Source organism: Chenopodium album, chromosome 5 (genome assembly GCF_948465745.1).
Source record: "Chenopodium album chromosome 5, dcCheAlbu1.1, whole genome shotgun sequence".
Classification (NCBI taxonomy): Eukaryota; Viridiplantae; Streptophyta; class Magnoliopsida; order Caryophyllales; family Amaranthaceae; genus Chenopodium; species Chenopodium album.
The window spans coordinates 67024472-67096560 of record NC_137838.1 but is presented as its reverse complement, the minus strand read 5'-3'; the positions used below and the strand labels follow the sequence as shown (position 1 = coordinate 67096560).

General features: G+C 35.6%; 4 protein-coding genes and 1 non-coding gene across 5 annotated transcripts; 1 reads left to right on the top strand and 4 right to left on the bottom strand.

The window, feature by feature from the left end:
- Positions 1 to 12748: 12748 nt before the first annotated feature.
- LOC145633573 (small nucleolar RNA R71) lies at positions 12749 to 12855 on the top strand. The gene has a single exon (XR_014112885.1). It is a non-coding gene; the product is annotated as a small nucleolar RNA R71 (small nucleolar RNA).
- A 25047-nt stretch (positions 12856 to 37902) lies between these two features.
- LOC145633037 (uncharacterized) lies at positions 37903 to 39640 on the bottom strand. Its single transcript, XM_081685344.1, has 8 exons — positions 39523 to 39640; positions 39337 to 39439; positions 39111 to 39238; positions 38933 to 39011; positions 38733 to 38844; positions 38352 to 38529; positions 38133 to 38227; positions 37903 to 38028 (listed from the first exon to the last, which is right to left on the bottom strand). Exons 1-8 carry the CDS (start codon positions 39638 to 39640, stop codon positions 37903 to 37905), a joined length of 939 nt encoding a protein of 312 aa, XP_081541470.1.
- Positions 39641 to 43538, bottom strand: LOC145633036 (uncharacterized). Its single transcript, XM_081685343.1, has 5 exons — positions 42491 to 43538; positions 42369 to 42371; positions 42065 to 42177; positions 39890 to 40042; positions 39641 to 39790 (listed from the first exon to the last, which is right to left on the bottom strand). The coding sequence occupies exons 1-5, from the start codon at positions 43536 to 43538 to the stop codon at positions 39641 to 39643; spliced, it is 1467 nt and encodes a 488-aa protein (XP_081541469.1).
- An 881-nt stretch (positions 43539 to 44419) lies between these two features.
- Positions 44420 to 45706, bottom strand: LOC145633035 (uncharacterized). Its single transcript, XM_081685342.1, has 2 exons — positions 45195 to 45706; positions 44420 to 45110 (listed from the first exon to the last, which is right to left on the bottom strand). Exons 1-2 carry the CDS (start codon positions 45704 to 45706, stop codon positions 44420 to 44422), a joined length of 1203 nt encoding a protein of 400 aa, XP_081541468.1.
- An 11314-nt stretch (positions 45707 to 57020) lies between these two features.
- LOC145633034 (uncharacterized) lies at positions 57021 to 58478 on the bottom strand. The gene has a single exon (XM_081685341.1). It carries the CDS (start codon positions 58476 to 58478, stop codon positions 57021 to 57023), a length of 1458 nt encoding a protein of 485 aa, XP_081541467.1.
- Between the last annotated feature and the right edge of the window lie 13611 nt (positions 58479 to 72089).

Here is a 72089-nt window from a genome sequence, read left to right as displayed (position 1 = left end):
TTTTGGTGCAGCGATGATGGAATCGCCTTTAGCTCATGAAGCCAAGGGCGTCCTAACAACAGATTGAAAGAGGCCTTAATGTCCACCACCTGAAATTTGGTGCGACGTTCAATGGCCCCAGTAGTTATATTCAGTATGATAGTACCCACGGCTTAACGGCGAGTATTATCATAAGCGCGAATCCCTTGACTGGAGGGAGTCAATTCTTCATTCTTTATACCCAACTTCTTTGCAGTACGGAGTGGGCACACATTGATTGCAGAGCCATTATCAACCAGGCTCATGGGAACATTCATCTGCCTACACACTACAGTGAGGTGTAAGGCCTTATTATGTTGGTCTCCTTCCGGGGGTAGATCGTTATCAGAAAACGAAATTAGATTGCTAGTACTTGGAAATTCAGTAGTGAGAAAGTTGGCCAGTCCTTGAGGAGTCATGTCATCATCAACTCCTATCTTCACCAGAGCATTCATCACAGCCTTTCGATGCTCGTGGGAAGTGGCCAAAAGCTTCCATACATTCATCTCCACCTTGGTCTTTTGCAGTTGTTTGACCACATCGCTGTTCACAGGGTCGATGGGATCAACTATCGGATTTGATTGTGGTGGAGGTGGAGGTGGATTAGGTTGTTGCAACCGTCCACTTCTGCTGAGAACCTTGACCTCAAAGTCCCCCCAAACATCTTCACTTGTGCCAAGAGATGAACAGGCTATATCCTTGAGATAGACGTCTTCATCATCACTATCCCAAATCCCATTCACTTCTTCAGTACTTGAGATAAATACAACTTCCGGCAGAGGTTCATTCACAGGTTGAATGAGTATCGATGGATCAAAGGAGACTTCATCTCCCATGATAGCCAAAGCATCAGAAAGAGGACCTGTTTGAATGTTAGGCTTCTTGCCCCCTGGAGGGACATGAAGTTGATTAGCATCGATCAGGTCTTGGATTTCATCCTTCAGCCTCCAACACTTCTCAGTGTTATGACCCTTGCCTTGATGAAACTTGCAATAAGCATTGGGGTCATAGCTAGCGGTCCTATTCTCAGGTCGAGGTTCTGGATATGGTCCGATTGGCATAATCAGTCCTTGACCATGCAAACGGTCATAAGCAGCATCATAAGTCATTCCCAAAGGCGTGTAAACCCTCCTTTGCCTTTGGAAACTTTGAGGAGGAGCATTAAGGGCTAGCACATCATTGATATTGATATTGTTGGTAGCATTATTGGGCTTAGAAGACGAAGAAGAAGGATTGTCGTTCTTCTTGTTTTTCCAAGTGCTGTTATTATTGTTGCTACCAACAGACTTCATTAGTTCGTCCTCGATATTGATTCCAATATCGTATACAACTTCAAAGGTACTCAGAGGCAGAAACTTCAAGTGTTGCTTGTACTTATGAGTCAGATTGGCAATGAACAAGCGAACCATTTCTTTCTCCTTGGGGGGATCCACCAGGAGTGCAGCTGTTTCCCTCCACCTGCTTAAGTAAGTGGTGAAGCCTTCATTCTCTTTCTGTTTGAGAATGGAGAGTTCACGTTCAGAAGTCTTGGCTTGGATGTTACACTTGTAACGATTCATAAAGCTTTCAACAACATCCTCCCAGGTCGCGACATGTTTGGATTCCAAAGAATAGAACCACTGTTGACAGGCATGCTCTAAGGAAAGAGGGAAAACTGTAGGGAAGAGTGTCACATCTACTCCCTTAAGAGCCATAGTTGCAGAAAAAGCCTTCAAATGGAAAAGCGGATTATTAGTAGGCTTGAATTTGGGAATGTCAGCAGTGGAAAACTTCTCAGGAAGCTTGTCTCTTATGGACGAAGAGGTGACAGGTTGTTCCACATAAGTGAACTCTTCAGAAATCTTGCTCATCTGTTCCTTAATCTTGTCCATTGCAGCAGTAGTGACATTGTTTTGATTGTCTTGTTCTACCGTGCTGACTCTAGTGGTGAGTGTCTGCATCATGTCAGACAATCTTTCAATTGTCCTGTTGAGGTTATCGATGTCTTCCTTATTGGCCATTGGTTGAAAGTAGACTGGAGATGGATCTTGTGGAGATGATTGAGGTGGTTTCCTTGTACGCCTCTTTGGTATAAGAGGTTGTTGAGGTATGGACTCGAACCGTAACAATCTACCCCTGCTTCTTGACCAAGTGATGTGACACCGAAACAAACACACCTTTAATGACCAAACTTAACCTTAACCCATCCGGAATAAAAAGAATAAAAAGAATTTTTTTTTTTTTTTATATTAAAAATCTAAAATTTTGAAATTCTACTTGTTTATTTTTTTTTTTAAAAAAAAACATATGGGAGGATACCATCCGACTTACTCCGAAAAAAAAAAAGACACAAAAACAAGACTTCCCTAAAATACGGTCAAAAAGTGGTGCACGACTTAAAGAAAAAAGTGTGTGAACACGATATGTGAGTAATTAAGTGAGGTTATAGACGCATGTTTTGACCGTATAACTAGACATGACACCAAACTGGACACAGCATTCGCACAAAAATCGAAAAAAGACTGACAGGACACTTTCCTGGGCACCGTGTCACGGTGCAGACTGTCGTGACACGGTGCAGTCTACCGTCAGACAGTAAGAAGCCCCGTGTCACGACACTGTTCACCGTGGCGCGGCAGAACATGCCGTGACACGGTGCGCAGTTCCAGGTCAATTTTTGTGATTTTTCCAGATTTTAACCGACTTTAGGTCCGTACTAATTACTATGTGAGAATAAAAACCCTCGATCATGGGTTAAACAAAAGAGCAAACACATGAAGGTTATCACCAAACAACCACATAGCATTTAGGCACGATGATGTAAAAAAAAGTTCGCAACCTAGAGTCAAGATCTATGTTCAACTATTGGTCAAGCTTTGGGTCAAAAGGGTACCATGGTTAAGAGTTTGGACGCGTTAGCAAGGCAGCCTCCCTTGAGGGTGTATGCCAACAGGCGGCTCCGCGAGTTCGTGATGAAATCGAACTCGACTCCATGGTTTGGGTGGATTTAATAACTCGGATGAGCCCTTATTGCCATGAGCGTTTTTGGGTCAGACGGTGCACTGTACCGTAACACGGCAGATTTTTCCGTGGCACGGTAGTCAGAAGATCTGACTGGTGCCCTGTTTTCCTTCGCGCGCAACCAAGTTATCCAATTTTTCCTACGGGACAGACCTGAATGCGACGTTAAAACGTCTATGCAGATGCAAAAATGCCAAATTAATCACAGGAATATTTTTTCAAGAATCTTTCAAGTCTCATCCACTCATCTTAATTAAATACCGATCACTCAAATCGATAAATAATTAAGAATCCTCCCCAGTGGAGTCGCCAAATTGTAGGCGTCGCTCGAAGTGCGCCTACGTAAAAAGCATGTGGTGAATATGCTTGGCACTCATAGGAAGTGGGAATTGACATAATACGATTAGGGACAAGGAAAATAGGGTGCCGCCAACAAGTTTTTAAGGAACTTGTAAACCGTTCACGGATCATAAAAAGGCAACCACGAATAAGGGACAACGAAGGCAACAACGATTGACCCGTGAAGGTTAACCCCATTCATAATCCATGAGATTACTAACTCCATATGGTTCGGAACCACGAAAGGAGGATCGGGGATGATGGTAGGAAGTGAGTCATGGAGTCACATTCGCCCGTATTGGCCTCTACTCGATTCTTATATTGAAAAGCATTCCTGTGATCTCAAAGGCACACAAACAAAATATTCAATTCGCTCCAAACTATTATTTAACTAAATTGGTTGAATATTAATGCACACATAATTCTAAAATATTTGGTGATCACTTGAATTAATTAACAAGATTAAAAAGGATCCTAAACCGGTTGTCCGAATTATCTTATTAGGCATGATTTTCAATTACATATTTCCTTTAAACATGCAATATGGTGATCATAAAAAATAATAGAATTCCCATTAATATTGGAAACAATTTAATCACAATTCCAACAACATAAAATCGTTAGAAAAATAATAGAAATAAAAGGAACATGATTCTTACTTTGATTCTGTTTGTTTGTAACTACAAAATAATAAACGAGTTAGTAACTTCAAGAAATAATAAAATAATAATTAAATTAAATTAAATAAAGTAGAGTTGATTTGGGGCCAAACCCTCAAATAGTTCTACCTTTCACGCCTTGGCCTAAGGACATAACCACGAGTAAAGTATGGACTCCTTTGAGCACTTCAAGAAGGAATTTTGAAGTGAAAAGGGGAGGCTAGTGTTTAGGCTAAAGCATAGAAGAGAGAAAAATAAATCAGAGAATTACTCGGTGCCCCGTACATCAGAAATGAGGGGGTATTTATAGGGAAAATGTGTTGAGGGAGCACACGGAACCCTAAAATGATAAAAACCCTAAAAAAGTATCCCGTGACACGGCAAACTGTACCGTGACACAGGAAGTCCCACCGTCAGACGGCACACTTTCCCGTGTCACGGTACATTTTTGGTGTGATGCGGGAAATTTTCTGAAAACGGGATAGAAAACACATCAAGGGTTTACGCGGAAAAGACACGGAATGTCCCGTGTCACGGCAAACTTCCCGTGTCACGGGAAATCCCACCGTCAGACGGGAAGGATTCCCGTGACACGGTGAGTACCTGCCGTGGCGCGGGAATTTCCAGCCTATTTTTCTATCTAAATACATTTTTAACCCTAATTCCATTCGGCATTTTAAGTGCTGATTGATAATTTCGGGCCTTTTCTGACTTATTATTATTTGGGCTAAAATAAAAAAATAAAAATAAATAAAAGGTTTGGGCCAACAATAAAATAAAAAAAAGGTTTGGGCTAAAATTAATTAATAAGTTTGGGCTGAAATTAAAACTATGCTTTTACCAAACATCAAGACTAATCCATGGACTGTTCAAAAATATGAATTTAATCAAATACGATTTTTTAAGCACTCTCGGGATTAAATACTAAACCCGACCAATAGCGGCGGTGAAAGGTTGTTCATCATCGGGTTTGGTTTTGGGGAGACATTTTTAGGTGTCTACACCGACGTACTGGCACAGCAGCAATTTCAGCAAGTATCCACAACATCAAAATTCAAGTAGCATTAAGGATCAACAAGCGTTGGTCTTCGGTAGTTTCCTTTGGAATATTATCGCAACAACTGAGGATGACTTCAAGTGAAGTTATCTTCGACAGCATTCGCTAAGATTGTGGGGGGTTGTCACTAATATTTGAGAAGATAGCACGAGATGGGCGGTCTTCGACAGCATTCACTAAGATTGTGGAGGTTGTCACCAAGATTTGAGAAGATAGCACGAGATGGGCGGTCTTCGACAGCATTCACTAAGATTGTGGAGGTTGTCACCAAGATTTGATAAGATAGCATGAGATGGGTGGTCTTCGACAGCATTCGCTAAGATTGTGGAGGTTGTCACTAAGATTTGAGAAGATAGCACGAGATGGGCGGTCTTCGACGCCATTCGCTAAGATTATGGAGGTTGTGACCAAGATTTGAGAAGGGTGGTTTGTGATGAGGCGGTCTTCGACGACTTTTGCTATGATTGGGAAGGTTGTCACTATGATTCAAGAAAAAGGCTCGAGATGTAGCAACATTGATCGACGGCGTTCCCTAGCTTGTGGAGGGTTGTCACAAACAACTGGAAATGATTTCAAGAGAAGTTATCTTCGATGGCATTCCCTAGATTATGGAAGGTTGTCACAATAACGACAATGCAACAATCGGTTACTTCAGAGACGTGTGCTCGACGGTGCAAGATACGCGTTTCTTAACTCTTTTATCTGTTTAACTAAAGCTAGTTTGCAGGTATCGACGTTACAAGAATGATTTAGGATTGTGGAATGTTTTGAATCATTCTCCGTCCCTATCGATACTTTGACTTTTGTTTTCGAAACTTGCGTTTCTCCAAACTCAGTCAAAGTGGGGGCTTCTTTAGACACCCATTTGTGTCTCCCCAAAACCAAACCCGGTGATGAATACTTTTCACGTCGAATCATAATCGAATGAAGTGAAAGTGTGGAAGGTTTAGTGTTGCGGTTAGTTTTTAATTCTCTTCTTTCTCTCTGTTTTTGAAAACCTATTTTATGAAAATAGCCAATCCAGTTTAGTTTGGCCCATGGCAAGGGTCCAATGATGGTGTAGTCGGATCGGGTTCGAAAAGAGCTTTCCAACGATATATTATAAGACCAATTCCGATGAATAATGAGGAAGTTATGGCCAAATTAATAAACTGGGCCCAACTTGATTTTTATATGCGACCGAATGATCTAGAGGAGGGCCTATTATGATTTATCATTCCTAATACAATTAGGATTGATTATAGTCTTCTAGAATCTTCTAGAAGGTTCTTTTGAATCCTAATGTGATTAGCATTGATAATTGAGTTTTATGAGTTTTATTTAAAATAAAAGAAGTGTTTTAAATAAAATTACAGTTTTACCCCTTGTACGCTTAATTTTATCAAAAATATGAAAATGTGTGAAAAAACTACCTGCAGCGCCGCACCACAGGCGGCGCCAGCGTCGTGTTTTATTTTTCTTAAAACTCCGATTCTTTTTTATCATATTCCGGCTTATTTTCGTTAAAAATAGCCTTCTTAAACCTCCGTTTTTAACTACCAACTCTCATCAAGGAATTCTTGATACTCTCTCTATCTCTCTCTCTTATTCTAAACCAACCTTTTACAAACAGAATTCCGCATTCACAAGCACTAGATACACCTAGCATAAATCGAAGTTGCCTTCGCCCTAGACGTGAAAGGTTTGATTTATGAGGGTTTTGTTCCAAATCTAGTCTAAACTTTCTCTGTTTCAATTATTTAATTTAATTGTTTGTTTTTCTTGAAGTTACTAACGTGTGTATTTTGTTATTAGAAAGAGATACGAGGTATCCAAGTAAGTTCTTTAATTGTTTAATTGATATTTTGATATAGAAATCATGCTTAAATTGTTATTTTGATTCCTAGTAACATGTAAGGATGTTTTATTGCTTCCTAGTATCATGTTTAGGGTAATAACTAAAAGTTCTAATATCAAGTATGCTTATTATGATGCTTCCTATTGTCTTTCTTAATATCATGTTATTATTATGTTAGGGCTAAAGCTTTGATTTTTATTATTTAGTGACATTCTAGGGTTTGTTATTAACCTTGTTAGTATCATGCCTAAGATCTTGCTAATATTATTATGCTTTATTGTTATCATGATTATTATTATGTTGCTTGATGTTTATTTCTATTGCTTGATCATACCTTTTATGCATGTTTAAAGGGAATTGGTACTTGTAATCACGCTTAATAAGATAATTAATAATCTTGTTTAGGGTTAATATGATTATAATTCAAGTGATCGCCAATAATAGTTTTATTTTTGCATTAATATTCAACCAACGTAGATTAAACAGGTTTAGGGTTAATCTATTGATTGTATGTTAGTCAGAAAACGCACATGAATACGAGAAGAATAAAGTAGAGGACTATTATTAGGGCAAGTTCTTTCTCATTTAGATTGAATTTGTACCTTCATCCCCGAACTTCCAGTCATGGTTCCAGACCTATTGGAGTTGACGATCTCTTGGATCGTTAAGGGGTGTAACCTTCACCCTGTGAACAGTTTACAAGTTCCTAAAACTTGTTGGCGACTCTTTTGCTCTACCTTCCTTCCCTTTGGACGCCACCATGCTTAAGTGTATGATCACAGTGGGGTTCAAGTTTGGGGTAATGCTTGAAATATTCCCTACAATAACCAATGGGGCAAAATAGGCTTGTAATGTGGTTTGTAAACAATAAATAGTCAAGGCAACAACATGGGTAGCAAGAAGGGAACAAATGTATCTACAATCATCTGAAGGTCTCCTAAAAGAACAAATGCCTTCTTCCTCCACAATGTGCATAATAATGAGCCATATAAACAATACTTAAAGTTGCAAACCAACACTCAAATTCATTGACATACTAGGTTCTAACGCATATGCCTTACCAAATCAACTAGTCAAGCACTATATTCACAAGTAGTTGGACAAAATTGACGCATTTTAAGGCATCCAAGCAATCAAACTTCAAATCATGGCTAACCTATCCACAATGCTCATCATCATACACCAAGAATCAAAACAATTTTCAAGAGGCACAGGTAAGCATGATTTACAATTCATTGGAACGTATTTTTGGATTTTTGATTTTTTAATTTTTTTTTTGTATTTTTCATTTTTATCAAAGCAATAAAACTAAACTAAAAATCAATAAACCTGTACAAAAACATACCAAAAATAAAACAAAGAGAAGAAGAAAGATACCAAATCCAAAAATCTCCCCCAAGCCAAGATCAGTTAATGTCCTCATTGGCTCGGGAACTAGCCCAACATGGCTAATACTCACCATCCTCATCCATGGAGTCGAATCCTCCACTACTTCCACCTGCACCATCTGCATCAGAAAAGCTACCACCAAAATAGTTAGGCTGAAAACCCCCCTAGCCGGTCCCCCAAAAGGTATGTTCTGGCCGTACCCGTGGAAAGATGAATAGTCAGTATAAATACCACGGGCGGTGGGATCTCTATCGCATCCCTTGGGTGGGGGCTGAAACCAATCAGGGTAAATAGCATCGTCGAGAATATTACCCCGACGAGCATAATCATTGTACGTGGGGTACACCCTGGTTCCTCTCAAGGTACCCTAATCGCTGGTCAAGGGAGCCTACCATCCTCCTAAGGTTGCCCTGTGAATGCTTTACACGTCCTAAGGCTTGACCTATACTCTGTAGGTCCCAAGCTGGCTCAGAGTCAGTCTTAGGAGGAGGTGGGGGCATGTGAGGCATACGCGGTGATGATGGTGTTATCACGGGCTCAGGCTGGGGTGGTGGTACTGGCTGTGCTTGCCCTGAGCATGGGCAACTAGCATGTCATAAGTGTAAGAGTCTTACCCAGGAGGAAAAGCAGTTAAGTTAGGGTTAGGCAGCGAAAAGATAGGCAAGGGTTGCTCGACTGCTAACCTAACACACCAGTGGGGGATTTGTTGGCCATCCAATCTCACCCAACCCAAATCCTCAAGGTGCCTAAGGTTCATATAGGTGTCTGACCCACAGTTAGTGAGACCGTGAGGCATAATCTCAACAAAGTCGACCTTCTTTACGGCTATCCTAGTAATTAGGCCTCCTAACCTAATAGGGGTGCTAGCCAAGTTACTAGCCGTGGCATGTCTACCAAGGTGGTGGATAATATATCTGCCCATGTTCAGTTTACCAAATCCAAACACATAATGTCCAATTACAGCAAGTTTGTTGGTTTGGGCGTTATGTGGTTCGTTCCTACCTAAAAAGCAAACACCCGAAAATCTTTGCCATAATTTAGGAACGGGGTGATGGATAGGTCTAGCACTAGCATGTTGGGCGTTAGCGACCGGCAAACCAGTCAAAATACGGTAAACATAATCCATTTTATAATCAGCATGCCAATGGTGAGGTAATTCAGATTCCAAATCAAATAATTTACAGAATTCAACATAAGTTAAACTAATATTCCTATTATTTAACCTAAAAATCAAATTCTACCCATTTTTACTATTTACAACAGTTAAAGAGGAAAGAAATTCACTTGTCAATTCACGATAAGTAGGATAGTGCATATTAACAAATTTTCTCATTCCTATATCATTCATGAATCGTCTAACATAATCAAATAAACCTAAAGACTAGAGAGTAGGGCGGTGTAACCATCATGAAGGGATTACCTCGCGCTTCTAGAGCTTTTCGAGAAGATCCTTTTGCAATTGAGTGGTTATCCGGATAGTTGGCCACTGTGGAAGCTGCAAATTCGGTTCATATTGTTGGCTCGAGCTCGAACTTCCCCCAAGAATTGATCTTACCCTCTTTGCTGCCATTTGATAAAAGCGGGTATGAAAAATTTTGATTTGAATTGGGAATTTTTGGTATAGAATTGAAGAAGATGAAGAGAGGAGTAAGAATATGTATTTATATTTGAATTTGGGTGAGAAACAGAGGAGAAATCTTAGAGAAAAGGTAGAGAAAATTAAGTTTTTAGAGAGAGAAACAATGGAGGTAAGAGGAAAAAATGAGAAAAGAAAGGAGGATAAAGAAGAAGAAGGAAGAAAGAAGATGGGAAAATTCGAATGGTCTGCTCATGCCTGGTCAGGCGCCACACTGCCCGGTCGGGTGATCTGAAGATAAGATATATTCTCTTTTCGCGCCCGGTCGAACGCCTTTTCGCCCGGTCGGGCGATCAAACCTGTTCGAAAATCATCACTTTCGGGCCCGGTCAGGCGAGAAAAGGTTCCGTACTCGTCAAATCTCGCGCCTGGTCGGGCGCGTCTCGCCCGATCAGGCGAAATATGGTCATTTTCTACGAAGCCCTCGCGCCCGGTCGGGCAAAGCTTCGCCCGGTCAAGCGCGCTACAGCACTAATAATAAGAGTATCTACTTCTCTTTTCTCCAAAATTGACTAATTGTTTTCCTTCAAACCTGTACAAAACTCAATAAACTCATTAAACTTCCTCTTCTCTTCTCTCACAAGAAAAAGAAAGAAGGCTAGACTAAAAAGCAAGAAAATACGGGTTGTCTCCCTCAAAGCGGTGGTTTATCTAGGTCCCGCACGACCCTCTTACCACATGATGATAAGTTAGGACCCTTGACCTACCGCATGATCGGGTGGTTTCTCACCCGGTCCAGCGGTGTTTAGACCACAACGCGGCTTCCTGACATGCCCTGTGGGACGCCAATTTACCTTATCGGGAGGATCCTCCTTGGCTTGAACCGGTGGTTCTTTACTACTACTCACAAGAGACCCCTTTTTTACCGATGTTTTCCTCAAGTTGTCACTGGATTGAGCAATTGCAACTTGATCTGGTGGAACACTCACTATAGGCTCAGTTTTCGCAGCTTGCTTGTTTGTTTCCACCTTCTCATCTTCAAAGCCAAGAACTACACAGTAAAGGGCTCTTTCTATTGCATCAACTTCCTTTTGCCATTTGTATATTTCATATGTAGAAGATGCAACACAAGATATCGCCTCCAAGGGATCTTTTACAAGAGCTTAGGCTTAGTAGAACAATTATTAACTACATTAACACTAAAACACTTCTGCTCTGTCATGGGGCTTTTAGGGGTATCATTCAAATTGAAAGTAATTTTTATCATCCCCTACTGATAGTGTTAGTTTGCCACATTTCACATCTATAATTGCTCCTGCAGTGTTAAGGAATGGTCTACCAAAAATAATTAGAGTTTGCAAATCCTCATCCATATCAAGAACAACAAAGTCAACAAGTATATAAAATTTACCCACTCTAATAGGAACATCCTCTAAAAAACCTAAGGGGTATTTAAAAGAATGGTCGGCCATTTTTAGAGTAATATTAGTAGTTTTCAATTTACCCATATTTAGCTTGGAACACACAGACAATGGCATGACACTAACGCTAGCACCCAAATCACATAATGCATTATCAATCATTAGATTGCCAATATGGCAAGGGATAGAAAAACTATCCGGATCTTCCAGTTTAGGTGGCGATTTATTTTGTAGCACGTCACTACATTCTGCAGTGAAAGCGATCGTCTCTACCTCACTAATAGACCTTTTTCTAGTCAATATTTCCTTCATGAATTTAGCATATGCAGGAATTTGTGTAATTAGTTCTGTAAAGGGAACCGTTACCTGCAAATCTTTAACCATCTCCAGAAACTTACCAAATTGCTTATCCAAATTTGTTTTTAAATGTCAATTGGGGAATGGAAGTTTGATAATTGCCTTTGGAGCATTATTGCTCTTATATGGAGCTGCTACCTTTTTTGGAGCTGTACCCTGCAATATATTATCAAAAATATTAGTACTACTCTTTAGCCCTGTAGGGCTATTAGCAACATTGTTAAGTTTAATGGAATCAAGATTAGCATTATTCATTAAAACAGGTTCATCATTTCTGGGCAGAGGGGGCCCATCATAGTGTGAACCACTCCTTAGAGTAATTACAAAAGCTTAATCCATAGGCCTTGTTGGCTGCGCTGGTAGGGATCCCTGTTGATAGGCTTGTAGAGTAGAGGAAATTTGCGCAATTTGATAATCTACAATTTTTATTATGTGCTATGATCGAATCAATTTGAGCATCTCTACTCTCCATGTGCTTTTGCATACTAGCCAGCATCGCTCTAATTTCTGCCAAAGCAGAGTCAGAAGATGATGAGGGTCTTCTGGCCAGCATTGGGATGGTAATATTTCTGATGTGGTTGTTGTGGCGCCTGTGATTTTTTTAGAGGTGGCGGATTTTGAACATTGGTGCTCCGGTAGGAAAGATATGGATGATTCCGGAATCCAGGATTGTAGGTGTTGGAGTATGGGTCATTCAGCCTATAAGCTTGAAAGTCATTGACTTGCTCCACGAAACTCCTGCAATCTTGTTTGCAATGACCTACAATTCCACAATTTTCACAGAAAGCCTCATTAGAATTGTTATTAATTGCAGAAACATTAGTTATATTTGTAGTACTAAGATTATCTAATTTCTGACAAATAGAGGTTAATTGAGCTTGTAAAAAGGATACAGAGTCGACACTATGTTTCCCTTTGTTAGCAAAGCCTCTAGGATTCCCATATTGGGAATTGTGGATTGCCATATCTTTGATAACTTGACCTGCATCATCAACATTAAGGTTCAAAAACCTCCCACTAGCTGCAGAATCTAATATCATTCTAGATGAATTTCCAATCCCATTATAAAAGGCTTGGATCAATTGCCACTATGCTAAATTATGGTGGGGACACTCCCTCTGCAGATCCTTGAATCTTTCCCAAGCCTCATACAAAGTTTCATCTAGCTCTTGGGCAAAGTTTTGAATTGCGTTTCTTAGCAAAGCTGTCCTCTCTGTAGGGTAATATTTATTATAGAAATTTAAATTAAGAGTCTCCCAGTTGGTTATACCAAGTGCAGTTCTATTTAATCCATTATACCATAATTTAGCCTTTCCACATAAAGAAAAAGGAAAGAGAATCTCCTTGATTTGGTCCTATGTGACCCCAGCTTGCCTGATGGTATTACAATATTGACAGTAGTCTGCAATATGAAGATTTGGGTCTTCACCCTTAGCTCAACTAAATTGCTTCCTTTCTATCATCGTGATAAATTGGGGTTTTTAATCTCGAATTGCACTCCATAAAGAGCCGGAGTGGGAGTAAGGTGTGGAAAATCTGAGCTTCTTAGGTGCCGTCATCTCTGATTTTGAATCTGAAGGAACTTCTAAATCACTAGAATCAATTGGAGGGTCTCTGCGATTATTGTTATCCCCAGAAACCGCCAGGATTTTCCTGTAAAGATACTTTTGTCTATGAAAAGATATTCGATCTCAGGATTGAATGGGATATAACCTGATCTGAACAACTGGGCATAAACAAATAACTAAAAAGCAAATATGAGACTTGCCTCTAAGAACTAACGTTTCTAAGACAAGAGGAAATAACCTAGACTACAGAAAACAGTTAGAAATAAAAATAAAACTGTTACCCCGGCAACGACGCCAAATTTTGACAGGCTAAAGTCGTATCACCTAATCAAAAGTATTACCTAAGTCCTCTAACTAATGTAGATAGGGAAGTAGGGTCGAATCCACAGGGAAACAAGTCTTTCTATTCCTAATTAATTAATATAATCTAGATTATCAAGTAACCGAAATTGTTATTATTAAAGGGAACTAAACTAAGGAGATTAAGAGTAGAGAGAAATCAATAATAAAAGGCCTAGGGTCACAGGTTCACTAATAATTAATATTTTGGGATAAAACATAACAACCAACAATTAACGTTGCACAAATAACATGATTAACAGGCTCTCGCAATTTATTAATCAACATAGATATAACAGGCTCTCGCAATTTAATAGATCTAAGTTCCTATTGAAAATAGCCTTAAATATCAAATTAACATCTTCTCGATTCATCAATTCAATATTGCTATACTCTTACAAGCAAATCACATATACTCGATTCATAATCTGGTTGTAAAGCGTTAAAACAATTCAATAAGAAATTATCATGCAATATCAATAAGCAACAATAACAAATTATCCCTTGATATTAATTATGGATTCCCCAAAACTCTAGAATTAAACTACTCACACATAATTAAATCTAAACTAATCAAATCAATTAAAGAAAACATGATGAATAAAATAAATAGAAATACTGAAATTAATAGAGAAGAAATCGTTACCAAAGTTAACGTAAACAAAGAGTTGAATCAAGAACAGAGTATAGAGCTGTAGAGAGAGAAAGTAAAGCTAAGTAAAGAGAGAAAGTCTAAGAGAAGAGATCCTCAACTAATAACTCTCAAAATGTATTTATATCAAAAACTTAATTAATCCTAATTAAAGCTAAGAAAATCACCGACATCAGCTCCTCAAAACACGCGCCCGGTCGGGCGCCACCCCGCCTGATCGGGCCCACCTTTTCCCATCAGGTATGTTTCTCGGCATGAGCTCGAGCGAAGGGCTACTTCATTCTTCTTTCGCCCCGCCCGGCCGGGCGCGCCTTCGAGAGGAGCCATATTTGGCCAGGTGAAGCTCTTAAGCTATCCTGGACTTCTTGAAAGGGCTCCGATCCTTCGGCCCAATCCGGATTTCCTCTTCGGGTCTTGAATACTCGGTCCAAATGCCTCAGTATCTCAATGTTGAGCCCTTAATCACCGGTTTGATGACTCCAACCGGCCCTAGGCTACGAAAACTGGTCGTGCTCTTCCAATGCTCGTAGTTGCTTCATAAAAATCCCGGGAAAATGCTCTAAAGGTGCAAATTCCTACAAAACTCAAACAAACTACGAAAACACTTGAAAACATCAATTAGTAATAAAAGTGGCTCTAAAGAGATAAAAACACTATTAATTTTGACCAAGGGACGGGGGTAAAATACTATATAAAATGGACATATCTAGCTCCCTCTAACCAAAGGAAATACTTGCGCTTTGGCCTAAGGTGGAAGCTTTACACTAAGGCACGTAATGCACGACAGCCGCTACCAAAGAGTTTGCTGTCAGAGGAGTTTGCCATTGTCAAATCGCTCGCTACCGATTAGATATATGATCGGGTACATCTAGTACCACAACAAGTTGATATGATCCCTTTTTTTGTCTCCACGTCTCCACACGGGGGGTGTAGGGAATATTTCAAGCATTACCCTAAACTTAAACCCCACTGTGATCATACACTTAAGTATGGTGGCGTCCAAAGGGAAGGAAGCTAGAGCAAAAGAGTCGCCAACAAGTTTTAAGAACTTGTAAACCGTTCACAGGGTGAAGGTTACGCCCCTTAACGATCCATGAGATTGTTAACTCCAATAGGTCTGGAACCATGACTGGTGTTCGGGTATGAGGGTACGAATCGAATCTAAAAGAGAAAGAACTCGCCCAAAAAATAGGCCTCAACTTAATTCTTCTCATATTCATGTGCGCATTCTGACTAACATGCAATCAATAGGTTAACCCTAAACATGTTTATCTATGTTGGTTGATTATTAATGCACAAATAAATCTATTATTGGCGATCACTTGAATTATAATCAAATTAACTCTAAATAAGATTATTAATTATCTTATTAAGCGTGATTACAAGTACAAATTCCCTTTAATCATGCATAAAAGGCGTGATCAAGCAATAACAATAAATATAATCAAGCAACATAATAATAATCATAAGAATGATTATTAAAATAATCATGTTAAAGCATAATAATAGCAAGATCCTATACATGATACTACCAAGATTAATTAACAAACCCTAGCATGTCACTAAACATTAAAGATCAAAGCTTTAGCCCTAACATGATACTAACATGATATTAGGAAAGAAATAGAAAGCATTCTTTTAATCATACTTGATATTAGAAATATTAGTTATTACCCTTAACATGATACTAGGAAGCAATAAAACATCCTAACATGATACTAGGAATCAAAATAATAATCTAAACATGATTTCTATATCAAAAGATCAATAAAACAATTAAAGTACTTACTTGGATGCCTCATATCTCTTTCTAATAACAAAATACACACATTAGTAACTTTAAGGAAAAATATTAAAATTAAAGAATTAAATTAAATAATTGAAATTGAGATTTGGGACCAAACCCTCACAAATATCAAACCTTTCACGTCTAGGGCAAAGGTAACTTCGAAATTGGATAGGTGTATCTAGTGCTAATGTATGAGGAATTGTGTTTGTAAAAGGCTAGGCTAGAAAGAGAGAGAGAGAAAGAGAGAATAAGCTTTAGCTTAGAGAGAGAGAAGAAAAATTAGAGAATTCTGGTTGAGAGAGGAGAATTCTGGTTATTGAAAAACAGAGTTCCAGGGACCCTATTTATAAGAAAATAGTCCGGAATCGATAGAAACTTAGCAGAGTTCGAAATGGAATAAAACATGCTTCTGTCGCCAGCGACAGGCTTCGTCGCCAGGCGAAGAAACTGTCGTTTAGCGATGCAGAAGGTTATCCACGCGTTTTCAACGTGGAATCTATTTTTCGATAAAATCAAGTCGTAAAATCCGTACAAAGGGTAAAATCGTAATTTCATTTAAAACACTTCTTTTATTCCAAATAAAACTCATAAAATATAATTATCAATCCTAATTCCATTGGGATTCAAAAGAACCTTGTAGAAGATTCTAGAAAACTATAATCAATCCTAATTTCATTAAGAATGATAATTCATAATAGGCCCTCCTCTAGATCATTGGGTCGCATATAAGAACCAAATCGGGCCCAGTCTAGTATTTTGGTCATAACTTCCTCATTATTCATCGGAATTGAGTTTATAATATATCGTTGGAAAGCTCTTTTCGAGCCCAATCCAACTACACCGTTATTGGACCCTTGTTATGGACCAAACTAAACTGAATTGGATATTTTCAAAAAATATAGTGGATTTCGAAAACAGAAAGAGAGATTTTTAAATAAAAACTAACCACAACATTAGACTTTCCACACTTTCACTTCATTCGATTATGATTCGACGTGAAAGGTATTCATCACTGGGTTTGGTTTTAGGGAGACACAAATGGGTGTCTACAGGGGGACACAGGGATGTGTTCCAAATTCTTCTGTAGCTGGATCCTCCAGAACCACAAGAATCGCCCATGTGGTTCTGAAAGAAAGAAAGGGGCGGCTATCTGGCGGGATTTGTTCCGGTTGTATGCTAGGGCGTGTGGTCAACACATTGAGAGTAACTATTGACGGAAGAGGGCCTCTAGGAGAATGTTTTTAACTCTACAAAATTTGAATATCCTCATTAAATCTAATCTTGATTCATCATATAGATAATATTTATCGATCTATAACATGGTAGATTAGGAATCACAAATGAAAAAATTGATAAAAATCAACAATTTTTAATATTCACATATTTATATATATATTTAAAGAAGCTAATATTTACCTTAAGATTCATAATTGTGATGAAGACGATGACGAAGGAGAATGCAACAATGGTGACGAATTGGAGAATATCCAAAGTTGAAGGATAAAGAAGTGTAAAGATTGAAGGAAAGTAAAATAAGAAAGAAAATTAACTTAAAAAGAATGGGAAAAAAGGAGAGAGAAAATTTTGAATGGAGAAGAAAACAGAGGAGAGAGAAAATTAGTAGAGGTAAGAAAGAAGAAGAGAGAGAGTTAAGATAAAAGGGGAAAAAATATATGTTCATTTCTTAAGTGATACCTTCGTTTTAAAATACTTATTCTATTTCTCCATACGCGGAACTTTAGGAGAAATTAATAAAATATTGAGGTGGTGGAGTAGGTGGAAGAATAAAGAAATATAAAAAGCAAAAGTAGTTGAGATAATTGGAGGAGAGAGAATATGAAATTAATAAAATATGATTCATATTGGGTCCACTAGTTGAGAGAAATGAATTAAATATTGTAAAAGCTTTCCAAATAAGGAAATGGAGCCAGTTTTTGTAATGGTCGGAAATGAAAAGTGGAGCAAGTATTTAAGAACGGAGGGAGTTTATTTTCATAATATAGCTGTTGCAGCTAGCTTAGCTGCACAAGTGTGTAGCTAAGAATGTATAAAGAGTTCGTCTCACCCAAACCAATACTTTGTAAATCCAAAAATGGTCAAACTAACTCAAGAAACCCGAACATAATCAAATCCATTTCGACTTAATTGGACCTATTAGGTTGAGTATTAGTTTTTTTTTTTTTTTTTCTTACTTTTTTTTAATTTGTAATATAAAGTCCCAAATGACACTAATTTTCATTGATTAAAGCTATACCATATTTACAATTGAAAAACAACAACAAAGCAAGTATATTTAACGATATCAAACAAGAATTAATTACAAATACATAGAACTAAGAATCCAAATACATTGATATAATTACAATTCGACACATTCTAGATTTTTTGTCGCTTCTTATCTTTGGGAGAAAGAAAATTCTTGTTATAACTTCATAATCTAAATATGAGCAATCAACACCTATCGTAGCCCTGGAAAACCTGAGATTTCCAAGCACAGAGAACACGTTTTTCTTTTAAATGAGTTCAAAAAACCTTGTCTTTCAAAAAAAAAAACATCATTCATTTGAAATAGAAAATCCCTTTTTTCGAGGGACATAAGTTCCTCTAAAGTGGAGGAACCATTATTAATAAGATAAAAACAAACAAAAAGCCAAAAAAAAAAAAATTAAAATACTAAGATTGGGGCTTTCCACAAGTAAATCCGATGGAATCCCTTCAAAATCTGATGGAGGCTAGGGTTTAGGAGTGATATGTTTATTTTTCTTAAATATACTAAAATCACGCCAAAAACATAAATTAGTAACAACATTTCATTCTTTATAGAATAAAAATAAAAGGGAAATTCTCTTTGGTAACACTGTGGTTTTTCTTTTTCTAAGTGGTGAATTGTGAAAATTCTTATTATTCTTGGTAATATTGTATTTTTTTTGTTACCTGTAGACACCCATTTGTGTCTCCCCAAAACCAAACCCAGTGATGAGTACCTTTCACGTCGAATCATAATCGAATGAAGTGAAAGTGTGGAAAGTCTAGTGTTGCGGAAAGTTTTAATTTCTTTTCTCTTCTCTCTGTCTTTAAAAACTTGTTTTAAGAAAACAGTCAACCCAGTTTGGTTGGTCCATGATATGGGTCCAATAGTAGTGTAGTTGGATGGGGCTTGCAAAGACCTTTCCAACGATATATTATAAGCCCAATTCTGATGAATATTGAGGAAGTTATGGCCAATTTACTAAACTGGGCCCGGTTTGAGCTTTATATGCGGCCCAATGATCTAGGGGAGGGCCTAATATGATTTATCATTCCTAATGCAATTAGGAATGGTTTTAGTCTTCTAGATTCTTCTAGAAGGTTCTTTTCATTCCTAATTCAATTAGCATTGATAAATTGACTTTTGTTGACTTTTCAGAGTTTTAATTAAAATCAAATAGCATTTTCGAGGAAATTATATGATTTTATCCTCCAGTACGGCAAACTTATCTGATTTTCGAAAACGCGTTAAAATCAGGCTTGGCGCCTAACCCCAGGCCTTGGCGCCTGGAACCAGGCCTGGCACCTGGAGCTAGTGTTGGTGCCTGGCGCCAGCTAGCCAAGGGTGGCGCCAGCTCAGTTTTTTGTGCGTCGGACTCTATTTTGTTCATTTTATCTTTTTGGCTGATTTTCTCTTTAAATAACGTATTAAAAACTCCGTTTTGATTCATCAATCATCATCAACAACCAATTCCCACGAATTCTCATCAACAATCAGTTTTCATTCGCAATCATTAATTCTCTAATTCTCTCTTAATTCATTCATCTCTTCATCTTTCTCTTTTCCAAATTTTGCTTTTCACATACAAAATACCGCATTCGCAAGATCTAGAAACACCTAGCCATATTCGAAGTTTCCTTCGCCCTAGACGTGAAAGGTTTTAATTTCTGAGGGTTTGGTCCCTAATCTCTATTTCCATTATTTAATTTAATTGTTTGTTTATTATTTTCCTTGAAGTTACTAACGTGTGTATTTTGTAATTAGAAAGAGGTACGAGGCATCAAAGTAAGTACTTTAATTGTTTTTATTGATATTATGATGTAGAAATCATGTTTACATTGTCATTATGATATTCCTAGTATCATGTCTAGGGTAACTTTAATATTAAATATGATTGTTATGATGCTTCCTATGTTCTTCCTAATATTTATTCATGTTAGTATCATGTTAGGGCTAAAGATTTGATTTTTATTGCTTAGTGACATGCTAGGGTTTGTTATTAATCTTGTTAGTTTCATGCCTAGGATCTTGCTATTTTTATTATGCTTTAACATGAACATGATTATGATTATAATTGTTATAATTTATGATGATTATGAATATTATTATTATTATTTTGATGATGATTATTTTATTTATGATTATTATTGTTATTATTATAATTATTATTCATGATATTGGTTCATTATTAGGTTGCTTGATTTTATTATTTATTGCTTGATCACACCTTTTATGCATGTTTAAAGGGAATTAGTACTTGTAATCACGCTTAATAAGATAATTAATAATCTTGTTTAGGGTTAATTTGATTATAATTTCAAGTGATCGCCAATAATAGTTTTATTTGTGCATTAAATTCAACCAACATAGGTAAACAGGTTTAGGGTTAACCCTATTGATTGCATGTTAATTAAGAAGCGCACATGAATACGATCAGAATAAAGTAGAGGCCTATTATTAGGGTAGGTACAATCTCTTTTAGGTTGGATTTGTACCTTCATCCCCGAACCCTTATTTGGTTCTAGACCTTATGGAGTTGACGATCTCTTGGATCGTTAAGGGGTGTAACCTTCACCTCGTGATGGTTTACAAGTTCCTTAAAAACTTGTTGGCGACTCTTTTGCTCTATCTTCTTCCCTTTTGGACGCCACCGTACTTTAGTGTATGATCACAGTGAGGGTTAAGCTAGTGGGATTTTAAAAGCTTGAAATTATTCCCTACAGTTTTTGGCGAATCCACTGGGGAGGATTTCTATTTTAATTCATGAATTTGTTTCGGCAACGATTTAGAATGAGTGGATGAGACTCGAAAAGTTCTAAGTATTTCATGTGCGTAATTTTGATTAACATTATTGTCATATGCATAAAAAAGATCTCATTGGAAAGACCATCCGTAATGAGTTAAAAACATAGGATTTTACACGTAGGAAATTTGAGAAATATCTTTCACAACTAGGACTGAAAAAACACCGCGCGAAACTGGAAAATTTTATCGAGCACAGAAAGCTGCTGAGGCATGTGGGAAGTAGCGTCACGGGCCAGAGCTTGGCGCCAGCATTTTAGTCGTAGCACCAGACGCCAGTATTGGCACCAGGCGCTACAGTTAAAAAGCTGGCGCCAGTCCCGCCAATTTCCCCCAATACCGAGCCAGAAATATGCGTTCTAATTTCGATCGGTTTTTCGTATTGTTTGCTCGATCCTACTTCCTGATTGAATTTTTTCTCACTTTTCTGAAACCCATATGTGTTCTACATATGGACATAACCCTCTGGGAATTCATGCTCCATCTACCCGATTGAACGCTCCGTGCAACAAAGGGTACATCCGCGATGTTGAATTCACCAAACCATGGAAGCGAGTTTTTTCTAAAGCTCGCGGTGTCCCATCCACTCACGCCAACCCTTCACGGTTAGGCTTCCGCGCGGTGCATCCGGACAATTAACCATGGACCCTCTTTGACTAAACCATATCCCGAACTTTAGAGAACTAGAGCCATGGTTAGGTTGCGAACTCATTGCATCATATTGTGCCTACTTGACTAATTGTGCATTATTTGTTGTGCATACATTCTATGTTTTCTTAACCGTTTGTTTGACTTGTGTTAAGACTAAATAAACTGATTAATGAATAAAGGACTTTGTTTAATAAATTAATTAATTAATTTGAGCTAATAAATAAATATAAAATCGAGTCATAGTTCCTTTAAGTCAACCCGGATTTTTATTCCCGTATACTGCACAAACGTCAACTTGTTTTGGTCATATCCGGAGTTCTAGGAAGAACTACGAGTGGTACAACCTATGGATCTGTAGCCCCGAGTTGTATCTTTAATTTGGCGTTAGTTTTATCCATATCAGAGTCACAGATAAAAAACTATGACTAAAATACCACAGTCTGTTCAGTTTAATGCATATACATGAGGTCTTAACTTAGTCTTTAATCGAGTCTAGTCACATAGTCTAGCCACATGGTCATGACACGAGTCTCAACATGTCACCTACACTCACTAGTCTTAGCATACACTTTGAGTATATGTCACCTTGCCCATGTCTTAGGTTCATGCATGAGTCGGTCTTTCCGTCATTTGAGTTGGGGGTACATTCTACTCCTAATTCTTCATATCCCTCCATCTAAATCTTCTTCACATTCTATTCCAATCTTTCTTCACTTCCTCCATCCATTGCATGTTGAATAAAGTTTGAGTCAAATAATTAACAATAAGTATCCCCAAATTCCTTTTCCACAGTACTTGGTCAAGGAGAGAAGGGCGATTAATCAAGGACAACCTCTTTATTCAGGTCTCGCTTTTTGATAAACCGATTCGTCAAAAGAGGAAGGCTAAGAAGATAATGGCAACTCAAGAAGAAGTCAATGATCTTAAGAACCAACTGGCTACCGTGACTGAGACACTGAAGCTTCTCGCACTCAAGATCGATGACCTCGTGAAGCAACAACAGATGGACCTCATGCAAGAGAGCCTAAGCAAGTTGTCTAGCGATTACAAGTTTCAAGAGCTTACATCACAAGGGGTCTTGGTGGACAAAGATCTTCTTCCGCAGAAGTTCAATGCCAATGACATCCCAAAATTCAAGGCAACGGATAAACCTTACTTTCATCTAAGAGCTTTGAAACCATAGTGAGTATTAAGGGTATCGATAAAAAGGTTTTTCCCTCTCTGTTCTCACTATCTCTTGAAACTGTTTGCCAACAATGGTACTTCTCCCTTGACAAGGAGAAAACCTCTACATGGGAATCGATAGTAAACGCTTTCGTTGATAGGTACAAGTGCAATATTCAAGTTGAAATCGATCATAGACAACTTGAGATGCTAAGACAAAAAGAGAATGAAGGATTTACTTCTTTCTTTAATAAATGGAGGGAAACTTCCGCCAAGATGATTGAAGTCCCCACCGAAAAGGAGTCTGTGAGGATGTTTGTCAAGAATCTCCAAGAAAAGTATTCAAAGCACTTAAAATATCAACACAACTTGAATACTTTCAAGGCCATTAATAACATCGGAATTGAAATCGAAGATGACCTCGCAAAGCAAAAAGCTACTAACAATAGTAACCACGGTGGCTGGAAAGGAAAGATGAACGACAATCCTTCTTCTTCCGAAAACGCCCACTCTAGTAATAATGTTAGTACCTTTGACCATAATGATGTCTTAGCCATGGACAATCAAGGATCTAAAAGGAAACCCAGGCGAGATTTCACACCCATTGGAATGACCTACGATGCTGCTTTCGATCGTCTTTATGATCAAGGATTAATCAAACCTATTGGCCCTACCGAGGATCCAACACCAGAAAATCGATCTTCGAGATGGAATCCAAACTCCTATTGCAAGTACCATAGAGGAAACGGTCATACTACTGATGAATGCTACAGGTTTCAAAATCTCATTCAAGATCTCATAGAAGCAAACAAGGTCCCATTGCCTCTAGCTAGCGAGAAGACTGGGTGATGATGAAGCGAATGACACCAGACAAGAGGCGAGCTTCAACGACGAGATTTTGTGATCTCTGTTTTTTCTATTCTTTTTTATTTACTCTTTCCCCAATAAGTCTAGCATAAGCACCTTTCTCTTCCTTTAGATTTATTTAGTATTTTCTTTTTTAATAAAATGAGCATTTATTTCCTTATATATGATCATTTCATTTCATTATATTGCATTTCCAAAAAAAAAAAAAGATAAAAAAAAAAAGGAGAGATCCATGTCAAATTAAGCACAAAGTATACCAATGATTTGAGGCACCCCTTGTAGCCACATCATATTACATTTCACCCTTCAAATTTACAATCCTTTCTTCATAAACCACTTTGAGCCTCGTCTAACGATAGACCTTTCTTTCTTCAACCTACATCTACCTAACCTTGGGATGGGATAGTGTGCAACTTATGCAATTCTAAAAAAAAAAAGGCTTGAGTGATTCAAAAAATTAAAATAGCATAAATAAGCAAAAGCAAAAAATAATAAATAAAAGTATACAAAAGGGCAAGTGTTCCAATGTCTTTGATATGAAAATATCTTCGATAAGAACACGTCTCAGATTGCGTCTCTTATTGAGTGCTCGGTACCGTGCTTGAGAAACATGAATGCCAAGTGAGTGATAGACCGCATGATCGAGATTGCTCACACTTATAAAAATGAAATAAATAATAAAGTAAAAAAGAAGAGAGATAAAAAAGAATAGAAACTCAAGCATGAAAATATAAAGATTCAAAAGCGAAGTTGCACACCTTGGGGGCTTATCTAGGGTCTTGAGCCTTTATCCCCTTCTTCTACAACCTTTAGCCTAACCACGTTACAACCCTTAAAAAGACCTTTTTTGAGGTACACACACTTGTGCGAGGTTTGGCTAGAGCTACGTTCGGCCTGATTCCTAACGGATACGTAGGCAACCTCACATCGAGGTGCGGCCGTAATAAAAATGCATTCATAATCACATTCACACACTTACACCATGATCATGTCAAGGGATTCCCTATGCTCATCCCTATTCACTTAGAGATAGACTTGGGGGCTTGATCCCTACATCATTAGCTTACCTAGCCTAAGAGTCACCACCATTTGACTCTTTTAACAAATAACATCTTTCCACACACTTAGCCCTTGTGGCCTAAATTTAGTATCACTTTCACACACATCACAGATACATGACCAAATATACTTCCCTTAGGAACCCTTTGTTATGGAATCTTAACACAACGCTGAAGCATGCCTTGTCATATCAACATCACTCATCAATCATAATCATCATTGCATCACGAAGTATGAAGTACTTAGCCTCCGTGCCTAAGTTACCTAAATACTTTCATCATTGAGTCAACCATTGAGATAGCCTAGGATGGGTTAATCCTTGCACCTTGAGAGATAGTATCAAACAACATTTGACTAAGCTCATTCAACATGCACCTTCACACTTCGATTCTTGTTTCGCGTCTTTCTTTTTCGGGAGAAAGTCGGTACCCTCCACAAAAATGACGGAATTTTTTTGCTTTTTTGCATTTTCGAGTCGCACGATCACATTACAATGCACACACGAGTCATGAGTCACATGTGTCATTTTATTTCAATCGAGTCAACCTCGAGTCAGTCAATCATATTGAGTCAAGTTTATGCCTTGAGTCGTGTCAAGTCAATGAGTCAAGCAATGCTAAACCTTAGGTGAACCCTAAGATAATTAAAGGGATTGGCAAAAAACTATAGTCAAAATAAATAAAGGTGTAGCAGAACAGGGAAGACCCTATCACAGCGTTCGGCGATAGAGTCAATTCTTGGCGCCAGAGATATTTCAGCAGCGACAGAGCTCGAAGCCTCTCCAAAAGGTGATTTCGACTTCATACAGCGATTTCGGGTTCCTTGGTACGCCAGTTAGCCCCTATGAGCAATTTGACATGATTAAGTAGTCGGTTTGATTACAACAGCAAATAAGTGATCGACCTGATGAAAGATCGTCTCACTTAGCTTAAAGCGCCTAAGCATTGGCTCAAAAGCATAAAAGGCACCGACGTATAGGTTCAAAACAACGAAAGCGCCGACGTACAGGCATAGCGGAAGCAAAGTTCGAGCGAGCTTTAAAGATCGACAAGTGTTGGTCTTCGGTAATTTTCTTCGGAATATTATCGCAACAACTGAGGATGACTTCAAGTAAAGTTATTTTCGACAGCGTTCGCTAAGATTGTGGAAGTTGTCACCAAAGATTTGAGAAGATAGCACGAGATGGGCGGTCTTCGACGGCATTCGCTAAGATTGTGGAGGTTGTCACCCAAGATTTGAGAAGATAGCACGAGATGGCGGTCTTCGACGGCGTTCGCTAAGATTGTGGAGGTTGTCACCAAGATATGAGAAGAACGGTTCATGATGAGGCGGTCTTCGACGACTTTTGCTATGATTGGAAAGGTTGTCACTATGATTCAAGAAAAGGCTCGAGATGTAGCAACATTGATCGACGGCGTTCCCTAGATTGCGGAAGATCGTCAAAACAAACAACAAGATGGCGTTCCCTAGATTGTGGAGGGTTGTCACAAACAATTGAGGATTGTTTCAAGAGAAGCAATATTCGATAGTATTCCCTTGGACGCGGAATATTATCAATACGGATGGAGATTGTTTCAAGAGAAGCAATCTTCGATAGTATTCCCTTGGATGTGGAGTATTATCAATGCGGATGAGGATTGTTTCAAGAGAAGCAATCTTCAGTAGTATTCCCTTGGATGTGGAATATTACCAATGCGGAGGAGGATAGTTTCAGGCGAAGCAATCTTCTTATTTGGAAGAAGTTACGGGCGTAGCAGTTTTCAAGCGGGATGGAATTCTCTAGCTTGTAGGAGGTCATCAAAACAACAAGGATACGACAGCAAATCGGTTACCTTCAGAGACGTGTGCTTGACGGTGCAAGATACGCGTTTCTTAACTCTTTTATCTTTTTAACTAACGCTAGTTTTGCAGGTATTGGCGTTACAAGAATGATTTAGGATCGCAGAACGTTCTGAATCATTCTCCGTCCCTATCGATACTTTGACTTTTGTTTTCGAAACCTGCGTTTCTCCAAACTCAATCAAAGTGGGGGCTTCTATAGACACCCATTTGTGTCTCCCCAAAACCAAACCCAGTGATGAGTACCTTTCACGTCGAATCATAATCGAATGAAGTGAAAGTGTGGAAAGTCTAGTGTTGCGGAAAGTTTTAATTTCTTTTCTCTTCTATCTGTTTTTGAAAACTTGTTTTAAGAAAACAGTCAATCCAGTTTGGTTGGTCCATGATATGGGTCCAATAGTAGTGTAGTTGGATGGGGCTTGCAAAGACCTTTCCAACGATATATTATAAGCCCAATTCCGATGAATATTGAGGAAGTTATGGCCAATTTACTAAACTGGGCCCGGTTTGAGCTTTATATGCGGCCCAATGATCTAGAGGAGGGCCTAATATGATTTATCATTCCTAATGCAATTAGGAATGGTTTTAGTCTTCTAGATTCTTCTAGAAGGTTCTTTTCATTCCTAATTCAATTAGCATTGATAAATTGACTTTTGTTGACTTTTCAGAGTTTTAATTAAAATCAAATAGCATTTTCGAGGAAATTATATGATTTTATCCTCCAGTACGGCAAACTTATCTGATTTTCGAAAACGCGTTAAAATCAGGCTTGGCGCCTAACCCCAGGCCTTGGCGCCTGGCGCTAGTGTTAGTGCCTGGCGCCAGCTAGCCAAGGGTGGCGCCAGCTCTGTTTTTTGTGCGTCAGACTCTGTTTTGTTTATTTTATCTTTTTGGCTGATTTTCTCTATAAATAACGTATTAAAAACTCCGTTTTGATTCATCAATCATCATCAACAACCAATTCCCACGAATTCTCATCAACAATCAGTTTTTATTCGCAATCATTAATTCTCTAATTCTCTCTTAATTCATTCATCTCTTCATCTTTCTCTTTTCTAAATTTTGCTTTTCACATACAAAATACGGCATTCGCAAGATCTAGAAATACCTAGCCATATTCGAAGTTGCCTTCGCCCTAGAGGTGAAAGGTTTTAATTTCTGAGGGTTTGGTCCCTAATCTCTATTTCCATTATTTAATTTAATTGTTTGTTTATTATTTTCCTTGAAGTTACTAACGTGTGTATTTTGTAATTAGAAAGAGGTACGAGGCATCAAAGTAAGTACTTTAATTGTTTTTATTGATATTATGATGTAGAAATCATGTTTACATTGTCATTATGATATTCCTAGTATCATGTCTAGGGTAACTTTAATATTAAATATGATTGTTATGATGCTTCCTATGTTCTTCCTAATATTTATTCATGTTAGTATCATGTTAGGGCTAAAGATTTGATTTTTATTGCTTAGTGACATGCTAGGGTTTGTTATTAATCTTGTTAGTATCATGCCTAGGATCTTGCTATTTTTATTATGCTTTAACATGAACATGATTATGATTATAATTGTTATAATTTATGATGATTATGAATATTATTATTATTATTTTGATGATGATTATTTTATTTATGATTATTATTGTTATTATTATAATTATTATTCATGATATTGGTTCATTATTATGTTGCTTGATTTTATTATTTATTGCTTGATCACACCTTTTATGCATGTTTAAAGGGAATTAGTACTTGTAATCACGCTTAATAAGATAATTAAATAATCTTGTTTAGGGTTAATTTGATTATAATTTCAAGTGATCGCCAATAATAGTTTTATTTGTGCATTAAATTCAACCAACATAGGTAAACAAGTTTAGGGTTAACCCTATTGATTGCATGTTAATTAAGGAGCGCACATGAATACGATCAGAATAAAGTAGAGGCCTATTATTAGGGTAGGTACAATCTCTTTTAGGTTGGATTTGTACCTTCATCCCCGAACCCTTATTTGGTTCTAGACCTTATGGAGTTGACGATCTCTTGGATCGTTAAGGGGTGTAACCTTCACCCTGTGAACGGTTTACAAGTTCCTAAAACTTGTTGGCGACTCTTTTTCTCTATCTTCTTCCCTTTTGGACGCCACCGTACTTTAGTGTATGATCACAGTGGGGTTCAAGCTAGTGGGATTTTAAAATCTTGAAATTATTCCCTACATTACCAAAGATAAAAAACTATTTTTAATAAAATCCTTTAACCATGGTGAATTGTTTATTTTTTTAATAATTAAATTATGAAGCAAAGAAAGGGAATTTACAGATCAGCATGATCCTTCGACCTCCCCTGATCTTTGATTTTTTTTTGGTTCATATTCTTGGTGCATACAAACTCAAAACTCACAAACACTTTTGCCCTATTCTTGATTGAATATATACTATTGGGTCTGAATTTTCAGAGATATTTGGCTATTATCTACGTCAATTCTCGATTCAAGTCGCTATTCCTCATTCATCTTCTCTTATCTTGTGTGAGTTATTGCCGGTTTTCTTGTTTTGATTTTGATGCGAGCTAGAGGGAATAATCGATGCAAGTATATACAACTTCATCCTCTATTTTTGATCGAATAAATTTTGAACATTATCTTTTGAATATGTTGGTTTTTTAGCCAAAAATTATGGATATTTGTGACATAGTTTGCTGCAAGGTCTGCAACCATTGGCCTTGTTATCATTGAATTGCTCTTGGTTTGAAATTAAGATAATGGTTTTGACAAAAGTTTCGAGAATATTCTGAGTTTGTTGATTTATTTCTGACCTTCTTAAGTGCAATCTCATATCAAGAATTTGTGTGGGAACTTACACCAACGAACCCATCTGTCTCTCCTTTGCCGCCTGTCGATCACCACACCCCCTCACATTCCTTCCACCCTGGTTCCCATCCCTTCTCATACTCCCCGATTTCTACACCAAAACCCTAATCCAAAAAAATCCCCAATTCTCTCTACAACTTCCAATTTGGAGGGTCAAATTAAGGAGATTTTGAGCCAAATTTCATCAAAAGCGACAATTTATCGAGTGTCCATGAGCTGATTTCAATTGGGGAGGAGAGATTGAGAATTTGAGGGGCTGGATTGTGTAGGAACTTACTTTTGGCCTCTTGTACCGACAACAAATGCGATAATGTTACAAAAACCAGTTTTTCATGCTAGATCAAAGTTGAGGTGTTTATGGACTCCGAAATGCATTATGAAGTAAGTTAAAACCCATATTTGAGACTAAGTTATCTTAGAGCCTTGTTCGATTAATAATTAGGCCTAAAACATGTTCATACATGTTTAATCTTAATTAATAACGGACCAAAATACGACAAATGCAATGATGGGATCTAATGGATCCTACATTGTTGAAAATCGAGCCAATTAGATAAACCAACAATAATCAAGTCTCCATGCAAGGCCTATACATAAGGATAGCCTTTAGAAGATCTTTCCAACGATTTATTATAAGCCGAATTCCGATTTAAAACGAATAATTTATCATCAAAATACTAAACCAGGCCCTAAAACTGACTCCCTTGCACTCAAACGACCATATCTTTTAATCCATAACATCTTTTAACCTAATTCTAACGACATTGTAAAGTAAACATTTAGTGCTTTCCATTGATTTCTCATTTTTCTTAATCCGACTTTGCAATCAGAATTTATGGAAGTTTTAAAAATGTGTTTTTGTATAAGGAAAACAACTCTGTCAGTTGTGCGCCTGCCGCGCACAAGTCATAGAGTTGCACGCGGCACTCAGCGCGAATATGAGATTTGCACGCGCCACCTGATGCCGCGGCTCTAAAACCCTAAACCTAGATTCCTTCACCTATAAATAGGGGTATTCGTTTAACCCTAATCACAACAAATAAAACCAGAATTCTAAACCTTAACAGTATGTTTGGATAACAATAGTGAAGGGAAAGGGAAGAAGGAAAAAGAGGGAAGGGAAAGGGAGCTGGGGGGAGGGAGAAGGAGACCTTCCATTTTCCTTCCAAATCTCTCCAATAATGGAGGGATTTGATTTATTAAAAGTGGAAGGAAAATGGATCCCTCCAATTCCCTCACCTTCCCTCCTTACATCAGATATCCAAACAAGGGAGGATGCATCCCTCCATTTCTCTTCTCTTCCTTACCTCCATTTCTCTCAATCGAAACATAGCGTAAATTCTGAAATCCCTAATCTCTCAAACCCTCTTACTATCATACTACTTTTCCCCTTTCTTTCCAAACACTTTCCAACCCTAATTGAATCCATTGAAATCCTTGGAGGTACGAAGAAGAAAGAAGGTCCATAAATATCTGAAACGGAGATTTAGCATAAAAGAAGACCGGTTAGTTTCTTGAGCACTTAGATAAATCACTTTTCTTTTATTGTTTAAATAACTTTAATTGATTAATTAGTGTTGTTTTATCACTTTAAACAAACTTTTAATTAATTAATTTCACATAGTATTCTTGCGTTAATTAAAGACTAGTATCGAAATAATAAATTGTTGTTTTATCACCTAAGTCAAGGCAAATCTTGTTTATTTTGTTCTTTTCACGAATTTGATTAAACAAAGAATAACGACATTTGTTGAAATGTACTTCTTATGTGATTAGCTTATGTAAATAAAATCAACTAACTTACTCTTATATATCATGTTGCATATATTGTACTGTTTGGTGATGAAATTGTGAAAAGAAAGAGCTAGTAGAGGCCGCGTTAGGGCTAGAATAGTGATTCCTCCCTAAAAGAAATGTTATTTTAGTACCCTTGCGCTCGAACTCATTTTTGGTACGTGTAGACTAATTTTGGCATGGGTGAACTTATGATTCATGCTAAATATCCCTTGAACACTACTTGATTGGGAGAAAGGCATGAACAAGGTTTATGAGTTTTCCTAAAACTCATTGGCGACTCCTTATTAGTTTCTTATAAAAAAAATAATGATAGGATCAACTCTAATTCAAGGTCCCCCAAACAGTAAGGTATTCAAATCCTAACACACCCTAAAAAAAAGTGTAAAGCCTAGGGTTTTAAAGGGCCATGGGCATAGAGAAGAAAGATCACATACGACGGGCACACCCTCCTCACAGATTGTTTGAAGATGGGGTTTCATTCGGGTTGAGGGGGCTGGTTTCGAGGAAGGGTGTGGTGGTTCGGGGGGGAAGGAGTAACACGCAGGGTGGGGTATGCCGGCGCACTGGCAAGGGAGGGGGCTGGGCACCGGCGTGGGTGGAGGCGGGGGAGAGGTGGCTGGCTAGTGGGGGAAGCTAAGGGGTGATTTCTATAATTAATGTAAAAAAAACACTAACTATAGTTAAATTTATAGTTATAATTTATCATTATAGTTATAGTTAGCTTAATATTAAAAAATCAAGTTTACCAAAGACTATAAGAATTTTTACAATTCATCACTAAGAAAAATAAAATTCATTGTGTTACCAAAGAGAATTTCCCAAAAATCAATTGAATTTTATACTATTTTATTAGGTTAAATTGTACGTAGCTTTAATTTTTTACAAGATAGGAGACACACACATATTACATGTGCAATATAAGAAATCTATATGGTTCGATTCTCCTCTTTTTTGGTTTTTTTTATTGATATATTATCTACCTTATTCTAATAAAAAAAAAATACGTATTAGGGAGTGTAAAAATGGATGAAGTCATGGAGGCTAAAACTAGGATGTGACTTCCTTCAAAAAAAAAAACAAAAAAAAAACGGTAGTTTATTTATTTATTTATTTTAATTTAAAGAATAGGTAGCTTTTAATTTTTCAATAGAGGATGGTAGGGATAATTTTTTTTGTGTGTAAAAGATGTTAGTTATATATATATATCGAAGTATATTTTTAAAATTGTATGACAATTTTTTTTGAAAATAAAAGATATGAAGGGTATTTTGGAAAAGTAATATTTATCACCCAAAACCCCCTTTCACTTTATATATTACTATGGATTTGCTGCAACAACCTATAATCTATTTTGTGAGTAATTATGTTTAGATCATGAACTTGTTCTATAAAAATAAATTACTCTAACTAATTATAAGTGTAATTGTTATCCTTAATGCATTTGTATGATATTAATGTTTTTTTATTTTTTATTTTTATGTGTAAGTATCAACAAAAAATTTGCCAATTCATAGCCCAACCGACTGGTAACTAAATATATTGGGTCATGGTCACAATATATATTATCGACCCAAAACTTAAAATGACTTTAATTCGACCTGAAAAAAATAGCTTGGACCAATTGTTTTGCCAGGTTTCTTGGCCAAATGGACATGTTGATTGTACCAATTCAGTTGCACATACACCTTATATCCAAAACAAAAAACAAATAAAAGAAATAATCATACAATAAAATAAAACCATCTATATAGCATATGAAAGATCAATTCCAAAGAAAATGATGAAAAGTTCTTGAATCTTCACTATCTAGGTTTGGACATATAGTAAAAAGCCAAGGCAATGTGTCTGAAATTCAGAAAATGGTGGCTTATTAGTAGTTGCATGTTAACGACGTTCACATAATTTATAATAAAGTTTCTCCTTGAAGTTGAGTTACTTCTTCAACAGCAAACAGCTGCCAAATGGTCCATATCTTCATCTAAGATGTTGACAATAGATCAAATCATGCATAGCTTAAGGCTTATTCTTCAATGTATCATATCTTCAGAATCTTGTAGTAGTAATAGCACGTTTTGGCTAGCTGGCTATATATGTATAACCATATGGTATGTACTTACTGATAATTCTATCGCATCAAAGATTCGTATAAGTACGTGTTCGAATGGATTTAGAATTATCAGTAAGTACGTGTTCGAATGGATTGTGAAGAAAGTGTTTGGCTAATAGGCTGATCGAACTCGATGAAGGGAACTGGCCGGGGAGGCGGGGTGAAATCACTGAAATGGATGGTCCGTTCTCTATATGCATGAAGCTAAGGAAGCTGCTTGGATTTTGATGGCCGAGATTAATAAAACTTTTTTTTTTATTTTTTATTTTTATTATTATTATTAAATTTAGCTTAGGTTAATCTTAATAAATATAAGACAGAAAATGAAGATTAGATGTACAACAATAAACAATACAAACATGCATTAATGTTTATAGTTATTAACTTATTATCTATGCGTAATAAAGAAAATATTGTGTGGATTATAATTTTAGTTTTTGCTATATTTCATTTAAACTCACGTGTGACGGAATCATCAAGTCCATCACATCATATGAAATGAATTTTAATTTTACTCCATTTTCTCCTTCTCTATGACATAACTATCAAATAATAATTGATATTGTTCTTGACATGATTTTTTTTCTTTTATTTTTTTTTTTTTTTTTTTTTTTTTTTTTTTTTGTTTGTATTGTGTTCATGTATGCGTAACAAAGTTCAGATATATATATAAAAAGTTTAATTTAATTATTTAATTAATTAATTTATATATATATATATATATATATATATATAATGTACTCTCTTTGTTTATTATCGTTCCTCCTTTAATTTTCTTTTGTAAGACAGTCACCATCAAATAGAAATAATGTTTAGAGAAATAAATGGAATATTGTCTCGGACTCATCTTTGTTACCAATATAGCTAGCAATTTGGCCAATTTATTACTGATTAAGTGCTCAAGGATAAATTGATACCATACCCTAACTGTAAAATTTCTCTAAAATTACTATATTCTCAAAAAAGTAAAAACAAAAGTAAAAAATTGTCTAAAAATTGGAGAAAGTGTAGTGTTAATCCTAGACACCATGTGAAATTGTTGTTATGAATACAAAAGTGATGACCCACAAATTTGCATGTAAAATCATGACTGCCATATCATGAAAATGAAATTTCCATACAAAGAGGCCATCAAAAAAGATACGGAATACAAATTGAAAGCTCTTTCAATTTAACATTATCATATGTAATTTTTTCATATACACAACCTCTTAATAAACACTCACCATCATACCATAGTTCCTAATTTGGTCCACAAATAAGACAATCAATCATAAAACACACACAAAAAAGGTTAATGATATAAAGGTATAAAAGTAGTGATATATAGAACATAAAGATGAAGTGTGGTAATAAAAAGATGTGGGAGCTAGGGCCAAGACAAAGAGTTTTGAGAAGCCAAATTACAGTCACACTCATCAAGACACCTATTGACTATATTTGTGTGAAAGAAAAGATGATGAAGAACAAGTAGATTGTGACTCTTCTGTCTATGCTTTATGTCACAACATATGAAGTAATCCTAACAAAGAGAATGCACCTTTATTTTTTTAGTTTAAGAATTCAAATATGACAAAACTATACTTCATATTACTAGTTGAGCCATCGCGCGCGATGCGCGCGATAGCCCAATCAACACGGAATGAGTGAGTTTAATGCTCTCGTTAAATCTATGAACCTTATTCATCCAATGTTGGTAATATGCGTAATGGCCAGTGCAATAGCATTAAGTCTTGTGCTTAAAAGTAGCTAAGACGTGGGTATTAAGTGGGGAATCGTATAACTTGTACGAATTCTAACTTTATTATTTTTTAAGATTAGGAGTCATCGATTTAGGAGTTATCAAATTTGAATCTGTTATATCTGTGATAGGTATAAATTTGCGATGTAGAAAATAAACCGTTTTTAAAGTTTTGTCTTGAAAAAGAAAAAACGGGAAATAAATAATTGCTGTGTTACGTGTTTATGGACATGGTACATACGTAATGAAATCTACAAAAAACACCTTTCTATTTTTGCCTTTTATAAATTGTTACAAGTACAATAGAATATGTAGAAATGTTGAATGTTTATGTTGAGGAAGTCATAAAGTCATACTCTTTTATTCTTTCAAGAATCTGTCATCATTGCTTTGCTTGTCTTTGATTGGTCAATTTGGGTCTCTATATTGCGTGGAGTGTAGACTCGTTTTTTTGTGTGTTCTGTTTTTCTTCTCCAATTTTTTCTCCTTTCTTTTTCTCTTACATTTTGATTTTAATTTCCATGACAATGGGGAGTACTGATAGTACCGCAACATCTGGGAAAGTTTTTTCACCACCGATTTGGAGGCCGAATGAAATGAAATCCAAAGAAGAAAACATTGCAAGTTTTTATGAGTATGCCACTGAATTGAAGAAGAAGATAGACAGTCATGGGGAATTTCTGAAACAAGGGATTTCAAAAGTGGAAAGCAAAAAAGAAAAAGGAGAAACAAGCAACAAGAGAAGAAGGGGAGTTGAGAGAGATGGCTGTGGAGAATGGCCTGTTATCATTGTGGACTCAGACAATGATAGAGCTAAGACAAAACAGGAAGATGGTGTTGTTGTAGCAGAGAAAGTGGAGGAAAGTGAAGAAAAAGATGAGAGTGAGGAAGATGAAGAGGAGAGCGAGGAAGACGAAGAAACTGATGAAAACCCTGAAAGTGATGATAATTCTGACTCAGAAATTGAGTCCGAGAAAGAAGTTATTGTTGATACAGATGAAGCAGCAGAATCAAGTCGTGATGTCTATGATGGTGATGATGATGATGGCACTGGTTCAGATTCTTCTTCCGGAAATCATCAAGAAGCAAATTTGGAGACAAGCGAAGATTCTTCGATGTTTCGTATGAAAATTCCTGACTGATTGTATATTGTCTGTTAGATAGGTGTTTTTGGGGGTTTAATTAGTTTTTTGTTGGCTGTTAATTCGTGCCGTTCGTAGGTGCTGTAGTATCTTTTGGGGATTGTTAGATGTAAACAACTAATTAGTCAATGGGAAGCCTCTAGGCAATGTAATTAGTGAAGGAATGCAATAGGTTGTAATCATGGCAAATTAAGATTTGCTCTTAATATAATAAATGTCTGAAGTTGATTATGTTTCCTGTGTTACATTCTTATTACTTATGTTTTGTATAAGTCCAAAGATAATGAGCTCATATGCATGAACTAATGTAAGAACAAAATTGCTTTGAGAAGTGTATGGTAAGCAAATTAAAATAAAGCAATCAATTAAACTACCTAGACATAGTAATATATATATATATATATATATATATATATATATATATATATATATATATATATATATATATATATATATATATATATATATATATATCACATAAAAGTTCCATAATAAGTACATCATTGGTAGCTATAATGCTACATCACTTTTAAACCTTAGATAGGTGATGTCTGATTGTGCTACAAAGTAGAACTGAGTAACCAGACAGCAAAAGCTACATAGACTAATTACAATCTGTGTCAAGCCTAACACACTTAAAGGAGTGTTACATAGGAACAGGCACTTATGAAATGCTTGTTCCTATATAAAACCATAATGCTTGATTGTCTTTTAAAACTATATAGAAGCAATCAAGCAGCAAAAGCTATGTAGTCTAACAACTGGTGTTGCCTAGAAACAAATATTTTTATGATATCTGTTCCTTTGCAAAACCATAACCTCCAAAAGTTCTAACCTTAACTGATTTTTTTCCTAGTTTGTGTGGCTTCATTTAGGAACATGTGATTTAAGAGTACTTGTTCCTTTGAAAAACCACATTATTTAAAATACTTGCTTCTAGAGCATAATATATACATAACAAAAGATTTAGTAGATGAAGCTGTTACCCAACTGATTTGTTATGAGCCTGGTTTTTGTTCCTTCATTTAATTGCCATCCGAGTCATCGTCAGGAAACACAAGTGCTCGACGCTTGCAATCTTTCTCTTGTTTAATAGCCTTGGCTGTTTCAACAAAACCAACTGGTGTGTCATAATCAATTCCTTTTCCTTTTTGCACTTCTTGAATAGCCTGATCCTTTTCCTTTTGCTTGCTTAGATCTGCATTCTTGACAGGTGAAGTAGTTGCGAGGCCAATTACATCCTTTGCTGGTGTGGCAGGAATGAACTTATCATCAGCATCATTCCTGTTTCTTTTCTGGACTATATCCTCTGTGTTAGATTTTGCTGTTTTTTCTGCTGTAGCCGTTGCTGCTGCTGCCTTTTCTGCTTCAGCTATTGCTTCTGCTGCTAAGCAGGCATCTTCTTCTTCCTGGCTGAAGACTGATGAATCATATGCAGCAACTGTCTCTTTCTTAATGATCTTGCTGAGAGAATCTTTGTTTTGAGCTACATATAAATTATGCTGATAAGAACCAACATCTTCGGCATTAGCTGCTGCAGCTACATTCTTAATTCCAGATCCTGCAGCAGCACTTGTGGAGCTGCTTCCTGCAGCATCAGGTGTGATTGTGTCTTCCATTTATACTCCCTTCAGACCCCATTGCAGAACGATGTTCTGTTCCAAAGCAGTTGTAGGCCCAATCTTTATCAAAAAGTATATAGTCGATAGTCTGTCGGCTATCTGACGAAACTTTGTTGTATCATCCTAAGATATAGGTACATTGTTAGTTGCCATTGCAATCAGACCTAAAATGTAATAAAGGAGCTTTTAAGATTGCTAACTAACACTATGGATTCTGAATTACTTACTGTTGCCTTCATGTGATAGATTTGTTCAGCTGATAGTCCGAAAAGTGGGGTGCAGTTTTCAGTAAATGCTGTGAGTGGCAATGCTCCAGTACCATCTGAGAAAGTCAATGTTATAGTTGTCTTGCATAGTTTGCAGAACTATTTAGTGTTGGTTTTGAGTGGATATTATGTTACATGATCTATAATGGAACTAAAGTTTAAAGAGCTAATGCCATTTACCGGTGAGTAGCAAATATCTCTTTTCTGTCACAGGCCACACAAGTATAGACTGTTTCAAGAGGTGATGTGTTCGCTTTCCACAGTAAGAATAGTCTATATATGTTCTAAGCCTGTCATATTGAATATCTGAGACTACAACTCTAAGCCAATACACTTCCTGTGGAAGCGTAGTTTTTGCCTACATCAAAAGTAAAGAATTTATGTTAGAACTCTTGCATTATTTGTGATAATGAGCTCAGAGCACTCCAAAACTTGTAAACATCTATTAGAAGCCTAATGCAAGCATTCTAAGAAGCTAAGTCGTTTTTGTAGCCTAATCACAGTAAATAAATGCTTTTTTATCAACATCAGCACTGTAGGAAGTGCATATCTTAATTCTACCTTTTTAGTCTTGATGCGACCTATTGTTGTTAGAGTCCTTTCTGCAGGTGGATTCCAGGCAGCTGCAACTCTATTCTGATGATCACTCAGAGCAAATCGATGTTTTCTTGCCCTGTCAATAACAATTATAACCTGCATTAGTTGATAGGTATGCAAATATGTATATTGTATTGTCTGAAAGATAATGTGAATCAGCATACCATTCAGTTAATGCAGCTGCTTTTTCACCCTCAGGGTGTTGGATTATCACAGTAGACATGGTTGATTCAAGTTGAAAACCTTTAAATTTACAATGTTAGAAAACATACATTGTGTGATTGATATATAATGGAATTGACTAAGTAAAGCATGTAGCTTTTAGGTTGATTTCTAAGCTACCTTTACGAGTGATAGGACGCAGAGCTGTGATGCCAACAACCTTAAAATCATCTGCATCAGAAACAAGACCTTCACATTGCCTTCCTGATAGATCATTCCAGGTACAGACTTTCATCGACTGATCAGTGCTGAAAGTAAAGTAAAGCATAAATATGAAAGTCAGATTATCATAATTGGTATACTGCTATAATGACATCTTATTAGTTGAGTGTAGAAGCGAAATCACCTATGGTCAATCACTATCAGGTCGCGTACAAAAGATTCCTTATTCAGGCTTGTCACAATTTTTCTTGGTTCGTTTGCAACATACAGCACAATCACAAGGATATCTAAAAGAGAAGAGAAAATTATTGTAAATTGTAAGTTGAAAATTTTGGATCTTTAGAGCAAGATAATAGGATGCTGAAATTACCATGTCGTGAATCATCAAGGGAAACTTTTGGAATAGAAGCAAGAGACTGGTATCTAGGAAATGCTTGCTGTCCTTTAGGATCCAAACACTGGATGAGAGTTCTGCTTCCTATAGTCATCTAAAATGGAATATCTGTTTCTTTATTCCTGTATTGAAGATCTAATGGCCTTATTAAGGCATTAGCAATTTCATAGTTGCCCCTAAACAAGATGACATCTTTATATGCATCAATCTGATCACCAAATAATGTCATCTTCATCCGATTTTTCTGTAAAGGAAATCAAAAATAATACCTTAAGTTATAACCATGCATAACGATGTATTATAAGATTAGTATGTACTTCTAAATCACATATATAGACTATACCTTGTCATCTTCTAAGATAATGTACTGGTAAAATATCTTCTTTTCAGATTCCTGCTTTCGACCTTTTTCTGCAATGTTTACTTTTACTTTGTATGATTTACTCGATGTATCGAGTTCATCAAGAAACTTTCGTTGTGGTGCCATAAGAAGTTTCTGTACAGAATACAAGCAGGAAGCTTACTTAGTTTAGCCTGGAGATATACAAGTATGTAAACTTTTTCTAGAATTGTAGTTCTATAGAAAATTAATAGTCCATATATTCTAGTGTCTGGATACATTTGTGCCTGGTACTGATGCTACTGATTCTAATAATCTTTTAGTGATAAATTATATGAAAAAATAATCAATAATATGCAGTTAATAAAATAGGTAGATCAAATGGATTTAAGTATGTTTAATTTAGTGTTAGACCAGCTATTGTATAATTTTATAATATAGGGAGAAATATGTCCATAATTTTTTTATAAAAAAATACTGATTCTTCATAATTTAGATTTCAAAGAATGTGTAGATGCTTCACATATGGAAATATCATAAACAGAATTTTAGATATACTAAAGCTATTTCTATAAGGTCATGCTTCATCTAAAATTTAAATAATGTAAGCAGTTTAGTTAAGTGTTGTAAGAACTATACTGAAATTTTATAATACAGGATCAGACATGCTAAGCAGCTATGATAGATTATTTCAGAATTTTATTATGTCATCTAATTAGGTCTAAGGTTTATAGCATCTGTAGTCTGTTAAGCTGGTAATTTAACCTATAATCGTAGAATCTAGAGCAGCATTATCGCTAATCTAAGCTAATCAATAAATTAAGTATATATACTTGTGCTGCTTCTAACATTTAAAATACTAAGTAAGCCAAAACATGAACAAGCATCTATAAAGATTTCCACATACGTAATTCTGAAGTTCTATAAATACAACCAAAAAAACAATGACTTTTCCTACACTACAGCTAAAATCCTTTGAAGAATATTCATGCTACTATACATGCAATCTATACATGGAATATTCAGCCAGTAATAATTCGAGATCAAATTAACTGCATTTCTAGAATAAATGAAGTGAAATAGCATTTAGACTGATCATACCTGTCCAAAAGCAGAGGTTTTAATGCTTATGGAATAGAATATAGCTCTCTCCTTGTATACTTTTTTTTGCTTTGCCTTTCTTTGGTCTACTCCAGAGACATTGAATTTTCTGAGGAATAGAAAGACCTAAGACTGGTTGTATTTTTATAGTACAATTCCTTTCTATAAAAAAAAAAGGAAAATTAAAAGGAAAAATAAGGATTCAAAGCTACTGTTTGGGGTAATAGTGGTCTGCTGTTTTTTCTTCCATAAAATCAGCAAGTCTTACTCCTAAAATAGATATTTGTAGTATAGGATGTACTTGATTAATAATTAAATATGGAATTTCATATCTATATTGATATCTTCTTTAAGCAAAACTACAAGGCCTACATAATTTTAAATTTTTTTTGTTCATGTGTGTAATAAGTTATCTAAAAACTAAAACAGCAACATGAATTTATATCTTTAGATGAAATATATTACCATGAAATGTAGTCCATGTGTAAGCACATGCTTAGTTTTCAACATACCTTTTTTTTCCTCCCTTTTTTTCTGAATGAATGCCTTTGTTTGTGTTTTTTTTTTCCTTTTTTATAATTTTTTTTTTTTTGGATTAGTGATATTTTATGTTGAATCTAGAATGTTTTGGGTAGCTAGTAGCCAAAGAATACCTTTCTAGACAGTGGCTGTCCTCTTGATTTTATTCATTTTCATCAAAGTCTTTTCTTTGTAGTGTTGTTACTTAAGTCGAAATTCTCATAACCTATTAACTTGTCGCACACAGAACGTTATTAGGCTACACTAATAGTAACATGGCATTTTTGCTAAAATGCTTTCGAGTGGCATATGATTGGTCTTATAAAATACAAAGACAGACATCTAGATACATAGTAAATATTACAGAGTTCTATTTGATCATTTCAATTTATCTAAAAACAACTAATCAGAAAGTATTGGCTGATTCACGAAACTATATATATATATGGTCAACATGCTTCTGTCTTCATCACTACATCAGAATTAAAGTCTAAAGGGAATTATGATTCATACATATTATGGTTAAGATTTTATACATATTAACTAAGCAAGCTGTACACCAGATTGACTTGAGACTTCAATTTTCAGATTAGTCAGATGTATAGAATGCATCCACCAGATTTGATTCAGACAGACTATAGGTGTACCCTTAGTAAGATATTCTTCGAACACTGCATAAATGGAACAAAAATACACATCAAAAGTTGTCAGTAATCTAATAAAGGTTCCCTAACTACAAAAAAATGAATTCAGAATTTTTTCAGAAAGATAAATAGCATACCATAATCTGAAAGTTAACCAGTATGCTGATTGGTGAACTATGATATGCTCAACAAAAAGAATTTCTACTACAAAACAGTACAGCCTACAGCATAAAACAAGACCTAACTAAATTAGCAAAATTTCTAAATCCAATGAAAAAATATAAATCTAGGAAATGGAAAAGCAAAACTCACTGATTTAGCTAGATGATGCCAGCCAAACGGAGAACATCATAGGACACTACATTTCTGACATGAGCCAAACTTGGTGTTTCAGCATTGATGTCAGTTATAACACTGACATTAGATGCTTGTCTAGCCCGAGAAAGTGCAACATACAGTTGCCCATGCGAAAAGCATGATCGTGGCAGATAAACAACAACTTTGTTAAGTGTTTGCCCTTGAGCTTTGTTGATAGTCATTGCAAAGCTAAGCTTCAAAGGGAATTGCTTTCTCTGAAACTGAAAAGGATAAGCTGAGGATTCTGATGGCCTTAGATTAATTCTTGGTATGAGCACATGCTCTCCTTTGTGATGGCCAACAGCAATAACGCATTCAATGAGATTTGGAAAGAATTTTTTGCATATCATCCTTGTTCCATTGCAAAGTCCAGATGATGGTAAAATGTTCCGTAGCAGGATAACAGGACTATTAGGCTTCAGCATAAGCTTGTGAGGACTCATGCCACCAGGACATAGCTTATTTAGAAATTCAATGGGGTATACGGAACAATTATCATCAATCATTGAGTCATAACTCTTGTAGAGCACTGCTGCACCAGGGAACTTCTCAATTAATATATCATTTATAACATCAACATCTTCATTGACTGGTGTCAGTATAGCTCTAGTAGTGAATATATCTGCGCTGAACGGAGGCATATCCATCTCTTGAAAAGCTGCTGAAGTCAAATGCAGATCCTGAGGTGTGGCAGCATCATAAGGCTGTATAATTTCTGATGGCAGCTGAACAAATGCATTTTCTGAATCCTGGAGCTCCCCATTTCCAAGTGCCAGCAAAAAAGCTGCATACACTGGATCATGCCTGGCTCGAATATTTTCTGTTAGCCTAAACTTCATTAGCTGTGGCCACAAAGCAGAGTTAACCAAGCTAGCAGCAACTGCCTCAGTTTGTGTTTTTTTAGGGACAACAGGAAGAACCTGCCTAAAATCTCCCCCGAAGACAACAATTTTACCTCCAAACAATAGGTGAGGATTACATATATCTCTTAGCAACTCATCAAGTGATTCAACATTTTCTTTTTTTGCCATCGAAGCCTCATCCCAAACGATGAGCGCTGTTTCTCTTAGGAGGGCAGCTAGGCTACCTTGCTTGGGCACATTACAAGCACGTGAATCAAGAGGATCGAGTGGAATTTTAAAGCGTGAATGTGCAGTTCTTGCTGAAATGCTGCTATACCCGATGTTGCTGTTGGGAGAACAATCTTATTCATCAGTCTTATTTCTTCATATAAAGCATTGTATAGAAAAGTCTTGCCTGTTCCACCAGGACCATCTATGAAAAAAGCTCCAGGAACTTGCCCTGTAACATGACTCATTATCACATCAAATGCCTCTCGTTGAGCCTGATTCAACTGACCTTTACATTGCAGACACTGTTCTGGTATTGGAGCATTTAATGCATCTTCTATGTCTTTTGTTATGCGCATTTCATCATCATCAGGTTCAACTAAATGGTCTAATCCATATTTAGCAAGAGAACTTCCCATTGATTCTAAGAACCACTCAACTGATTTAACAGTTAGCTGTCTAACTTTCTGTGGATCAGAAGGATATTTATGCTTAAAATCTTCAGACAGAAAGGTATAATATTTCATCCAAAGAGAAATAGGATCGCTAGGCTGGCAGAATATAAGCACAGTTGCAAAAAGCTTACGAACTGTGAGTGGCATTTGAACAGCACATCCTTCTCTCATACACAAATCAACTGAATCATCTTCTTCTAACAGATTCATTTTAAGTGAAGCTTGATGAAAGGTGTCATATATATGACCATTAACTGTACGTAGATCTTCAAATGACTTTGGACTCCTGACATTATGCAGCAATAATCTAAGAAAATATCTCTCTCCTTCTGAAGGACCAACAAATGCCAGCCTACCTATGACTATCTTTTTATTCTGTCTTTTTTTTCAGTGCTTATCAGATGCATCCCAGCGATAGTGTTCTGAAAACTCGTTGTATAGTAATCCTGTTCCTGAAAGTACCTTAGCATTCATTCGAAAGAACTCTGTAAGACAGGTTCTAGAACGCTTAGCATCTGAAACAACTGATGTCAACTTTTCATGAGGCCTAAGTTGGATCAACTGAGAATTGGGTAAATGTACAGGAAGAAGCAAAACTGGTGGATGCATCTCATACATATCAAAACCAAAAAGGCGCCAGGCAGCTTCACAGGGGGAAACCCATCGGCCTGATTGATACTGCTCAATTTTATCTTGGACAGGCATAGTATCTTTAGACTGAACAATATTGAAAGATATTCTATCATGGCCTTTATACACATACTTATATAAATATTTGACAGCTTCTATAGTAGAGCAAACCTCAACGTTTAAGTGACAGTCAAAATACGAAGAAAGATAAGGATTATATGGAATAACCCATTTATTATCCATGATTGTTTTTCGAACTGTAACTGTTTCTCCAATGTCTCTTCTTCGATACAGTGGATAACCATCACTACTATTTCTTGTCTCATCGCAGAACTGCTTTGGGTAACCATACTTGCAACGACCAGGACTTTCCTTGTGCTTCATACAAGCACACTCTGGATCCAAATGACCACATGGACCATGCATCATGTGTTTGAGTATAACTTTTCTAAGATAGGGATTATCAACAGATGGTATCTCAGCACATATAAATCTATCGAAATTAGAAGGGCATTTGATTTTGTAGTCCTACTTTAAAATGACTAAAAAATGAGCATGAGGTAGGCCTCTCTTCTGGAATTCAATGACATAGATCATCGCTGCAACTTCTCCAAACACGTTTTTCTTTTTTATCAAATGCTTTAATGCAAGAACTTTTGCTCTAAAGATCCTTGCAACTATATCTGGCCTATCTTGTGCTCTTTCTCCAACATCAAGTTCTTGCTTAATTTCAGGCCAATTAGCATTGCAAGTCATTGTAATGAAAAGATCAGGCTTTCCAAAACGCTGAACCAATGACATTGCATTTAGGTACCTCTTTTTAAGGTCTCGAGGACCCCCAATGAATGTTGGAGGTAAAATGACCTTACGACCCACATTTGCTGCACAGTTCTCTCCACAATCAATGGTATCTAGGATTCCTTGATAGAGATCTGCCCTTATAGTCTGCTGATTTTTCCGGAAAAAATCCAATCTTGTATTCTCCACCTTCACATACATATCTACTATATACTGCTGAAAGCATCGGCCTGCCCTAAGCAGCATGTTATTAGGCCTACACTAAAGCATGTACGCATAATACTCCCTTGCTGAAATGTTCCTGTCTGTTTTTGTAGAACCTCCACTTGCACCTACAAATACAGATGTTGTACTCTGATTTAAAAGGCAAACAGAAACAATAAATAACTGAATTTTTTTTTCCCTATTTTAGTTAACTAAATAAACATAGTACACATACGTCTTGCTTCTTCTTCTAGTAAATCCTCAGTAGTATGAACACTACATGAAGCCACAGGATCAGGCTGTGATTGCAATTGCGGAACTCCACCCTGAGACATTTTTTTTAAGCCCTGAGTCCATCCACAATCACCATAAGGAAAATGTAATGGATATTGCAAAGGGTCATAACAGCCATAGTAATGCATGATTCTATGACATGATTTTCTCTTAGGTAGATCATTCTGAGATGACTCGTTCTGACAAGAACCATCTTCGGCTGAATCATCATCATCAAAGTCTCCTTGACATGGAATTTTTTTTGTTGTTACCAGAATATGGGGACTTTCTGCCTCACTGGAAGATGCATTCTCCGGCCATATGACAGCTACTTCATCAGTGGAAGGAGCATTGTAAACATGCTGATCTGGTACAGTTGTTTTATTTATCAAAATCTGTGTAGATTCGGTGATTTGGATTTCTCTCAATGATCGAAAGAACCTTGCATAAGGATTTACTTTAGTAACTTCCATGAGAATAGCCAACACATCTTCTCTTAATTCTGTAAAACACCCTAGCCGTTTCTGAGCTTCAAACTGTCCATCATAGAAATAGAGCTGCATATATTTGGGTCCTTCCTTTCCAGGTAGTAAATAGGGGATATAATGATATAGCTGACCATGCAACTTAAAAACATAAATCCCTTTTTTGGTCTGAGCATCGTATTTTCCCCCTAATGATGTAAATGCAAACATGTTATACAAACGTATGTACTGCCTGAAATGCTTTGCATCTTCATCCATAGAAGTCAAGAGCCTCACAAGCTGTGGAGGGAAATCATTTGCAGCAATCTTAACCTCACCATCACAACAACAGAAATGAGGTGTCTCAAAAGCAAATTTCCGCGCCCTACACTTTAAACATTCAGTAAGAGAAGGAAGCTGGTAGGGTTCTTTAGGTAATTTCTTACCAACTGCTGCATCAGGAATCCCTGCTCATCACAGCATCCCCATAAAATATTTATTTATGTATACGTACACTAACATGCATAGCTGAAATGAAAAATTAAGCTGAACAAAAATTCAGTTACTTGTCACTGGATGTCTATTCTTGGGTATCTTTGCAGGTTTTGTGCTAGGCTCAGGCTGCAACCTAGTAAGGTAAAAGCAGTACACCATGCATTTGTCATTACAGGTTTTTCTCTGACCATAAAACAAAATATTGCTAATGCTAACTGCCTTGTAGCCTTAATATAACATGTCTACCAAAATATATTTTATTTGTGTATCTATACCTCTGTAATTCATCGTGAGATGCAGACTCTAAACCTTTAAGGCGTTTACTGCGATATCCTTTTGAAGATGATGGTTCTCGTATTAAACGATCTGTAAGATCCTCATTCACACAAAACACTTGGAAAAACTTAACTTGCAGATCTAAACTAAAAATGGAGTGGCAAAGACATGGTACAGGACATACTCCTATGTAAATAGGTGTATACCAACAATCAAGCTACAATTACTAATATAGTGTCCATTAGCTGAATTCCTTTAGTACATCATTCCTGGTTACAATCAATAGCATGTTACGAGCAACAAACCAACATCAATAATAATAAGAGAAAAGACATACATAAAGACTGCATATTTAAGACATCAAAAGATTACTTTCAATAGAATTTATATAACAAAAGACTTAACCAACTCCATTACATCATCCAAACAGATTTTATAATACATAAGTTTAGCTGCAGAACAGCCCACCACAAAAGAAATCCTACATAATAAAACTTAACAAAGGCCTTACACCATACAAAAGCATATAAGGCAATTCTAAAATAGTCTTAGCAGTAAATTAGTAGCCTAGCTCAATACAAGGAAAGAAAAGCAAAAAGAGCTAAGCAATACATCCGTAGCAGTACTAATTTCCAGACACAACTAAAAGCCCCTAATGCTTAACAGACTTTGCACGCTTAAAACAGCCTCCTAGATCTTCAGGCACTGGAAACATCGAAACCATCTCACAATCAGAATCAGGAAGAGGACTTGTTTCTGCATATATATGTCGCAACAGCCGTTTCTTAGGAGGCAAAAGAGGTGGAATAGATACAGGAACCTGAAACTCCTGTCCAAGAGGAGTAAGACAGTCTTGCTCAATAAGAACTGTAGAAGGCTCTAGCTGCTCCTTAATGCCTAACACTCTCTCCTTGACACCTATATAGCTCTCCCTCTCTAAGGTACATAGAATGGCATCAAATCTAGCTGTTGTCACCTTATAATTAGCATCGATTATTACAAGGTTAAACACATCAGAAAGGTAGTCCACAGCCTTTCTAGCTAGGCTCTGCTTCGCTGCAGCTGCAGTCCGGCAGTAGTCACTAAATAGACACCGGAATCCTATGCCTTCTCTATGAGGTGTAATGGTAAACCATGAAATGTACTAAACAGGAGAGTGCTCAATGGTTTCAATCGGAGTGCACTTTATATCAATAGTTCTAAAGATAGCCCTTAGAATCACAACAAAATCCACTACAATCGTCTTGTGATTGTTTTCAAGTCCAGAAGGAATATCATCATACATACAAATTTTAGGCTCATCTCTCTCAATACGTTCCAACTCTTCTTTCTTGAACCAAAACAACTGACCACATCGATCATACATTTGTTTCCTCAAGTAGGTCACATCCTCAACCACTATATCATATTTTTTCATAAGATCATAGACAACCTTCCTAGCAGCCACTTCACAGGACTCTTCTATACTCTTAGTGTAACCCCCAATGTAAACAGATGCAATGGGACCACAATCTGTTTTCACAATCACACAAGCAATGCTTCCAGGCTCATCAACAAACTGGTAATCTGGATCAGGGAAGCTCAAATAACTGGTAATCTACTTCAAAAGAGGACGGAAAGGCATCACTACTTGTGTGGGAGGTAAGTCCATGACCTGTAAATAATTATAAGACAATCAGTGCATTGCTGAAGGCATGATTCTTATCAAAGATTGCTCTTATGTAGACAGTCTAGACAGTAACTACAAGGCTAATGGCAGCACTCTAAGAAGGAAAATTCTCTGTCTAACCCATAGCAATGAACCATCCTCTAACAGCATAAAAGATTCCCATATGTAACTCTAAAAAGAGACAGAAAGAACTAACAAGAGACAAAAAAAATATGCATTTTCTATAAAGTCATATCCAATTATAGAACTACATAGTAAACAAATCACTATCCATGCTTAGAACAGGACACCTTTCAAAATAAACAAATCAAACCAAACAAAAATTTCTTTTACCAAAAACCCAGCCTACATCATCACTCAAAACAAGCACATATACCAGCATATGACCTAGATTTTAAACAGAATACCCCCACCCTTCTAAAAAGAAACAGAAAAAACCAACAAGAAACAAATAAAATATACATTTTTTCTATAAAGCTATATCCAATTATAGAACTACATGGTAAACAAATCACTATCCATGCTTAAAACAGGACACCTTTCAAAATAAACAAATCAAACAAAATAAACATTTCTTTTACCAAAAATCCACTTTACATCAGCACTCAAAACAAGCACATATTCCAGCATATGATCTAGATTTTAAACAAAATACCCCCACCCTCCTCCCCTCCAAACAAATAGCCTATCAAATAGAGCATGCTCTTTTCTAAACAAAATACATCACATTAAACCAGCAACCTTACCATCACATGTCCTCTAAGCAAACAATATACATATGAAACAGAACATATTCCTCTCCAAACAACACACATCCATTAAATTCCCTATACCAATTGTCCATCAAATAAAAGGAAATGCAAACTAACTAAATCAACAACTCTCATTTTTTTTAAGCAATCAATGCATAGACAAAAACAATCAAGAGCACTGATTCATAATAATAAACAAACACAATTCTCTAAAGCCGAAAACAAAAACATCGATCCAACACATAAACTCCATAACATGAACCAAAAACATAACGTAGAAAACACACCCATCAACACACAAATTATAGTGCAATATCCAATCTGTCCTTGTCACAGTCCTATAGTATATGGAATTGTCATTTGTCACTGGTAGTCATCATTTTGGTTCGTTAAATTATTGGCAGCTGTAGTAAAGACCATGACAATGCAGCAGCTAAAAAGATACATATGTAACAAATGTATCAGTCTCAAACAATTGATAAGATTTTGGTTACCTGAGCTTCCTTGTTTAGAATTACAATCACTCTAGCAGAAGCTCTAGAACACCCAAAGAAAAAAATAGAAAGTGAAAGTGATAGATGCACTTCACAAAGCACACTATATATATATCCAGTACAAGCACACACTCAATTAATAAAAAAACATTTTAAAAATTCAAGCCTCATTCCCAGTCAAACAAACCCAAAAGAACATGAACCTTAAAACATGGAAGACCAAACTTGTACAAGCAAAGTCTCATTGACTGGACTAACCAAGATTTTTTTGTACCAAGTAATACTCACTACACTAAGCTCACTAACAACCAATCCATGATCAACAGCAAACTAACTAACATAAGGTCAAAAATAAATAAAATACAGAAGATTAAAATAAAAGCCTCTAAAAAACTACAAACTCAAAAAATTTAATCCCACGGTTAAAATTTGCTTTAAAAAAAAAAAAAAAAAAAACCCTTAAAAACTACAGATTTTAAACGCTACTCAAAAAAGAAAACCCAAAAAACATTAAAATAAATAAACACATAAATGCCAAAACCCACTGCCAAAAAAAAAAAAAAAAGAAAAAAAGAAAAAGGAAAGGAAAAAAAAGCTCCTAAATAAAATTACGAATTAAAAACGCTAAACACACAAATGGGCAACCCAAAAAAACAGGCTGGCCCAGCACCCACCACAAGGCAGCAAAACCCAACCCAAAAGAAACCGCAAAGTACAAAGTCAAACCCCTTAAAATCGGAAAAGGGAAAAAAAAAAAAGGAAAAAAAGGGAACAAGGGTATTTATGGATATGCACTATTGATTTCAAACAGTAACTGCATTTGTGGGTTTTGAAAGGGTAGTGATTTACCACTAGTTGAAGTCGTTACATGTTTTATTTGAAAGAAAATGAATCAAGTGAATTGTGAAGTTATTCTAAACGTATTTATTTATTGGATTTATAAACTGAAAGTACAAAATGAGCCAATAGTTGATTACAAAACTACATATTATTTTCCACTAGTTGTTGGCTCGGGTCGTTACATGTTTTATGTGATTAAAAATGAATCAAGTGAATTGTTGAATTGTGAAGTTATTCTAAACGTATTTATTTATTGAATTTGAAAGTACAAAATGAGTCAATAGTTGATTAAAGGCTTTAGCAAAATTATGCTTTCAGGGGAAAAAAAAAAAGTAAAGAAAGTTATGAACATAAAAATTAGGAAGTCATCATGAGTCGCCAGATTATGTCTAATTTAGCTAGAAATATTATACAGCTTACCTATATTCTTTATAGCTTCTACGGCTTGCAATGACAATAGACTAGGTATCTGTACCTAGTAGCATTTAAAAAAAAAGTTTAAACCATTGTTCATGCTCTATAGAAAATAATAATAATAATAATAATAATAATAATAATAATAATAATAATAATAATAATAATAATAATAAACCCACACAATACTTTTATTTATTCTCGATGATCTTTCTTCCCAATAATGGAAGCTCACATATTCTATTCTAATTTAGAACATAGAAGGGTGATTATTTATCACGAGATACATTATTTGACAGAAAATGGATTATTTTTATAGAAGGATTATAACATTCAAAACATTTATTTGCAGTGAACAATCAAGTAATTAGTTGACGTTGATCCCCGAATCCGGATTAGCCCAAAGGGTGAACCAGGTAGAACACAAAAAAAAAAAAAAAAAAAAAAAAAAGTAATTAGTTGGCGTAAATTTTATTTTTTTGAAAAAAATTGAGGTAGAATTTGGTGATACCATTGACAGTTACATCTTATATATTTAAAAAAAATATATAAAAAAAAATAAACTAGAAATAGTTATGTAGTACACTTATGAAGGTGAAAGGTTGTATATATGAGTTTAGGTTTTAATTTTGGTTCATGGGCGTAGAATAGGGAATGTAAAGTGCTCCCTAGCATAGGGCCCCAATTATTAGAGGCCCTATTGTTTTTTATTTTTTTTTCTTTTCAATTCTTATTTAATATTTTTTTTAATACTACAACTCTCAAGAGCCTCCTTATTTATAATGCACAACATATTCCCTCTATTAATCCAAGCTCCTACATTAATTTCTAAGACTTTTCATATTCTTCTATCAATTCAAATTAGTATTTTCACAATTACATCAATTCCATTCCATGAAATTATAATATATATTTCTACATTTCAGAATTTTCAACGTAAAAAAGTTAATTTTCAGCCAAATTAAAAATAAACGATTTATATTCCGTAACAACAACAAAGCATTTAAGCAATTAATTTTAATTTTTCATAATTATTCTTATCAAACTGCTAAATATCTTCCCAATATATAAGGGTTATCTAATTGTGTATGGCGTAAATAATAGGTTAAAAATTAAAATTTGTATGTTTTAAAATTATTGAGGGCCCATTTTTTCATTTTAGAACAGGACCCCCAAAATCATTACAACAGCCTTTTTTTTTGGTTAATTTCAAATTTAATTAGTATGAGGAAAATAATGAGTTATTCTGGTTTGTTATTATGGACTTATCGGTTATAAATTTATAATATATTTTGGACATTGCATTAAGATCATTGACTCATTAAGCGTATGTCAGGGTAGAAATTTATGAATATTTTAAGAAATATGAATTGCTCTTATTAACCACTCGTAAGTACTTTTGGTAATATAATAAATGAATAAATGATCCACTGCTTTCCCTAAAAAAAATGAATAAATGATCCAGTAAGGACTTGATATCTTAAAAAAAAAATGGTTTGGTGGTTTTTTTATTCATTGGAATATTATTACTAATTATTGTTATTACATTGACATGTAATCGGTTACATGACATTTTGTAAAGTAAATAACGACACGTTGGGGAATAACACACTTTATCTTAAGTTTTAATTAATAACTAGTTTGAGGCTCGGGCGATGCACCGGGTTATTTTTTTATATAAAAAACTATAGTAAATTGTTAAAAAAAAAACTTTAATAAATTAAAGTGAAATCTATTGGTGGTTTTATAATTTTTTTTTTTTAAAAAATTTTTATCAAACACTATCAAAATTCATTATGAAATATGTAGTAACCTAACTTTTATACTTCATATTAGTCTGTTTTATTTGTTAAAGGAATTTTTATCGACCATTATAAATTTCTTCAAAGTATGGATGAGCAAACGAAAGAATGGGGATTAAAAAATAAGAATTTATGAGCATTAATTTTTTGTGAGGAAAAAAATTAATGATCAATTTTAATATGACATGAATCACATGAGTACATGACCCACATCATTTATCAATTCATGACACGTGGCAAGAATGATGACACGTGGCATGATTACATTTCTTGCCTTGGGTTTTAATATATATATAGATAGTATAGATTTTTCAAAAATCTAAATTTTGTACTTAATAACAGTATAGATTTTTCAAAGTTTGTATTACTTTTGACAAATATTCCTTTATTTTATAATTTAAAGATATTAGGAAAAAAAATTAAAGTTTAATATTAAATTATTGAGTTAGGAAATATCTGAATTATAAAACAACGTGAACATATAAATTAAATTAGTTAGGTTAGGATTTGATTGTAAGTGCAAATGTCATTAACGTAAAATTATATTGGAGAACGAATACCCAATATTTCTAATAAATGACAATTATAGTGCTTCTGATCATTATTAATCACATAATAAAAATATACATGCAAAATAATATCATACAAAATAAATACTTCCTCCGCCACGCATTATGTGCAACAATTACCAAAAACGGATGTTTGACATTATGTGCAACAAATGATAAATTTCCTTTTTGATTAAGTTATTTTAGTGAAATTACATTTCTGCCCTCACTTTACTCTCACTAAATACAATCAATTTTCATAATTAGATTTACTTAAATTATAACATAACTTATTATACTTAATAATTCCCACCAAAATTAATTCATCCCCACCTAACAAAATCGAATTCAACCGTCAAAACCCATTTGCATCCCACATTCAACAAACCCTAAGTTTTTCCCCAAAATTCCAGAAACCCTTCTTTCTCCCTCTTCTCACCGATTTTCTTCAACTGTTCATCTTCTCCACCCATTTCGTTTCTCACTCTTCAATTTTCTTTCAAACTCTTTCATTTTCCTTTCTCACTCTTTAAATACATAACTCGTTCTTCCCTGTTCTTACTCAGATCTGAAATTGAGTCCCTAAAAATGGCAGATCTTACCCCTATGTACGATGCCTTTTTCGAAAGTGAGGACGACCATGAAACGAAGGTCCTAGCGAAACTTTTGAATTCATTGGAGGGTAAATCTTCTTCACCCAAGCGTTTTTACAAATCTGAGGAAGCTAAGAAGGTGTTATCCGAGAAATCTTTCGAGGCTCTTGGTACGGTCCTTAAATCAATTGAGGACGACGAAAATGGTGTGGATGATATGACCGATGTTGAGTACCGTGCTTGGATGAAGACTTTGCCTAGGCCAAAACCTAAGGCTAAAAAATTGAAGAGGGTTTCTTCTGATCTGATGAGGAGATTAAGGGGAAAAGGGGCGAAACTAGTTGAAGAAGATGAAACTTCAACGGTGGCTGAAAAACCAGATGAAACCCCGGAGGAAGAAGAGTTGTACGGCTTCAAATTGTCCGACCCTTCCCCCAAGATGATTTTCCCTTCTGAAGAGGCCAAACTCGGGTACAAGAGGGTCCGATCTGGGATTGTCGTTGATGAGGAGAAATTTGATCCTTGTCTCCTTGAATTTGTAAAAGATCTGGACCGCAAATTTCATCCATCCAACTGATTGCGTGCAGCGTAACGGTTTCTTAACCTCAATCTTCTTTTTATTTTAATGTGCAGCGCATATAATTGCTGAAATTGGTTTGTGTTGGTGTTAATTGGTTGAAATATCCATTGTTGGAATTTATTAAGGAGTGTATGTTTTATATGATGTGGGGTGTGAAGTGCTCTTTGTTAGATTGTCTTTGAAGTCACCTAGAATTTTCTTACTAAAGCATGATTGTTTTGCAAGTAGTAGCAGGGTGTCTTTTGAGAACAGCCTATTTGTGGATGGATAAGTGATTATTTTCAAGGATGCTTATGTTGCTCTAAGTTTAATCAAGGTCTCAGATTATTCTTTTACTTTTGTGGATAAGAGCCTAGAACACTGAAAGTTTGAATGAGGTGATCAACTGCTGGAATTGCACCAATTTCAAAATATTGCCTTTCTTGCCTGCTGGACGATATTAATTGATATATAGACTTGGGAGTGATTTTTTCCTTAATCAAAAGGAGCTTGAGAGTGATTTTTTCCTTAATCAAAATAACATGTACTATAAATAGAGTACTCCATATTAGACAATTTTTTTGAACTCCATGAAAAAGTCTTATCCTGGTAAATACTTTGCCTTGTATTGCATCTGCTTCCTTGCTGTCCAACTTTATTGGTTAATGTCTGATTTTAAAGACAATCTTCAAAGACTTCAAAGACAATTTGCCTATTGTTGGTTGAAATATCCATTGTTGGAAATTATATTTGATTCAAAGTCTGGCACTTGATAATATCAAAGAGACATAAAAGAATATTGGTTGTTAAATGATTGATGTTTCCTTGTCTTAGTTACGAAATAATGACTTAATCATGTATTGTGTGTGTATGACATATAAAAGTGATTAAACTATAATAGAATATCTTAATCAATAATTATGGTATAGCTTCATACACCTACTAATTGTGTGTATATGACATATAAAAGTGATTAAACTAAATGGTTAGTATCTTTGGAAGAATTGACCCTAAACTTATGTGTGAGTAAGCAACACTTTATGTAATGAGTAAGAAAAAGTATTGTTTGGTGACTGTTGGAGAAATTTGGTGACTTGTTGCTTGTTACAGGTTGGTGGCATGTTGTTGTAGGTTGGTTGTTCTTATTAGTGGCCTGATGTTGTTGGTTGGCTGTTATTTTTGGTTGGCTGGTGTTGTTTGGTGGCTGGTATTGTTTTGGTGGGTGATATTGTTTGATTGTTGTTTTTCTGCTATTGGTGGCCTTTTATTCTTTGTTTGCTGATATTGTTTGTTTACTATTATTCTTTGTTGGCTTCTATTGTTGGTTGGCAACTGTTATTATTGGGTGGTACTGTTCTGAGTCCCTTGTTCAATTTCCCTTTATATTGGCTGGTATTGTTGGCTTTTATTGTGGTTGTCAACTGTTATTATTGGGTGGTACTGTTCTGAGTCCCTACTTGCTGGTGTAGATGTTGTTGCTAATGTTGTTGGTATCCTGTTGATGGTGTTGTGAGTACCCTGTTGCCTATGGTTGCGTTTTGAGTCCCTAGTTGTTTGAAGGGTTTGCTGATGGGTGAATGATGACTTTATGTTTTTTTTGGGCTGTGATCTCAATGATCACTATTGAGAGATCACTATGTGTGCATCATGTTCCACTGAATTGGAGTCTTTTTGGATCCTATGTATAGAGTCCCCCTCATTTCATTTAGGTGTGCATTGTGTGGTCCATATGATGAAGGGACTCACATGATCAACATATTGCATTATGGATTTGCTCCACCTATGTTGTATGACATTGGTGTTGAGGTAACCATATTTGGTTTGTATGTGGTGATTAAAGTGTAAACCATCTGATGGAATTTTTGAAACCATAGTTTTTGAACCCTTATTTGAAACACACAATGCAATAACATTAGCAACTCAAAAGTTTTTCATTGAATGATTCATTCTTTTCAAGTGATACACCATAGTTGCCTTACAAAAGGGACCTATTCTAACTGCCTGACATGAAATACATTGACACATAAAAGAAAAAAAGGACAAAAAAAAAAAACTACTCAAAAGTTACATATAACCACAAGTGTGTTTGAGTCCCTTACATATGGTTATGTGTGGCAGTCTGATTGTAGGCCCTAAATCCAAAAACTTACTTTGCACTTTACACACACTGAAATTTCCTAATCTGCATCAACTTCTATTTCATGATCATTAACTGGTGGTTGTTGATGTGAAGGCATGAACCTATCATTCAGGTACTTCACAGCAGATTGAACCAATTCATATGGTACTTCCAACCTCTCTGGAAGAATGCCTTGTCTGTCCAATACTCTTTTCTTCATATGCTGCAATATGTAATTGTTCCCACCATCTTTCTTCAAAATTTCAGTCATACAGCTTTGCAATGACAGCCAAATGTATTTGTTTGCATTAGCATCAAATGTAGCAAATGCCTCTTCAACTTTCTCAATTAACTCATCCAAATTGGTCGGAAAATGTTCATATTGAATTGATTGGATTGTGTTGAAAAGACCCAAATCTAAAACATTAAGATCAGGGGATTGAGGGGGTTGGTACTGCATTGTGATGTTGAACCCTTGTTGTGTTGTTGCTGCCATAAACTCCTCATCTTGGGGGATTTTGTGTGGCCTTGCATTGTCCCATTGTATGCATATATTTTTATCCATGCATGAGGGCCACTTTGAAATGATGGCTGGTATGATTTTGTTGAGGAGCATTTCTCTGATTGCATCTTTATTCACATTTTGCATTGCTTTTGTGACAAGAGTCCCTGCTTGCCCATTCTTGCTTGATTTCTTGGCTGGTTCCTTCACCACAAATGGGAAAATCCCATATTTTCCATCATGAATGACAACACCATTTCTGTCACGAATTGGGTGTCCAATGACTGCCATAAACATGACCTTAATCTTAAACCTTTTGGATTGTTGAAATCTGTGTGGGTCTTCTTCTTTTGGTAACAAGTAGAACCTCCTTGTTTCCGGGCTCAAATAAAACCACTTTTCATCAATGTGGATGACATGATGCATGTCCTCAAATGTTGCATTTTCAGTTGGTGTAGCAGGGGTGAGATGGCTTAATACCCATTGCAGCCTTGCCACCTTATGGTTATCACTTAAAGCTTGATGGTTAGTGCTAGTGTGCACTCTGAGTTTCCCTCTTTTTTTCAGCCTATGAATGGTGACATGGGATACTTTTAAGGCTGCTGCATATTTTCTTTCTGTTGTTCTTAGCCTCAGTGGAACTGATTGCAGCCATTCATCAGAGAACTCCCTTGGTTTAGGACCTGTTTTGCCCAATTTTTTGGTTCTGACATCTATCAGCTCACCCTTCGCTTTTTGTTTCTTTACATCTGCATAAACTCTGCTGATTGTGCTTCTGTGAACACCATGTTTTCTTGCTAATTTGGTTTGTGCACCTCTTGGTAAGTTATCATCTTGTAGTGTTGATAAAATGTCATCAACAATACTTCTTTTTCCATTTAGTGTTAGCTGTTTTCTGCTACTTACTTGTGCCACATTTTGTGCATCTGTGTTGTTATCTTGATGTTGTAATCCCACTTCTTCCATCAATAATTGATCCAACCCATAAAACTGATCAAAATCTTCTTCTTCCATTTTTTTAGTCTTTTTTTTTTTGCAGTTGATGAACTAAAGAAGCTAAGTACGTGCTGAAGATTGACCCTTCAAATGATGCTGCTTTGACCACCCACTAAACCATGAGTATAATGCTGATTTTGTATTTTTGTAAACTGATTGTATTTAATGCTAACTTGGTAGTGTATTTATGGTGGTTGTAATTTATGAAGAGAGAGGGAAACTCCTTGACTGTAGTAGTGTATTTATAGTGCTCTTTTGGTACTTAATATGGCTGGTGGAGCCAAACTTTAAATTTGGCTGAAATTTTAAAAATTCTGAAAATTAAAAGTTCCCTCCCTTTTTTTATAAAGCTGTTCAGGTTTTTGCTCCAAAAGTAACGGTCCCACATGCATTTCATTTCCTTAATCACATGGGCTTGTTTTCTCTCTCATAAACTAATCTACACTTAACAAATTTCTTCTTGGAGTTTGTGCAAGCAACTTTGTTGCACATAATGCGTGGCGGAGGAAGTACAATTCATACATTAACATCCGGTGAATCTAGCCCTTTAACAAGTGGATTCAATCAATGTGAATAAACTAACAAATTACGTAAAACTATATATATTATATTATATAAGTTAAATATTAAATGTATTATCTTTTTCATGTTTTTAGTATTTGCAATAAGATTTTATTTTTTTTAAAAAAAAATAGAGTCAATTAATCTGTTAATAATTTTCATAAATGGAAATGGAGCAAATAATAAAATACAACTCCAAAAAGAGAGTGGAATAAATAAAAAATACGAAAGGAGTATCGAAATAATTGGCTTTCTGAATCTAAATATAAAACATCCATTGTTTTCTCTATCACAACCTTACATATTTCATAGAGAAGGTAGTTAGTGCAGTTAAATATAATTAACAACAATATACTGATAATATTATTGCATAATTTTTTATTGATTAACATATCACAAGAAAATCAATGCATGTCTTTCCCACATGTTTTGTTAAATCCATCTTTTCTTTCAGAAAATTATAAGAATCATCGAGTAGTTGATGAACAACTTTTGTATATTATTCACAATAAGATCGTGAATAAAACTACTACATCCGGTCCAAATTATTCGCAACTTTAGAATATTTTATATTTATTCCAAAGTTACGAGTAATTTGGACCGCAGGGAGTATAAGAGATGTACGTACATGTATTTCACATGAAAACAATTAAGTTTTATTTTTCAAAAATATTAGTATAAATATGTAGTTAAAGTTAATAATCCGTTGATCAATATTAGAAAAAATCGTCAAATTATATTAATACTAGCTTAAGGCTCGTGCCATGCACGATAAGTCTAATGTTTTTTAATATAATTAATTATATTCATTTAATAAAATTTGATTAAACATATATAAACATTAAATATATAGATTTTATAATGTTATAATCTTTATTAATAGGCAAAGAAAAAAATTTAAACAAAATGGATTTTTTGGGCTGCCCAAATCCGAGAATTTTTTTAGGTGGGGTTTGGTTTGATAAAAATAAAAAATTAATAAAAAAAAAACTAAAATGTCCACTAAAACTATTACCAAAAGTGCACAACACACACATACAACAGGAAATGTCAATTGTCACTACGTTTGGTATGGTGTGTCTTTCAGTATGCAGATCATTTATTAATGTCAAATATAATAAATTTATCATCTCATTTAAGTGTCTCGGCAAAAGATAATATTTTTTTTTTTTTTGCTTTTACTAAGATATTGATTTTTTAATTACGTAATTTATAAAAAAAAATTGATATTTTATCTTTCCCTAGATTTAGCCTTATGATATAATTGTCAAACACAACATTTATTTTATAATTATATTATACTCTATAAATCCTTAATTTGCGATAATATATGCATAGTAGTAAAATTTCAGAAATAAAATTGTAATTAATTTGAATGTATAGTTATATTGAAATTGAAATAAATTATTAGCTAGAGGTATTTGAAAAAAATATATATAAATTAAGGGCCTATTCGCATTTACTTAATTTCAGTTCAGTTCAGCTCCTAATTTCCCGCTCTCATAAAATATTCATTTCAGCTCAGTTTAATTCAGTTCAGCTCCAATCAATTCAGTAAATGTGAACAGGCCCTAAGTAATGAATTAATTTTTTTGAGGGATTTGAAGTAATTTCTTTAACATGTATAATATGATCGAATCGATGTATTATTATATTTTTGGCAAATTTTAATAACACTCCATTTAAAATAATTAACATGTAGTTGAATTAATTATTTAGGTAAATGTGTACAGAAAATAATGAACACCAAGTAAAAAGAATATATATTTTCCATAAAAATAATATAAAAGATATTGAAAGATATTATTATAGAATCAAATATTAACAACAAATTAAAAGGGGAAGGGAAGATTTGGAGGGATAAAATAGCACTAAGATGTGACACGTGTCACTGCCGGTGTATGTTTTAGTATTAAGTTATTGATTATCAAGGGAATTAAAAGTTAATTAATTTATTTATTTTATTTATATAAGTTTAGATCTAAATATATGAGATCGATGGTGACCCTTTTAAGTTGAAACAATGGACAATTTTGTAAAAACGCGTTCCTAATAAATGATATGAGACATCTATTGAAAGGAATTATGACTTTGTCAAGTACAATTACTAGATATATCAAGGAGCACTATTATGGAGATAATTAGTTCATTCACAAAACGGTACTGTACTATTATTAGCCTTCTTCACTGTTGTCTCAATGAATACTACAAGAAGGGGGGTTGAATTGTAGTATGACAGAATAGTCAAACTTTTTGCGGAATTAAAACAAAGTAAGCTAGAGAAATAGAAAGATAAGCTAAAGGAACTTAAAGTGTAAGAGATATTTTTACATGGAAACTCCTTGGCCCTAATCAAGGAAAAAAACCACGACCACTTGGGATTTTAGGAAAAGAATATTCACTAGAATAGGGCAAATGGTCCTATTACAAACTAAAGACTCTAACTTCAAGTTCCTCAACGAACTCAAAGCCTCGAGGAACAAGCCACCTAACTTGTCACTCTTCTCTTTTCTTTCTCTTCTCTTTCGCTTCTCTTTCTCACTTCTCTTTCTCACAAACAGAAGTTCACTCAAACTTCCCCATTCCCCAAAATACAACTCGAAAGAAATAACTCTAGTATAAGAACATAAGAACACTCTATTTTACTAATGTGGAATGGGACTCTTAACTCGAATAAAGAAAGAAAAAGCTGAAATCTTAATTGAGCAAGGGTGAGTTTTTCTAACTGAGATTAAAAACTATTTATAGAGCAATAGATACATTTGAAAATCCTCTTTGTGCAGCAACTCCATTATGCCACTACTCCAACCTACTAAGACGATCATGTTCCTAAATTCAAGGAAACACGAACTCCTCAATGTACTTGACCATGACATGAAAGAGATCATGGGGAGTAGGCCGCGAGTTTTGGAAAACTTAAAATAAGATTTTATTTGTTAAAAAGATATTTTGAAAATCAGAATAAGATAAAATCCTTTTTGTTAGAAAAGATAAACGTTTAGAAACTGTATTCCTAAAAACGTGCTTGCACTATTTAGACCAATTCCACACCACTACAAGAAAATAACCTTTTCGTAGCGATTATTTTAACCTTAAGTATCGATTGTAATTGCAACAAAAAGTTTTCCCAACGAATGGTCATTCGATACAATATCCCATGTTGCCTTAGCCTTTAGTAGTGGTTTTCAATATTGCTTGGGTTGGCCTCAATAATCGATACGAAAAACTACATCCAATCGTGGTGATTATTGTAGCGATTATAATCGTTATAAATGTTGAACTCATTTTCTTCAAAAAAAAAAAAATCATACATATGATCTGTACAAGATTCGAACATGCAACCTCAAACACTTATATTAAATGTTTCATTAATAAACTATGACATATTTTATGTATTCATTGTCAAAAAATATTATACATCTAGTGTAGAAAAGCTTTTTTGTATCGATTTTTGGGATTTAGTGGCGATTGTAAATGATACGATTTCTCACAATTTTATAAATGTGCAAAAATAGTGTGGATATGTATTATTATGTTTTCCGTATCGATTTTATATGGGAAAACCATGGCGATTGTATAATGATACGATTTCCTTAATTATTTCACAAACATACTTGCATATTGTAGCGAATGTACAATCGCTACAAAATAATCGCTACCAAAAGACAATTTTCTTGTAGTGCACAGAAATTTTCGAGTATAATTCTATCCTTATACTTACATAAATCCTAAAATATAAAATATATTTAGTCTTCATGTTCTCTGATGAAGCTTGTAGTCCGAGGCTTCTGTTCCTTAAGGGGAACTTCTCTTCTCTGGTGAAGCTTCTTCCCTGAGGGGAACCTTCTCTTCTCAAGTTTTCATTTCTGAAGCACCAATTCCTGCAAAAGGAACTCTTTTTTTTGGATAGCTTTGCTTCAGGCTCTTTTGTTCCTCATGGTATCTTAACAAGACACTTAGTTCTCCTGGTCTTTGCAACTAATCACACCCTCAAACAATTAAGCTATTATTAGTTTGTAAGTAAGTGAGGTTGTGTCATCATCAAAATCATTAAGTTCAACAATATTTCCCCTTTTTAATGATGACAAATAAACCAAACTTACTTATAAGGAAACAAAGATAATCCAACCTATTCTAAAAGAAAGAAAATGCAAAAACAAAGTACAATGCAGAAAGGGATAAAAACAATGCTAAAATAAATAATTCAAAAAACTTGTATATACATTATACCTGCTTGTAGAGAGTAGGCAGACTTGTGAAGTAAGATTTCGAACAGAGACCATAGAATGATTAAGTTTCCTTGATAGTTTGCATCTCTTCCCCATTTTGGCAATTATAAAAAACCAACATACAAGCAATAGTATACCATAACACAACACCAATCTAAGTGGTTTGGTATTAAGACAGGAAGCATGCATAGAGAACAAATATTCACAAAGCATATACGTAGAGCAAACATAGACATTAATAATCCAAAACCGGCTTAAAACATAGGCTAAATGTACCAAGTTCACAAGTTTAGCAAAAGAAACAAAAGTACCTAATAATTACAAACCAAAATAAATTAATCCCAAAAGCAGATAAAATAGAGTTCATCAAAATAAACAGGTAGTAAGGTGAGATAAGATCATGAAGTAGCTGATGCGTGCTATTTATGGAAATCATAGGATAGGTTTTCTTTGTATTTTTATGCTTGTTTTTAGTCTTTTATGTCGTGTTATTAGGTAATAATGCTTGATTTGCGTGTTTGCGTGTAAATTTAGAGAAATGCGTGCTTTTAATGGTTTTCTTATTATTTTATTTATTTCTTGGCTATTTCTCTCTCTTCTCCGTTTCTTTGACTTGTTTTGTAGGTGTGTCGAGTTTTTCGGGATTTAATCATCAAGGAGGAAGCTAAGCGCATCCAAAGAAGTCAATGGAGCCAAGTTCGGGAATTGAAGCCAAGCAAGCAAGCAAGCTCGTCCAAGTTAGAAGCCCAAGCAAGCTGCCCCGGGCAGCAAGGAGCAGCCCCGAGCGTGCTGCCCCCAGCAGCTATACGCATCAGCAACCACGCACCAAAGCCGCACCACCTAGTAGCCAGCGTGCACAGCAGCCCAGCAAGCAGCCACAGGCGCCGGCCCTGCAGCCGCGGCTGCGAAGTGATTGGCCGAGGGCGCAGGGTGGTAAGCCGCGGGCGCGGGGTTGCTACAGCTCATAAACACCATTTCAGGCAAAATGTCACTGCGGGCTGGCCGCTGACGCGGGCTTGGGGCTGTTCTCCTCCGCGGGCGCGGCTTTCTAGGTTTTATTTGCGATTTTGTTTCTTTTCTCCGTTTGTTTATATATTGTACGAATTTATTTAGTCTTTATTCAAGTAATTCTTTTGTTTATAATAGTTTCTCTCTCCTCTAAGGAGGATGAGGTTAGATTAGGAGTTTCTCTCTCTAGTTTAGGAGTAGTTTTAGATAGTACAAGTGAGGGATTTCAATGGTGGTTTGAGAGGTTGAAGATTCAATGCTGACAATTGTATTGAAGATCTTCTTAATAAATCAATGAGCATTTCTCACTCTATCTCACCTTATTGCTTTGTTAAATTTCATGTTTGTTTGATTTGATTTTGATGTTTGATTGTTAATTAGTGTAATTGTTCTCCATATTTTGTTGATTCTTAATTCCTTTAGTTAATTGTTGATAGATGATGATATTTGAGTAGTTGTTTGGCTAGGAATTGGGTGAAACTTGTATGATTGATTGATTGTGATTAATTTGGGAGTTGTGTTGATTGATTGTTGAGATTAAAGTGATTAATGGAAATTGTGCATGTGTGTAATTTGATTAGGCCTTGAGAATTATGCTAGATTACATTGTAATTACTAATGACACGAACAATTGATTTAGGAATTGCAATTATAGATTGGTTTGGATTTTGATTCTCTTAGTTTGTTATTCATAGTGAACCCTAGCTTAACGATTAGGAGATAGCACTTTAATTCCAATTACACCTGGAAAATGGGTCATTCGGGTCGGGTTATTTCGGGTCAAAAAGGTTATCGGGTCAAGCTCGGGTCGGGTCGGGTCATTTCGGGTTTCGGGTCGACTGATAATCAGGTCGGGTCGGGTATCGGGTCAACACTTCGGGCCGAGTTTGGGTCGGGTCAAGTTTGGGTCGAGTCGGGTCAGTTTGGGTCGGGTCATTTTTCAGGTCCAATTTTCAGGTCAATTTCGGGTCGGGTCAACTTCGAGTCGAGTCATATTCGGGTGATTCATTGGATTAAATTCAACTCTGTATATATATTTATTTATTTATTTTTTGACGAAAAACTCTACATTAAGGCTATTTTTTTCATGGATTATAGTAATTGTTTGACTTTTATTAACTTTTTTTTTTTTTTTTTTTTTGGTGTGTTTAGACTGAGAATCCCTTTCAGGATCTCCTGAAACTAAGAGGAATGCTCTAATTAATTGAGTTATACCTCACTCTCTTATTGATCTTAGTTTTAATACGCACTCTTATTAACATTGTCATTGTTGTAATAATTTCTTTGAATTGTTCTTATACTCCCTCCGTCCCAAATTACTCTTAACGATTTGACATTTTGCACTATTCACACCTCTCACTTTGACCATCTTTTTTAGCTATTATATGAAAGTCATGTAAGATGTTGTTGAGTCTATTTTAATGTATAATTTCCTAATATAAACTTTTTATAACATATATAATTATTTACTAAAAGAAGTTAAAGGTCGGGTCATTTTCGGGTCAGGTCAACTTCGGGTCTCGGGTCAACTTCGGGTCGGGTCATCTCGGGTCGGGTCGTTTTGGGTTGGTTCATTTCGGGTTTCAGGACAAGGTCGGGTCAGTTCCACTTCGGGTCGGGTATGGGTCGGGTCAGGTTAATTCGGGTTTTGGGTCAATTTCGGGTCACTGGTTTCGGGTCGATTTCGGGTCATGGGTCGGGTCATTCGGGTCGGGTCATCGGATCTCGGTCAGGATTGCCAGGTCTAATTCCAATTGATAGCTCTTATCATTAGTATTCACAACATTTGATTGGCATGATCTTCCCAAGTTGTTGCAATTAACATGATTACTTTTTGATCCCCGTTCCTAGTGTTTTATTATTTCCTTGGTTGTTTGTTTTACTAGTTGTAAGTGTTACCTTTACCTTCGTCTTCGACTTAGCTTATGCGCATAATTGAGAGTGCTTGAACATTAAAGTTCCTTTGGGTTCGACCCTTGACTTGCATCTATACTCGTATTTAGGTTTGTTAAGTGTTTATAAATTTAGTTTGACCGAGGGAGGATTAGATAACGACCTAGATTTTCCCTTGTCAAAATGGCGTCGTTGCCGGGGAACGGTGTCTTTGTTTGAGTGTTTTTTATTGCTTGAGTCTAGGTCTTTTTATATACTTTTCTTTTATTCGGTTTTGTTTGTTTTTATGAAAATGGCATATCTCTCGTTTCCTCAATTCGATAATGAGCTATTTTTTGAATATTTCAATAGACTTGAGGGATTTTTGGACTATAATTGTTATAGTCTTTGGGAGGCTTGTGAGATTTGTTATTTTGGTTTGAATGAGCAAATTATGGATGAAGTTGAAAGCGTGCATAATGGTGAATTTAGAGCATTGTCAATTGATGATGCTTGGGATTTTTATGTTTGGTTTGCTAGGGATGTCTACAATAGGGGTAATCATGTTTCTAATATTGATGTGCAATGTCTTGATTCTTCTAATATTAGCACGAATTCCCATGATTTGTCACATGATCCCTTAAGTGAACCTAGAACACATGATTTCAAGTTTATTTCCTCTTTTGTTCATGATGATGAAGTGCATGCTCAAGTTAATGCTAATGGCTTGTTTCAATACTCTTCATTATTTACCATGCCTTCTTGTGATGTGCTTTGTTCCCTTATTGATGAATCTCATGTGATTAATTGTGCCCCCATTCCCCAATGTGATGTATATGCTCATGATCTTAATGTTGGTTATTCAAATCTTGATTGTACTTCTTCTTCTTCTCTTGTTGAGCCTCAACCTTTTACATCTTTTAAATCTCTTGTTGATATATTCGAGTCTCAAATTAGGTGCATTGAGCTTGATAACGACCTTGGGCCTAGTAAGGAGATGATTCTTCAATCTATGAGAGATTAATTAGAGATAATGAAAAAGAATGAGGAGCCTAGTAAGGAGACGATTCTTCAATATTGAGGAGGGAAGGAGAAGAAAAGAAGAGTTAGAAATTCAATTGTAATCCTTGATGTTTGTTTGTGAAAAATTTCAATTTAATGTGTGTGTTGAGGATGATGACGATGATGATTATGAGCAACCAAGAGAGTTTGAGGATCCCATTGGTGAGCATTTGAGTGATGGTGAAGGTGTTGAGAATGAGGAGAGTGTTGATTTGATAACCTCAACCCTACTTCCTATCTTGATGAGTCTCTTATGCATGATTGTGCGTGATTCTATCCATGAGTATTTGGACTCGATTGAGGTTATGACTAATGTGTTCTTTGAGTGTCAAATGAAAACCTATAGCCTTTAAAGTGAGTTCATTAAGAATGCTTCATGGGAGAGAGATGAGTTTGAAATGAATTTGCATCCATTCATGCATGGCTTTGAGACTTTAGGCTTTAAGGAAGTTGAGGGAGTTGTTGTTCATGATTGTAGTGAAGGGGATTATGTAGTTCCTCTTGGAAGTAGGATGTTTGAGGGAGATGGTGATCATGAGTGTTCTTCTTTTGAGGATTCTATGATTGATTTCCATTCTCTTATTTGTGATTTAAGGCATGGTGGTGAGAAAGAGTTCATTTGCAAGACCATAGCCCCTATTCCCTCCTCCCATGTCCCTTTTCAAGGTGCTTCAACCATATTCCCTAAACTCTTATATCCCTCCCTTCCTTCGTTAATGAGCCTATTAGGGACCCTTCTTCTATTATTATTTTCATGTCCCTCATTTGTCTTCTATTGAGGAAAAGGGTGATTTTGCCACCCAAAAAGATTTTTGTGAAGAGAGTTTACCTTTCTATTCTTCTTCTTATTTTCTTGAATTTTCTTTTGATTCTTCTTCTTCTTGGCAACTCCCTCTTCATTTTATTTTGCATGCACTAATCTTGTTTCATACCCTTGTTATATAATTTGCTTACTTGTTATCATATGAAATGTGTAGTAGTGCATTTGACAAGCTCTTGTGATCGTTGCAATACTATTTTACTAGAGCGATCAAGCTTGGACCTTAAGCAAGCCTTTCTCGGGAAGTAACCCATGTTTTAGATTAGATTTTTTTGTTTTTATAATAGATTTTCTCTCATGGAAACCTTTGTGTGCCTTTTGCTAGGTACATGACTTGATATACTTTGGTGCATTGGTTTGAATCAAGAATCAAGAAAGATTGACTCCTATTTTGCTAGCATATGGAAAGCAAGTTTCAATTCTTGAAGAAATTGGATTTGAAAGGTTGAATTGGGTCATTCGCAGGTATTTTCACCCACCTAACATCCGGTAATATCTTTCCTTGCTCCTTCTCTAATAGTTGATGCCTTGTTGGACATGTGTTGGTATTATTGGATTGATCTCTTTGTTTTCCCCTCCCGTGGAATATTTGATATATGTTTGAGCATGATATCTCATTCAAGCTTGGGGGAGGGTTTTCTATCATGCTTGGTGGGATTTTGATTCATATATGCCATGCACATTTGTATATGCATGTCTATTTTCTATGTCTTGAAAATTTCCAAAAAGATATTTGTTTCTATCAAGGCAAATTTGCAATGTGTCTTTGTTTTGTTCTTGCTTTGGACACAATACTTTTGGACTTGTATAGTTGAATGCTTTTCTTCTAAAATGGTAATGGTGTGCACAGTTTGAGAGTATGTTTGGTTGATTCTAGAATAGATTATGCTAAGGTAGTTGTTTAGAACTATTGGGACCTTGAAGCCGGATTCCATTTGCTTTCTAGGTTTTATTTGAGATTTCGTTTCTTTTCTCCGTTTGTTTATATATTGTACGACTTTCTTTAGTCCTTATTCAAGTAATTCTTTAGTTTAGAATAGTTTCCTTCTCTTCTAAGGAGGATGAGGTAAGATTAGGAGTTTCTCTCTCTAGTTTAGGAGTAGTTTTAGAGTGTAAAAGTGAGGGATTTCAACGGTGGTTTGAGAGGTTGAAGATTCAATGCTGACAATTTTATTGAAGATCTTCTTAATCAATAAATGAGCATTTCTCACTCTATCTCACCTTATTTCTTTGTTTAATTTAATGTTTGTTTGATTTTATTTTGATGTTTGATTGTTGATTAGTGTAATTGTTCTTCATATTTTGTTGATTCTTAATTCCTTTAGTTGATTGTTGATAGATGATGATATTTGAGTAGCTGTTTGTCTAGGAATTGGGTGAAACTTGTATGATTGATTGATTTTGATTAATTTGGTAATTATGTTGATTTTTTGTTGAGAATAAAGTGATTAATGGAAATTGTGCATGTGTGTAATTCGATTAGGCCTTGAGAATTATGCTAGATTGCATTGTAATTATCAATGACACGAACAATTGATTTAGGAATTGCAATTATCGTTTGGTTTGGATTGTGATTCTCTTAGTTTGTTATTCATAGTGAACCCTAGCTTAACGATTAGGAGATAGCTCTTTGATTCTAATTGATAGCTCTTATCATTAGTCTTCACAACATACGATTGGCATTATCTTCCCAAGTTGTTGCAATTGACATGATTACTTGTTGTTCCCCGTTCCTAGTGTTTTATTATTTCCTTGGTTGTTTGTTTTGTTAGTTGTAAGTGTTACCTTTACTTTCGTCTTCGACCTAGCTTATGCGCATAATTGAGAGTGCTTGAACATTACCTTTATAAATTTAGGTTGACCGAGGGAGGATTAGATAACGACCTATTTTTCCTCTCGTCAGCAGCACTTTGGCCATCATCAACAACAAGATCCTCCAACTTCTTGCTAATTTGAGACACAATATCCTTGACAATGGAAAGTCTCCCTTTCTCAGTGCTTGTGAGCAGCTTCTTCACATCAGCATCAAAAGTGAGCACACTCTTCTTTAGATCTTTATCTATGCTGGAAACCTCTCCTGTTCCTTGAGCACTCTCTAGAGAAGTTCCTTCACCTCCTTCAAGATCTCCTCAGCTGCTAAACCTGCAGATGCATACTTAACAAAAGTAGGAGTACTAGGGAGCTTCTGCAAATCCTCCTGGGCACTAGAAAGATCAATACACACTGGAGACGCATTCCCTTTCTTTTTCAACAACCTCAAGCTTTTTCTCTTTTTCCTATCCCCTGTTTCCAGCATTTCCCCCTACATCTTGCTTTTCCTCTTCCTCCTGCTCTCCTTCATCCTAAATATCTTGAACAACCTTCTCAATGGCCCCTACTGTTTTCTTTTCTTCCACCTTAACTATTTCACTCACTTCCTTTGGTCTCTTATCTTTTTCTTCTACCACCACTTCAAAACATCCATTGACAACTTTCGGCTTATGGTTTTCAATAAATATGGGTTGTATGAATTTAGTGTTTTTAAGAGGTAAGGGTTCTTTCTTGGTAAAGGAAACGCCAAAGCTTTCGAAGACAAAAGTGAGCAAGTTTCCATATCCAACCTTCCATCCTTTCGGAACACAGTGGGTAAGGTGTCAGATCATGATTGAGGGGAAATTGATGGGCATTTTTTGGGCTAGGAAGTAGATTAGGACAGAGTCAAGCTTGTTGGCACTGTCTCTCTTTTGGGAGCGAGGAATTATGTCATTGAACAAAAATTTTAGCAGGATTTTGTCAAGAGGGGTTAGGTCATTATGGTTTATGTAGGGTTTTTTAGGGTCACCTCCAAGATACTCAACAATTTCATCAATGTTAACTTCAAGAAGGGGGTTTCTAATGACATTGGTTTTGAAATACAAATCATACCCAGCATTCGGTGCATCAAACAACTAAGCCAAATACACAGCATCAAATTCATGAAATGAATGATTTTAAGGGACACGAAATGAATTATTTTTTGTTTAAAGGCACAAAAAGAGGAAAATAAGTTATGGTTTGGGGAATTGTGCTAGCATTTGGGTTGGTTTATGAAATGTATTGGGATTGAATATTGATTTAAGCACTCCAACAAAGATACTTAACCCGACCAATAATGGCGGTGAAAGGTTATTCATCATCGGGTTTGGTTTTGGGGAGACATTTTTAGGTGTCTACAGGGCTGAAAAATGTGGTGGTCCTAAATGATACACTACTAATGAAACCTTCATGGAGAATGCATAACAACTCGCAGCTGCTAGTGCGCGAGAGTATTTTCTACAATGGGTGGATCGATGCTCAAGACGGGTAAGATACAGAGGGGTAACAATACAAATTTGTAATGGGGGATGAGGGGTATACGCAAGAGTGAATTAAATTTTATAAAGGGGAACACATGGAAAGTAGGGAATGGTGCAAAAATAGGAGTTTTCAAGGTTAAATGGGTTAATGGAAGAATACCAGAGGCTAACTCAGAAGTTACTCTGAGACTAGCAATGATTTGGAAGGTTGACAGATTTATTAACAAGGTTTCTTGGACTTGGAAAGAAATGGAACTAAGAAAGGCCTTCAATGTAAAGGATGTTGTACGTGGAAATAGGGGTTATGGAGTTACCAGGGAAGGAGATAGAGGATCTGCTACACTGGGATCATACGAACTCAAAGAAGTTTACTACAAAATCTGGTTATGCTTTTCTTATGAGCTAGCTTGCAAACAATGATAGAGTTACAGATTCGGAGGTAAAATTTTTAAAATTCTTTTGGCAGCAAAAAGTCTTACACAAATGGAAAATCTTTATCTGAAAAATTTTCTATAATGGTCTAGCTGTGAAAAGTAACCTAAATCTTCGTAACATATGTGAAAGTGGAGCTTGTGAGATCTGTGGAGAAGAAGAAAGTATTAACCATACTATGAGGTTTTGTATAGTTGCAAAACGAGTGTGGTAATGTGGAAGCCTTGGTATTGTTTCAACTATATGTCCTAGTATTTCAATCAAAGATTGGATACAATGGTATATCCAGCAATTTTATAGCTTGGATGGAAAAGGTAGTAATGGTATCACT

Coding starts and splice junctions, on each gene's coding strand:
- LOC145633036 (XM_081685343.1), bottom strand. CDS start 43,538: ATGGCAAAAAAAGAAAATGTTGAATCACTTGATGAGTTGCTAAGAGAT. Junction 40,043..42,064: donor AAGTCTCAAGTCAATCTGGT/GTACAGCTTGCT, acceptor TATTCTGTACAG/AAACTTCTTATGGCACCACA. Junction 39,791..39,889: donor TTATCTTAGAAGATGACAAG/GTATAGTCTATA, acceptor TTTCCTTTACAG/AAAAATCGGATGAAGATGAC.
- LOC145633035 (XM_081685342.1), bottom strand. CDS start 45,706: ATGCTGCTTAGGGCAGGCCGATGCTTTCAGCAGTATATAGTAGATATG. Junction 45,111..45,194: donor CATTTTTTAGTCATTTTAAA/GTAGGACTACAA, acceptor TCCCTATCTTAG/AAAAGTTATACTCAAACACA.
- LOC145633037 (XM_081685344.1), bottom strand. CDS start 39,640: ATGACTATAGGAAGCAGAACTCTCATCCAGTGTTTGGATCCTAAAGGA. Junction 39,440..39,522: donor CCTTGATGATTCACGACATG/GTAATTTCAGCA, acceptor CTTCTCTTTTAG/ATATCCTTGTGATTGTGCTG. Junction 38,228..38,351: donor GAGATATTTGCTACTCACCG/GTAAATGGCATT, acceptor TGACTTTCTCAG/ATGGTACTGGAGCATTGCCA.
- LOC145633034 (XM_081685341.1), bottom strand. CDS start 58,478: ATGGAAGAAGAAGATTTTGATCAGTTTTATGGGTTGGATCAATTATTG.